The 71,000-nt window shown below is 38.9% G+C and overlaps 5 protein-coding genes, 1 long non-coding RNA gene and 4 pseudogenes across 8 annotated transcripts; 9 read left to right on the top strand and 1 right to left on the bottom strand.

The window, feature by feature from the left end:
* Nucleotides 1–607: 607 nt before the first annotated feature.
* LOC148715680 (octopamine receptor beta-2R-like) lies at nucleotides 608–3,720 on the top strand. Its single transcript, XM_088746624.1, has one exon. The coding sequence runs from the start codon at nucleotides 963–965 to the stop codon at nucleotides 1,881–1,883; it is 921 nt and encodes a 306-aa protein (XP_088602750.1). The 5' UTR covers nucleotides 608–962; the 3' UTR covers nucleotides 1,884–3,720.
* A 1,125-nt stretch (nucleotides 3,721–4,845) lies between these two features.
* Nucleotides 4,846–15,915, top strand: LOC148715681 (uncharacterized). 3 transcript variants are annotated; one of them, XM_088746621.1, is made up of 5 exons: nucleotides 4,846–5,406; nucleotides 6,085–6,212; nucleotides 6,500–6,576; nucleotides 6,857–6,977; nucleotides 13,452–15,915. In XM_088746621.1, the coding sequence occupies exons 2-5, from the start codon at nucleotides 6,111–6,113 to the stop codon at nucleotides 13,500–13,502; spliced, it is 351 nt and encodes a 116-aa protein (XP_088602747.1). In that variant the 5' UTR covers nucleotides 4,846–5,406; nucleotides 6,085–6,110; the 3' UTR covers nucleotides 13,503–15,915. The 3 variants fall into 3 exon arrangements, with proteins under 3 accessions (XP_088602747.1, XP_088602746.1, XP_088602745.1); XM_088746620.1 differs by having other exon boundaries at nucleotides 4,848–5,506; nucleotides 15,244–15,915; XM_088746619.1 differs by having other exon boundaries at nucleotides 4,849–5,506.
* A 5,099-nt stretch (nucleotides 15,916–21,014) lies between these two features.
* LOC148715682 (octopamine receptor beta-1R-like) lies at nucleotides 21,015–22,849 on the top strand (annotated as a pseudogene).
* A 5,811-nt stretch (nucleotides 22,850–28,660) lies between these two features.
* LOC148715683 (octopamine receptor beta-2R-like) lies at nucleotides 28,661–30,607 on the top strand (annotated as a pseudogene).
* Nucleotides 30,608–36,563: 5,956 nt separating this feature from the next.
* LOC148715684 (octopamine receptor beta-2R-like) lies at nucleotides 36,564–38,368 on the top strand. The gene has a single exon (XM_088746625.1). The coding sequence runs from the start codon at nucleotides 36,870–36,872 to the stop codon at nucleotides 37,788–37,790; it is 921 nt and encodes a 306-aa protein (XP_088602751.1). The 5' UTR covers nucleotides 36,564–36,869; the 3' UTR covers nucleotides 37,791–38,368.
* Nucleotides 38,369–42,648: 4,280 nt separating this feature from the next.
* Nucleotides 42,649–44,068, top strand: LOC148715685 (pyroglutamylated RF-amide peptide receptor-like). The gene has a single exon (XM_088746623.1). It carries the CDS (start codon nucleotides 43,021–43,023, stop codon nucleotides 43,939–43,941), a length of 921 nt encoding a protein of 306 aa, XP_088602749.1. The 5' UTR covers nucleotides 42,649–43,020; the 3' UTR covers nucleotides 43,942–44,068.
* A 7,913-nt stretch (nucleotides 44,069–51,981) lies between these two features.
* LOC148715686 (octopamine receptor beta-1R-like) lies at nucleotides 51,982–54,273 on the top strand (annotated as a pseudogene).
* A 5,732-nt stretch (nucleotides 54,274–60,005) lies between these two features.
* Nucleotides 60,006–61,952, top strand: LOC148715687 (pyroglutamylated RF-amide peptide receptor-like). The gene has a single exon (XM_088746622.1). The coding sequence runs from the start codon at nucleotides 60,380–60,382 to the stop codon at nucleotides 61,298–61,300; it is 921 nt and encodes a 306-aa protein (XP_088602748.1). The 5' UTR covers nucleotides 60,006–60,379; the 3' UTR covers nucleotides 61,301–61,952.
* Nucleotides 61,953–65,666: 3,714 nt separating this feature from the next.
* Nucleotides 65,667–66,493, bottom strand: LOC148715688 (uncharacterized). The gene is made up of 2 exons (XR_015995900.1): nucleotides 65,972–66,493; nucleotides 65,667–65,797 (listed from the first exon to the last, which is right to left on the bottom strand). It is a non-coding gene; the product is annotated as an uncharacterized LOC148715688 (long non-coding RNA).
* Nucleotides 66,494–69,409: 2,916 nt separating this feature from the next.
* On the top strand, nucleotides 69,410–70,993 carry LOC148715689 (octopamine receptor beta-2R-like; annotated as a pseudogene).
* The last annotated feature ends 7 nt before the right edge of the window (nucleotides 70,994–71,000 follow it).

Genomic DNA, 71,000 nt, shown 5'->3' on the forward strand with positions numbered 1-71,000 from the left:
CAGAAAATAAGCTTGAGAAACTGAGCAGTTAAAGCAATCAGCTCCTTATTTCTCTGTTTTGAGTTGAAGTCAATTAAATTCAACAGAGCGCAAAAAAGGTTTGCATTAAACTGCACATGTTTTGAAAATTGTAAGAAATAAATTTTATTTAGTATCACCGAAAAAAAAAAACGCGCTTTAAAGTGATCCGTAATTCAGAGTAAAAATGTATATGATGCAAAACAGACATATTAATATTCTTCCGAGTTAAATTGCAAATGAGTGTTAGTTTTGATGACAGATGAGACGAGCTGGTTTATTTGTAAGAAACAGTTCTAACCTGGCATACATGAAAACTTTGAATTTGCTGCATTTAACCCTCATAATATTAAGACTGACTAGCGTCAAATTGTTCCTTACGGTTTTACCGCTGAGTCAAAATAAGTTGAGAATCAGAAGGGAATGAACCAAAGGAGCCCTTGATTGATACACAAATTCTCCTTCTTTTTACAATAGCAAATTATAGAGAAGAGTATGGAGAATGCTCATAGTTAGAATGCTAATTTTTCAAGACCTGACAGTGTCCTCAAGCTGTGAGAGACAGGTTGTCAAATTCTCTATCTAGCTATTCCTTTTGTTCATCAATTATATCATATTGTCGCAAACTTTGGTAATTTGCGCGTTTTTAACCAGTGATGTACTGACGAATGTTTTCCTCGAGCTGGCCTCTCTTACAGTCAGTTTCCCTCCTTTATTTCAATTCTTACCAATGAAGGAATGGAGGTTGTTGACCTAACAGAAAGAGAGGCAAGAATTCATGCTGATTAATTAATTGCGATGTGTTTTTAGCGGAACTTAACACAAGAAAAAATCACCTGGTGTTTTCAAATTTCTTGTGAATTGTGGTCTGACATTAGTTTCTTACCGGAAGATTATCTTCTCAGCTTTCATTTGTGAAGGGACGGCCGCTTGAATATCGAAATATGGAAACGTGGTTTTGGATTCTTGGCTGGTCTCTTTCCATCCTGACCTATTCTGGAAATGGATTTATTATCTTTCTTGTTTGCAGAAGACGGCGGCTTCGAACAAAAACCAACGCATTTATAGTTTCTCTTGCTGTGGCCGACTTTTGTGCTGGGTTGACAGCTTTTCCCCCGCTTTTCGTCTGTAAGGCGATAAATGGATGCGATCCTAAGGGCTTCTTAGCAAGCAGGGTGGATTATCTAAGGTGGCTGTTCATGTACTCATCTGTGACAAACTTGTGCTGTTTAGTCCTTGAGCGCTACGTTGCTGTTGTAAAGCCGTTAAGGTACTTGACTTTTATGACGCGCAGACGCGTTTTCCAGATGATTTTTATCTCTTGGACCATCGCAGTGGTTGTTGTCTTAGCTTTTTTACTAGACTGGCTTGTTTTTAGCGAAGTTATGCTCTTCAAAGTTCTGATATCAATTCTCATGGTTTTATTAGAATTTTTGCCGTGTTGCGGGTTAATTTTCTGCTTTGGATCAATGTACCATGTTATTTATAAGCACGAAAGAGCCGCCCACATCTTAGCAAAACAACTCCGCTTTAATCAGCGATTTTTGTTCAAAATCCAGGAGAAGGCTGCTGTAAAAATAATGGCAGTTGTTATTGGCTTGTTTCTTGTAGCCTACTCGTTCGCTTTGCGATGTAGCCTCATATACATTTTGAACAAATACGAAAAACCGTGTGATGATCAAGAATACAAATTGCCACTGCTTTTAATAAATTCCGCCATTAACCCCGTAGCTTACGCCGTCTTCAAGACAGACATAAACAAGGAGATAACACGGTATATTTGCTGTGTCATGTGTAAAAAAAGAAACCACATCGAACCAATTCATGAAAACAACTCTTTCATCCTACGCAACTATAATGTCTAACACGTCAATCCAGTGAGAACTGCAAACCTTGGATAAACTTCTTCTCAACCAGAATTAGTCCATTTACCCACAATAATTCCTTCCACAAGTCAACAATCAATAGCAAAATGATGAAAATAAAATCATGTTTAAGGATTTCCTTACGGTGTGTCCATGGTGTGAAGAGTAAATCACATAATGGTTGAAAATAATTTTTTTAATCTCATCGATTCTTACCTATTCTTATTCCTTTTGATTTCTTCTCTTTTGTATAATTTTGCTAGTTTGTCTGTTTCATCTTATAGCTTTAAATGCCATTCTGTGAGTCAGTCAGTCAGCCTATCAATCAGACTGAAGTTTGCTGACTAATGGCAAATGTTATCTCCTTGTTTCTGGTAGCTTACTCATTCACTTTGCGATATGGCTTTAGATATAGTTTGAACGACGGAAAACCGTGCGATGAAGACCAAAAACACAACCTTGCTTGACACCATTATCTACGTCAAAGGGAGCAGAGTCCAGCCCACCGTCCACAACACGTGCTTGCATGCCATCATGAAAAGATCGAATCATGTTTATCACCTTTTCTGGGAAACCAACTCTGTGGAGGAGCATCCAAAGTCCTGTACGAGACACCGAGTCAAAGGTCTTTGTTAGATCCACAAAGACTATATAGAGGTCACGCTGGTGTTCTCTGCATTTTTCTTGCACTTGACGCGTGGCAAAAAGCATTTCCACTGTACTGCGGTTCTCCCTATATCCGCATTGGCTTTCAGGGTTTACCTCCTCCGCCAAAGCAGTTGCCCGTCTCACTATTATACGTGCTAAGATTTTTCCAGCAATACACAACAGCGAGATGCCACGATGATTGTTGCAGTCCGCTCGTTGGCCTTGTAGGGTTTATAATATATGCAAATCAAACAGATTAGTACTATTTTCGAGCGAAATGCAAATGGGATCTAGTTTTGCTGGATGTCCAGTTGAGATCAGCTGGTTTTCTAGTCGAAACTGCCTGATTCTCTGGCAAACGAGGAACTTTTGAATTTACTGTGCTCAACTATAAACCGTGAGACCGACTAGCATATTGTAATTTCTCCTTACGGTATCACAATCAAAGTCATGAGAATCATGAAGGAAACGAACGTTAACCAAAGAAGCTCTTAATTGATAAACTAAGTCTACTTGTCATTTAAATAGAACAGCAAAGAGAATATTCATAGCAGTGCGTAGAATATTAACCCCTTATACCAAACAAGATCGAGGGTGAGAGTTGATTTGTTAAATGTATACCTTTATGATTTAAACCGACAAAATGCGACAAGAAGGTAAACGTTTTCTGTTAGACATGTAATTTTAATTGAACAAGCAGACAGCAGCTGCTATGAACACCCCCGCAACTAGAATGCGAATGTTCAAAAATGACAAAAGGAAAAAAGAACTGCAATTTGAGCCATGAAATTCTGCATCTTCAGTGATTCTTCTGTTTCTCATTTCTCCTCTTTTTACATTTAAAAAAAAGTTTTCACGCACGTGGTGACCCCGTTGATAACAGTACTTTTTACTGAAGGGTTTTCCTGGGTAAAAATTCGATTATAATTATTATTATTACTATTATTATTATTTTTATTATGACATGATGAGAAGTTCGTCTCATATCAGATAATAAGATCTAATAAATTTGTATAAGCTTTCTTGTCACATGACCCGGCCGGTCTATTGTAAAAGTGGGTGCGCCATCGGTTTTCAAGTGCAATTTAACTCGGAATTCACGATTCAGGTAATAGATTCTCCTTGAATCGCATAGTTGAATAAAAATAAAAAAGAAAACAGCAATAAAATTGTTTGGTTTTATCCGAAATGTGCACTCCAGTTCAGTTAAAAACAAGGAAGAACCTCAGGCTCACTTTGAAAAACGCTTTTGTTTGTTTTTGGCTTCTTCAAAGGTGGCAATGGTTTTGAAACAATTTAAAAGGACATCTTAAAAAAATGTCTCTTGTTGTGGTGTTATAATTTGACAATAGTTTTTATGTATATGTGGATGCGAAACATTTTTACTTAGTCTCGTTTTCAGCAAGCAATTCTACGCGAAATACCTCGCTTCGTTAATCAATCAGAATGCGAGATTTTATTCAATTATGCCATTCTATCTGACACACCAATAGGAGTGCTGAAAATGTCGTGGAGCTGACAGAGAAATATCATCAAACCCCTTAGTTAGCTATCTTTAGAAATTAATTTCTGGCTAGTCATCAAAATTTATCATGTCATCGCCAGGAAATTATTATTTGTGCACTTTTCATCGATTAAAAAACAAATGCTCGCAAAAACGTCTCCCCGCAGCATTTCTCTCATGTAAATAGTATACCATTAACTTACCAAAGCAGGAATGAAGGCCGTTTACGTAAGAATGATGGTGCCGAGGCCTCTTAGATGATAACTGATGCGATGATGTTGATTAGTATTCAAATTCATGGTTAGCGTTATGAAGATGTTGTATTAATAATATAGAGCCATCCTTTCTTAGTAACAACAGATATGCTTATACAATAATGCCATTTCTTTTACTGCACCATTATAAAAATTCTGTTCTAATATGAGACTGAATTTGTTCAAAAATTGCTATTGACATACCCTGGCTGAACTAGCATGGAAGAAGTTATAAACCGTTTCTTAACAGCTGTAATACAAAACTAAACTTTATTCGAGGATCTACCTCTCCCAATGCCGTTTTCACGCGCATGCAGCTGTATTCAAATCCGTCTCGCTTTCGACGAGTCGACGAATTCGTCTTAAAAGGAACGACGATCGATCCTTGGGGAAAAAATATGTGTTCAAGAAAGACAGTTACTTCTCTCCTGATTAGTTAATAACTCCATAAGCTAAAATTAGGCATAAAAAACAAACAAACAAACAAACAAAAAACACGACAATCGACGTCATCAAACTTAGAAATGTAAATGTTATTGGTATCATCACGAGCCACAGGTAAACGGAAGTTCAAATATTCGAAAAGGCTGGTTGCTATGGAGTGACGTCATAAACCGGATAAGTTTCCATCATCGCCTTGACAGCCTTTTTCGATAATTGCTCGCAGTAATCTGAGTAGTTGCTTGAATTTGTACAATCTCTGTTCCTGCTGGATACAATGAAGCCTTTTGTTTATTAGGGGCTGGATCGGCCTATTGACATTTGGAGATTGGATTTCATATTAATATGCGTAAGCAAAAGCGGGAATGTTTAGTTTCCCGCGGTCGAGTGCAGTTATGGATCCCTTGAAACTTCGAAGGGTTGAATTACTTCATTCTCCTCCAGATGAGTCAAGGGAATGGTTTATCTTAAATTTCAAGAAATGTGGCATAAGAGTCAGCAAGTTTTTTGAAGTAGCCTGTTGGTGGCACATTTTCCAAGCGTTTTGTACGGTCCAGCTTTAAAAAATGGCGGAAGCTTGGATGACCGATATGTTCAGAACAACAAAGTGGCCATCGCCTCTCTATTTGGAGTTGTTTCTACCATCTTCCGGCAGAAATTCGAAGAAGGAGAAGTGGTGAGATATCTTTGGTTGATCGATAAAATAAATTCTTGATTCTGGATCAAGAAAAGCTTGGCAAACGTTACTTAGCATTTTCAAGCTAAGACGAACCGGGGTAAGTCATAACGTTTATATTTTTATTAAGATTGGAAAAAGTGAGTTTGCTCTCTTATGTTTTGTTGTGAATGCTGGTTTCACGGTGTATCAGAACTCATCTCTGCTTGGCAGGAAAATCACATAATTGGCTGTTTGATTTTACGCTGAGCCTCTAAGTCTTCTAGCTATGATCACTTTTTATGGCTACTTTAGGAGAAATTTCGGGTTTGTTTCCTTGATAGGGTCTTGACAGTATTATAATTTATTTCATTTCTATTTTTCTACGATAAAAGATTTAAATCGCCAGAGGGATGCCATTGAGAAAACTGGAATAGTAGTTAATGGAAGATGCTTTAAAGTTAAATTTCCAGGTTATTTGTGTGTGCCAATCTTGACTCTTTATATTTTTTTTATCTTATTATTTTTTATTTTTGCAATGTTTTTATGTTACATGTCTAGCTACGTGATAGTAATTATTGAATCCATTTTATGCTTGGCAGTGTTAGAAAATATCTGGGAAAGTATAACATTTGAGATCTTTGGTGTAGCTATTTTAACTTCAACTTCTTGTTATCTTCTTGTCTTTTTTCATGACAGTTACTCTTGATTACAAAACACTGATAATGCTGCTCAAGCAAAGAGCTGGTGATGCCAAAAAATATATCAATGAACTTTGCAAGCAAGGATTGGACACAGAGTGCTGTGTATTCTGCAAAGTTATTAAGGTAGGTTATACCTGCAATGCTAAATGACATGCATCATAGTGGAATTATACAATAACACAAAACATATTCAGCCTACTGGTATTTGTTATGCAATTTATTTATAATCAATTAGTGAGAGCTTCCTTGGCTTTCTTGACTTTACAGAAAGGCAGACGAAAGGTGTCCATAAAAGTGAACATATTTTATCTGTGGGGAACAGTGATTATATATCTACCATTAGTAGTGAACATTATATGACTTTAGCTCAGTTAATTCATTATTGAGTGATACATGCAATTTATTTGTAGGAATGTGCCTCTCCTGATGTTCCTTTTGGGGAAGCCTTTGCTGAGTGTTTCCTAAAGAGCAAAGCAAATATTGGGGGGTAGGTACAACTCTGCATTTCTGCTTTGACATGCATAAAAAGTTCCAGCTTGCAGTATGGTATTTCACTTTCTATTGGAATACATGTCTTTAAATCTCACTTGGGATACTTAGTTTGATGGACAGTTGGCATACTGCCGGCCGACAGTTGGCCGACAGTTGGCCGACAGACTTTTAGGGGAGCTGTTCTTCACTTTTACCCAGTTACCAGCAAAAATATGGTAAGCTTGGATTATAAAGGTGGAAACTTTATTCACTGTTTTTTTTTCTGTCTGTTTCAGATGGAAGGGGTTAAGAGATGACTTGCTCTTTCTCCTTGAAGAGGAGCCATGTGATGTTAATTTATGTGCTCTGCCTGCAGTGTATGACATTTTAATTTTTAAATTCTGTGCACCCATTGAAGTAAGGCATAGTCAACATTGTATCATTTAAAGAAATCTATTTTCTTGAAGTCTTATCCTGTAACAATATTATTTTGTTTAGGGTTGCCTGGTCACTTCTGAGATATATATTTATTTGTAATATTTCTAAGATTTATATGGCATTCGGCATAATGCCTGAGAGCTTCTGGGATATAGCAAACTTAGTTTTTCATTCACTGTTAATAGAGGGAAATTATGTCTTTCCTTTCTGGTTCACCCAGGCTGAAGTCCTTCATTCAGAGTAATGCCTGAGCAATTCTGGGATATATAACATACCTAGCTTTTCATTCATGATCAATATAGGGAAGTGTTGTCTATCCTTTCTGGTTCACACAGGCTGAAGTCCAGGCATTCAGAGTAATGCCTGGGATATATAACATACATAGCTTTTCATTCATGGTCAATATAGGGAAGTGTTGTCTATCCTTTCTGGTCCACCCAGGCTGAAGTCCTGGCATTCAGTGTAATGCCTGAGCGCTTCTGGGATATACAACATACTTAGCTTTTCATTCATGGTCAATATAGGGAAGTGTTGTCTATCCTTTCTGGTTCACCCAGGCTGAAGTCCTGGCATTCAGTGTAATGCCTGAGCGCTTCTGGGATATACAACATACTTAGCTTTTCATTCATTGTCAATATAGGGAAGTGTTGTCTATCCTTTCTGGTTCACCCAGGCTGAAGTCCTGGCATTGACTGTAATGCCTGAGCACTTCTGGGATATATAACAAAGTTTCACATAGCTTTTCATTCCTGGTCAATATAGGGAAGTGTTGTCTATCCTTTCTGGTTCACCCAGGCTGAAGTCCTGGCATTCAGTGTAATGCCTGAGCACTTCTGGGATATACAACATACTGAGCTTTTTATTCATGGTCAATATAGGGAAGTGTTGTCTTTAGTGTTTGTGTAATAGTATCGGTGATGACGTAATCTAATTAGCATGAAGCACGTGAAGGAGGTTGTGTAATATATATAGAAGGAGTGTGCGAGTGAATAAAGGTGTGTTGCAATGCGGATTCCGTGTGCTCTTTAAGTTCCCTACAAGATACTAAATTTGGCGACGAGGATGCAAGGATTTTATGTCTAATTCTGAGGAGTTGGAAGAAGAAGTGATGGCCACCACATTACAGTTACCTGCTATTCCCCCTTTCTCCGTCTCAAGCGATCAAATGACACTCGGGCAGCGCTGGTCGAAATGGGTTAAAGGTTTGGAATACTTTCTGGTGGCATCTAACATTACCGAAAAGAAACAACGACGTGCTGTCCTGTTGCACTTAGCAGGCCCTGAAGTCCAAACGGTTTTTGAAACTCTCAGTGGTACTGGAGAGGATTACGATACGGCACTTGCGAAATTAACCGAGTACTTTGAGCCGAAGAAGAACATTCCCTTTGAGAGACATGTGTTTCGGCAGGCAGCGCAACAGCCGACTGAAAACATCGATTCGTACGTGACGCGATTACGAAGCCTTGCGAAATCTTGCGAGTATGGAAATGTGGACGAAATGATCCGAGATCAAGTGGTGGATAGATGCGCCTCGAACAGTCTTCGCCGTCGACTACTACGAGAAACCGACCTAACACTGGATGGGCTTTTACAGATCGCTCGATCAATTGAAGCGTCTGACCTACACGCTACTACAATGGAGGCAGCGCCGGGCTCTTCAGGACGGGTCAACAAGGTCTCGGGCGGATTTCAAAGATCGAGAGGAAGAAACAGTGGAAAGTCACGGTCGTGTCAACCAAAGAATGCGAAGAATTCACGACCACAGAACCATGACACGAGGCAAATTGTCTGTTTTTGTTGTGGACGTGCGGGTCATCGCGCGAAAGATCCTTCGTGTCCTGCAATTGGAAAAGCTTGTAGTAACTGTGGAAAGCAAGGACACTTCGGTGGAGTTTGCAAAGGAGTTCCGAATCGAGCCACTAGTTCTCAGAACGTTGCGCAACAACGGAATGCAAATGGGCTTCGGTACGTGACAACCGAACAAGACCCTGGTTCAGACGATGAATATTTGTGGGCGATTAGGGGCAACATGGACGACAATACTGTGCAAATAACTGTTGAAGGTACATCGATTCCGGTTATTGTTGACTCAGGGGCAAGTGTCAATGTCCTGGACAGTATTACATTCAACCGATTGTCGAATACAGGAGTTGTTCTCAGAAATTCCGATGTCAAAATTTACACGTACGGCTCGAAAACGCCGCTTCCTGTCAAAGGAACATTCCGTGCCAATGTGTCAACAACTCAATTTCACACACAGGCCGACTTCGTGGTTGTTGAAAATTTAAATGCGGGATCATTGTTGGGCAAGGAAACTGCAACGGAGCTTGGGTTACTAAGAGTTGGCCCGGAATACCCGAGCACAGTTAACCAAATTACAGTGAAATCTGTACAAGTGATTGTGGACAAACATAATGCAGTGTTTAACGGCGTTGGCAAACTGCGGGATTATCAATTAAAAATACACATCGACCCAGAAATTTCTCCAGTTGCGCAACCGCAGCGCCGCCTTCCCTTTCACGTTCGTAAGGATGTGGAGAAAAAGCTCAATGAATTGCAAGATCTCGACATTATTGAGGATGTTGACGGTCCAACGCCCTGGGTTTCGCCTTTAGTCGCGGTCCCAAAGTCCAATGGCGAAGTACGGGTTTGCGTCGACATGCGTCGTGCAAACGAAGCTGTGATCAGAGAGCGACATCCAATACCAACACTTGAGGAAACATTGGAAGCACTTAATGGAGCAGCTGTGTTCTCTAAGCTTGATTTGCGATGGGGCTATCATCAGGTCGAACTACACCCAGAGTCTAGAGTGCTTACAACTTTCTCAACACACAAGCGACTTAAGCGTTACAAACGCTTAATATTTGGCTTGTCATCAGCACCAGAAATGTACCAATATGTCATTCAGCAAACTCTTCAAGGAATTCCCGGAGTAAGGAACATTTCTGATGATATTATTGTGTTTGGCTCTGACCAAGACAGTCATGACAGGAATTTGGAACTTACACTTGCACGCCTTGAGAACAAGGGACTTACGCTTAACCGAGAGAAGTGTATCTTTAGTGTTCCAGAATTAGTATTTTTTGGATTTAAGATTTCTGCCGATGGCATTGCACCGGACGACAAGAAGGTTGAAGCGGTGAGGAACGCGCGAACACCACAGAATGCAGCGGAAGTGCGGAGTTTTCTCGGGTTAGTGAACTACTGTGCGCGTTTTATCCCAAACTTTGCAACCCTCGCTGAGCCATTACGGATGCTCACAAGGAGTGATACAGAGTGGGTCTGGGGTAACGCGCAACAAGAGGCATTTCGCCGCCTTCAAGTCATTCTAACCAGTGACTGTGTTGTTGCACATTACGACCAAGCCGCTGAAACGGAGCTGAAAGTTGACGCAAGTCCTGTTGGACTTGGTGCCATTTTGCTGCAGCGACGTGGTGATTGTGTTCATCCTGTGGCATATGCGAGTCGCACGTTAACAGATGTTGAGAGGAGGTATTCTCAGACCGAAAAGGAGGCACTGGCGGTTGTGTGGGCTTGCGAGCGATTTCATATTTACTTGTATGGTAAACTGTTCACCCTGTACACGGATCACAAGCCGCTCGAAGTTATTTACAACCCTAAATCCAAGCCACCGCCTCGGATTGAAAGATGGGCACTTCGACTGCAGCCATACACATTTGATGTTGTACACATGGCCGGAAAGACAAACCCAGCTGACGTCCTCTCAAGATTGCCGTTAGAAAACCAACCGTTCCGGGAAAGGAACATTGCGGAAGAATATATTAACTACGTCACAGTCAACGCGGTTCCAAAAGCACTCACACTTGAGCAGATTGCAAATGCTACTGAGGCAGACCCAATACTACAGCAAGTACGATGTTGTCTGAGTGACTGTGAGTGGCCAGACACACCAGAGCTCAGGCCCTACAGGCGGGTCAGAGATGAACTGTGTGTGACCAATGGAATCATCTTGCGAGGACATCGTATTGTCATGCCTAGTACCCTCTGGCAAACAACCTTAGCAAATGCACACGAGGGTCACCAAGGCATTGTGCGGACCAAACAGATGGTCAGGGAGAAGGTTTGGTGGCCAGGTATGACACATCAAGTGGAGACAATGGTCAAGGCATGTCTACCCTGTCAATCTGTTGCGGGCAAGTCTACTGCAGAGCCACTCCGACCTACAGTGATGCCTGACAAACCATGGCAAGAGGTACACATCGATCTCTGTGGACCGTTCCCTACAGGAGAAAGTCTCGTGGTTTGTGAAGATGCATGTACGCGCTGGCCTGAAGTAGTCATTGTACGCTCAACTACCTCTGCGGCCATAATCGGACATCTTCGAAAGATATTTGCTGTACATGGGCTTCCAGAGAAAGTAGTCACAGATAACGGTGCAAATCTTGTGTCAGAGGAATTTGAGGTGTACCTGGCAACGCATGGCATCCAGCATCGGAAGGTCACACCCTACTGGCCTCAGGCGAATGCAGGGGTTGAACGATTTAACAAGACAATTGAGAAGGCAATTCGCACTGCGCATGCTGAAGGAAAGGATTGGCGCACTGACATGTTTGCCTTCCTACTGAACTACCGTGCGACACCTCATGCGACTACCGGAGCGTCGCCGGCGTTTCTACATTTAGGACGTGAGATCAGAACCAAAGTCCCACAAGTTGAGACACGGATGTCGAATGCTGTATCTGCTGCAATACAGTCTGCAAAGGGTAAGGACCAACAAGCCAAGCAGCGCACAAAGATTTATGCAGACAAGAGAAACAGAGCGAGTCCATCAGACATCAAATCAGGAGACAAAGTGTTGCTACAGCAGGCGCGGCAGAACAAGCTATCAACGCTGTATGACCCTCAACCCTACACAGTGCTAGAACGTAAGGGACCGAGCCTTATTCTGCAGCGAAGAAATGGACGTGTGTTCATGCGCAATGTATCGCATGTCCACAAGTTACACCAGAACACTGCTGTACGGGAGGAAGATGATTATGTGATGGATTTTGATCTTCCACAGGCAATGAATCCTCCACGGGCAGCGGAACAAGATACGCGAAGATCTGCTCGTGTCAGACGTGCACCGGCACATCTGAGGGACTATCAGTTACACTGAACAGTTGTCAATGAACTTTGACTGAACAATTGCAAATTTTAGTATGCTAACGAGTTCTGTTGGTTTCGCTTATTTACCGAAAATAGCACCAGGGATTATAGCTGAGTTTAAATTCAATCAAGGGAGGGATTTAGTGTTTGTGTAATAGTATCGGTGATGACGTAATCTAATTAGCATGAAGCACGTGAAGGAGGTTGTGTAATATATATAGAAGGAGTGTGCGAGTGAATAAAGGTGTGTTGCAATGCGGATTCCGTGTGCTCTTTAAGTTCCCTACAAGATACTAAATTGTCTATCCTTTCTGGTTCACCCAGGCTGAAGTCCTGGCATTCAGTGTAATGCCTGAGCACTTCTGGGATATACAACATACTGAGCTTTTTATTCATGGTCAATATAGGGAAGTGTTGTCTATCCTTTCTGGTTCACCCAGGCTGAAGTCCTGGCATTCAGAGTAATGCCTGAGCGCTTCTGGGATATATAACATACTTAGGTTCTCATTCATTGTCAATATAGGGAAGTGTTGTCTATCCTTTCTGGTCCACCCAGGCTGAAGTCCTGGCATTCAGTGTAATGCCTGAGTGCTTCTGGGATATACAACATACATAGCTTTTCATTCATGGTCAATATAGGGAAGTGTTGTCTATCCTTTCTGGTTCACCCAGGCTGAAGTCCTGGCATTGACTGTAATGCCTGAGCACTTCTGGGATATATAACAAAGTTTCACATAGCTTTTCATTCATGGTCAATATAGGGAAGTGTTGTCTATCCTTTCTGGTTCACCCAGGCTGAAGTCCTGGCATTCAGTGTAATGCCTGAGCACTTTTGGGATATACAACATACTGAGCTTTTTATTCATGGTCAATTTAGGGAAGTGTTGTCTATCCTTTCTGGTTCACCCAGGCTGAAGTCCTGGCTTTCAGAGTAATGCCTGAGCGGTTCTGGGATATATAACATACTTAGGTTTTCATTCATTGTCAATATAGGGAAGTGTTGTCTATCCTTTCTGGTCCACCCATATTGAAGTCCTGGCATTCAGTGTAATGCCTGAGCGCTTCTTGGATATACAACATACTTAGCTTTTCATTCATGGTCAATATAGGGAAGTGTTGTGTATCCTTTCTGGTTCACCCAGTCTGAAGTCCTGGCATTCAGTGTAATGCCTGAACGCTTCTGGGATATACAACATACTTTAAGTTTTTTCATTCATGGTCAATACGGGGAAGTGTTGTTTATCTTTTCTGGTTCACCCAGGCTGAATGGAAGTTCTGCTATTCACAGTAATCCCTTAGTGCTTCTGGGATACCTAACATTCTTATTTTCTTTGACATTCACAGGTTAATCAAGGGAAGTGTTGTCTCTCGGCCTTACTGGTTCACCCAGGCTGAAGTCCTGGCATTCAGTTTAATGCCTGAACGCCTCTGAGATATTTGACTTACTTAGCTTTTCATTGATGGTTAATATAAGGAAGTATTGTCTATCCTTTCTGGTTCACCCAGGCTGAAGTCCTGGCATTCAGAGTAATGCCTGAGCGCTTCTGGGATATATAACATACTTAGGTTCTCATTCATTGTCAATATAGGGAAGTGTTGTCTATCCTTTCTGGTCCACCCAGGCTGAAGTCCTGGCATTCAGTGTAATGCCTGAGTGCTTCTGGGATATACAACATACATAGCTTTTCATTCATGGTCAATATAGGGAAGTGTTGTCTATCCTTTCTGGTTCACCCAGGCTGAAGTCCTGGCATTGACTGTAATGCCTGAGCACTTCTGGGATATATAACAAAGTTTCACATAGCTTTTCATTCATGGTCAATATAGGGAAGTGTTGTCTATCCTTTCTGGTTCACCCAGGCTGAAGTCCTGGCATTCAGTGTAATGCCTGAGCACTTTTGGGATATACAACATACTGAGCTTTTTATTCATGGTCAATTTAGGGAAGTGTTGTCTATCCTTTCTGGTTCACCCAGGCTGAAGTCCTGGCTTTCAGAGTAATGCCTGAGCGGTTCTGGGATATATAACATACTTAGGTTTTCATTCATTGTCAATATAGGGAAGTGTTGTCTATCCTTTCTGGTCCACCCATATTGAAGTCCTGGCATTCAGTGTAATGCCTGAGCGCTTCTTGGATATACAACATACTTAGCTTTTCATTCATGGTCAATATAGGGAAGTGTTGTGTATCCTTTCTGGTTCACCCAGTCTGAAGTCCTGGCATTCAGTGTAATGCCTGAACGCTTCTGGGATATACAACATACTTTAAGTTTTTTCATTCATGGTCAATACGGGGAAGTGTTGTTTATCTTTTCTGGTTCACCCAGGCTGAATGGAAGTTCTGCTATTCACAGTAATCCCTTAGTGCTTCTGGGATACCTAACATTCTTATTTTCTTTGACATTCACAGGTTAATCAAGGGAAGTGTTGTCTCTCGGCCTTACTGGTTCACCCAGGCTGAAGTCCTGGCATTCAGTTTAATGCCTGAACGCCTCTGAGATATTTGACTTACTTAGCTTTTCATTGATGGTTAATATAAGGAAGTATTGTCTATCCTTTCTGGTTCACCCAGGCTGAAGTCCTGGCATTCAGTGTAATGCCTGAGCGCTTCTGGGATATACAACATACTTTAAGTTTTTCATTCATGGTCAATACGGGGAAGTGTTGTTTATCTTTTCTGGTTCACCCAGGCTGAATGGAAGTTCTGCTATTCACAGTAATCCCTTAGTGCTTCTGGGATACCTAACATTCTTATTTTCTTTGACATTCACAGGTTAATCAAGGGAAGTGTTGTCTCTCGGCCTTACTGGTTCACCCAGGCTGAAGTCCTGGCATTCAGTTTAATGCCTGAACGCCTCTGAGATATTTGAATTACTTAGCTTTTCATTGATGGTTAATATAGGGAAGTATTGTCTATCCTTTCTGGTTCACCCAGGCTGAAGTCCTGGCATTCAGTGTAATGCCTGAGCGCTTCTGGGATATACAACATACTTTAAGTTTTTCATTCATGGTCAATACGGGGAAGTGTTGTTTATCTTTTCTGGTTCACCCAGGCTGAATGGAAGTTCTGCTATTCACAGTAATCCCTTAGTGCTTCTGGGATACCTAACATTCTTATTTTCTTTGACATTCACAGGTTAATCTAGGGAAGTGTTGTCTATCGGCCTTACTGGTTCACCCAGGCTGAAGTCTTGGCATTCAGTGTAATGCCTGAGCGCTTCTGGGATATACAACATACTTTAAGTTTTTCATTCATGGTCAATACGGGGAAGTGTTGTTTATCTTTTCTGGTTCACCCAGGCTAAACGGAAGTTCTGCTATTCACAGTAATCCCTTAGTGCTTCTGGGATACCTAACATTCTTATTTTCTTTGACATTCACAGGTTAATCTAGGGAAGTGTTGTCTATCGGCCTTACTGGTTCACCCAGGCTGAAGTCTTGGCATTCAGTTTAATGCCTGAGCGCCTCTGAGATATTTGACTTACTTAGCTTTTCATTGATGGTTAATATAGGGAAGTATTGTCTATCCTTTCTGGTTCACCCAGGCTGAAGTTCTGGCATTCAGAGTAATGCCTGAGGTTTTCTGGCATATATAATGTGAAGAAATTCTTGTGACGCAAACTTTTCTGTTATTTGAGCTCTTCACCTATATCTACAGCAGAGCGACAGGAATAAATGGTCGTTTGAGACAAAAATTTGGAAATCAGCTTCATTTACTGTTAAAAGTCGCCCTGCAAACCGCGACGGGAAGAGAACATCAAAACAAAAAATGCTGCCAAAAAAACTCAATAAATAACACAAGGCAAAACACCGCTGGTACATTTCTTTGCGAAGCTAGATCGTGAAACTCTGATGCGACGTTTTTGTAGGGCGTAAACACACGACGACGATTGATTTCCTGACAAACTGGGTAATATGAGATAATATAAAGTATGAAACAACACGAAGTAACGCGCACAGCCTCAAGTGATCGATATACCGTATTTCCTTGAATAAGTGCCCACCCCTTGGCCATTCAAACTTGTAACTCTGAATAAGCGCGACACCGGAACCCTTTCTTTTTCAGCTTTCATAACATTTTAAACTTTTACTACCTTAGATGAATATGTTGGGAGAGATTCTTGCTTTAAGAGTTATATTACGCCGATGTATTATCTTTCCTTTTTATATGGCTGGCTTTGCAAGCGGTGCAAGATGCAGCGAATTCTGTGAGCTGATTGGCTATTAACCCTTGCTTATTTTTCGTTTTCTGCGGTGGCCAGCGTTGCAGCCATTTTGTCTTTGTGTAAGCTGCAGGCAAGCTCTCGCTTGGCTCTTATCGCTTGGCTCAGGTTTGAGTTTTCCTGCTTGGTCAATAACGCATTACTGGATCTACCGCGCTCTATGTTAATTTCCAAACCACTCTAGCGCACAGCGCTTGACTCAGTATTTAAAGTTGGTTTTTCGGAAAAAGTCAACGTCCCACCCCTCTCAAGAAGCTTTTAGAATATAAAAATTCAAGGACTTTCTAAGGATTGGTTAAATTCATTGGGGGACTTGCCCTGAAATTAACAGACTTGCAAGACAGTACGAACCCTGTTAAAGTTCAAGGGAGTTTAAACTTGTTCGTAACGTGTCATTAAACGAAAGTTGGTCTTTGTCTGTTTAAAAGCTTTGTCAGCTTGTTCAACATCTATCTTGATTTGAAAACAATTATTATTACCCCCGGTCTCTGTTTATTCACGATTTTAATCATCGTTGCGGAGGAGGTAGCGCAAAGAGATTTTCAACACCAGTGCGTTAATCACATCGTACCTATAATGTCTGTAATCTCTCGCAACTATCTAGAGGATTCCGGCACCTATATAGGTCATATGAAGGCCAGTGACAAAGAATCTTATGTGTACTGCATGAATATCGTTTAAAAAAACTGGAACAGTGTGTAAACTATAAATGCGACATAAAATATCAGTGAGAAAAAGCCGCCATGTATTGTGGACTCTGCGTTAAACAGCAAAAGAAATTATAGGTTGTAATACGCCGAGTTTATTCCCAATAACTGGTAACCGGATGCTCAAAAATTACAGCACCAAGCGTCAGCTGTCAAAGATTCCGAACACAGCGGAAAAAAAGTCGTCGGTTCTGGAATTTACTTTGTTTCCGATCCGAAAACAAAAATCTGGTAAAATTGATTAGAAAACAAAACACTCAGGCCGCCAGTTAAATGTCGTAGTAAATAAGCGTCGCAGCCTATGTCAGTATTAATGAAGTTAACTAAATCCGCAAGCATTGACTAAGAAATGTTTCTTCGACGTGACTGTAACTGCCGCAACACACTCCGGGCGAGCGCTTTGTCTTGTCACTATTTTTAAGCGCCGGCCATGTACACTTTTTTCGGATACGGCTTCTTTAATTACCTTTTCACGCCATAGGATGATGACATGATTGTGTAAAAGTTGACGCCTCTATCAGATTAGGAGCGAAATACGATCAAAAATTTTACCCAAGCAAGCCACTGATATCCAGCAGAGAATGCGGACTAAAAGTACGGATTCTCTGCTGGATACCTAGACTTTTTTTGGTTGCTAACGGCGTGAGGCTCGTTATGTTCCTTCTAACTTACTCATTCGCCTTGCGATGCAGCTTCATATTCATTTTGAAAGACGAAAAACCGTGTGATGATAAAGAATATATAGTTCCCCTTCTTAAATTGAACTCAGCCATTAACCCCGTCGTCTACGCCGTATTCAAGAGAGATAAATATGGCGATAACAAGGCATATATGAAAAAAAACATGTTCAACCAGAATCTTTCTTCAGCTATAATTATTTTTTCCCACAATTCGACAATCAATAAGTAAGGGCTGGAAAATAATTACATTTTGAGGCGGAAAAACGTTAAATGAGGATTAACAGTGGAGTCACTGCTATCACAGTGACTCCACTGTTTATGCCGTCTTCAAGCGGGGTATCAAGAGGGACATGACGAAAAGTTTTTTTCACATCATTTGGATAAAGTGAAATAATTTTTTCAGCTAATCCAAGAACTCTAAAACATTTGTTTTTTAAGTTTGCATCAGTTGTTACTCGACTTAGACGTCGACAAGTATAAATAAAAATAAAATTATATTCCAGGATCACCTCGAGGTGTTTGTTTTCTAAACAACTTCGCTTTAAAAACGAGTAGACTGCTTTTTTTAGAGATCCGCTTTTCACGCGTATGATGCAAATCAGGCAGATAAGTACTATTCCTAATTAAATTACAAATGAGTTTTCGCTTTTATGCCAATTTAGCTCAGCTGGTTTACTGTAAGAAACGGTTCTAACCTGGCAAACAAGCAACTTTTGAATTTCCTGCGTTCAAGCCCCAAACCCTGGCTAGGGCCACATTGTTCATTACGCTAACACCGCTGAGTCAAAGTAAGATCTTGAGAATCTCATAGCACGATCCAAAAATATTGCAAGATGCTGCGTTGAACTGTTATGTGCATTTGACCGGGCTAATTGCTTTGCTGCTTTGAAGCTGTTCTGAGAGAAGCTGTTTCAAATTAACTTTGAAATTCACCCTTACACTCATAGTTTCACTGTTTTTGCCATTCACCGAATAGTTGATAGTGCATTCATTCTTGCACCTTTGAAATTACTCACAGGTGAAAAGAGTAGAGCTCATAAACGAGTAAAGCTCATAAATGAGTGGAGCTCATAAATGATTATTAGTCGTAATTGGCATCAATAAATTATTTCAAAGGTATGGTTTTAGCCGGAAGGGAAAAAGCAAGAACAGCGGGGGTTGAAAAAATGCTAACTTTATTGCACGTCCATCTACTAGTTTTCATTCGAGTTGAGTCAATCAGTCAGTCATCAATCAATCAAATTCTTTTCTTAGACGATAAATTGTTAAAGCTATAGAGCTTGTGAGTTCGTTTGGTGTTACTTCAATTTTAATTGTTTCTCGTACGTTTCTTGACAGTTTACGACGCGATTGAGATAAGGTTGTTTTGAAAAATTATTAATTCAGCTGTGTTGAAAAAACTCACTTTAATATTTTTTTAGAAAATAAGCCCGAGAAACCTAGTAATTAAAGCAATCAGCTCGTTAGGGAAGGTACGTTTTTTATTTGGGGGGGTGGGCCGGGATACTTTAGACATTTTTTGCCAAGAAAGTCGTGGCCCTCCCACTTTCCAGATTGGATTAATGCATGACCCTTCATGAATGCCTAAACAAAAGGATCTGACCCTCCCCCCACCTCTTCAAAGCCAAAAATAACCGGAAGTGAAATTAACTGACCGGAAGTGTTGCTCATATAACCGTTTCTGCGCACAAAGCAGTTAATTGCATAGCGTTGCACGGTGAAAACTTGAAAGTGGGCAAGGATGTGCGAGGAATAGAAAGAAGGAAATGCGCTTGTGGAGAATGCGAGGACTTCATGAGGTCAGATGGTAGGCCTAGCCACAAGTTGCCGATGAATCCCAAAAAAGTTGCCGATAAAAGTGTCTAAAAGTTGCCAAAAAGTTGCTATTTTTTAAAAAGTTGCCGAAAAGTTGCTGAATTTCCAAGAAGTTGCCGAAAAGTTGCCAAAATTTTTATGCTTTTCGTACCTTTTTTGGGTGTTAAAGATTAAAAATTCGCACATTGCTTCGTATCAAAATTTCATTTGTCAAAGTCCAATGATAATATCAGAGGTTCTTTCCATTTCACTTGATCAACAAATAGTCACTGTAATTGTCCGCCATCTTGAAAAACGTGCAACGTGATACCGCTGACCTCTTGATAACGCATCACAAAAATCAACCCATGGAGGGGGCCCTAATTATTGTATTTTAGAATAAATTGAATGAATGTCTATCGAAAACTGACCAATGTGGCTCAAAACGTGAAGAAAGTGGCTTCAGAGAACCTCAAAAAGCCCAAAGTTGCCGAAAATTCTAAAAGTTGCCAAAATTCTAAAAAGTTGCCGAAATCTCAAAGCTTGCCGAAAAGTTGCCGAGAAACTCGTGGCTAAGCCTATCAGATGGAGTAGCTCAAGTAACGAATCGTCAGTGGACACTAATTCTATACCAGAATCCCGCGCGGAAACATTACCGACGTCAAAATATAGACGAAAGCGGGCACGGGTCGAGAGAGACAATTTACGTTAGTTGGGACAAGATAGTGTTTTGATCTAATATTCCGACATCTATTTAAAATGATGTAGATTGATTTAGACTGGTAGCTTTGCTTGTATATATAAGTTTTAGGTTTCTATACACTTCGCGTGTTTGGTAACAAATAATTAAAAGTCAACTAACCGACATGGAGTAGTTTTTTCCTTGCCAAAGAAAAAAAAAATGTGACCCTTCCCCGGCTGCGTATCAAACAGGTTTGACCCTCCCCGATTTTTAAAATATTTACTAATGACCCTCCCCTCCGAAGCCCCAGCCCATCCCCCCCCCCAATAAAAAACGTACCTTCCCTTATCTCTTTGTTTGAGTGAAGCTAGTTAAATGCAACAGAGCGCAAACAACGTTTGTATTAAACTGGACATGTTTGGAAGAATTGATATAAAAATTAACAAAAATGGTTTTAGAAGATCCCCTTTTCATTGTAAATATATATAAGATACAAATCAGGCAGATTAGTACTCTTCCCAGTTAAATTGCAAATAAGTTTTAGTTTTGCTGTCAGTTGAGATCAGCTGGTTTATTCTAAGAAACAGCTTTACCCTGGCAAGCAAGCAGTTTTTCAATTTTTCTTAAGAATGATTAGCGTCAAATTATTCCTTGCGGTATTATCGCAGAGTCAAAGTAAGGTCTTGAGAGTCGGAAAAGAACGAACGTCACTGAACCAAAGAAGCCCTTGATTGATAGACAAATTTTCCTTCTCATAAGCACCGGGAATGTATACAGAAGAGTATGGAGAATTCTTACATTAATGCTTGGGTTTGAGCTATTCCATTTAGTTCATCAAAATATATTATGCTAACGCAAACGTGGTAATTTATGCGACTTTTTATTAGTAAGTACAGCGGCACTGACGAATGTTTCCCCCGAACGTGCCTCTCTTGCAATCAGTTTCCTTCCTTTATTTCAATTCTTAACAATGAAATTATATGGAGGTTGTTGAGCTAACAGCAAGAGCGGCAAGAATTCATGCTAATCAATGAAATGTGATGTGTTTTAGGGGGAGCTTACACCAGATAAAATCACCTGGTGCTTTCAAATTTCTTGTGAATTATGGTGTTACATTAGTTCCTCACCGGAAGATTATCTTCTCAGCTTTCATTTGTGTAGGGCCGGCCACTTGAATATCGAAATATGGAAACGTGGTTTTGGATTCTTGGCTGGTCTCTTTCCATCCTGACCTATTCTGGATATGGATTTATTATCTTCCTTGTTTGTAGAAGACGGCGGCTTCGAACAAAAACCAACGCATTTATAGTTTCTCTTGCTGTGGCCGACTTTTGTGCTGGGTTGACAGCTTTTTCCCCACTTTTCGTCTGTGAGGCGATAACTGGATGCGATCCTAAGGCCTTCTTGGCAAGCAGGATGGATTATTTAAGGTGGCTGTTCGGGTACGCATCTGTGACAAACTTGTGCTGTTTAGTCCTTGAGCGCTACATTGCTGTTGTAAAGCCGTTGAGGTACTTGACTTTTATGACGCGCAGACGCGTTTTCCAGATGATTTTTATCTCTTGGACCATCGCAGTGGTTGTTGTCTTGGCTTTTTTAGTAGAGTGGCTTGCTTTTAGCGAAGTTCTGCTCTTCAAAGTTCTGATATCGATTCTCATGGTTTTTTTTGGAATTTTTGCCGGGTTGTGGGTTAATTTTCTGCTTCGGATCAATGTACCATGTTATTTATAAGCACGAAAGAGCCGCCCACATCTTAGCAAAACAACTCCGCCTTAATCAGCGATTTTTGTTCAAAATCCAGGAGAAGGCTGCTGTAAAAATAATGGCAGTTGTTATTGGCTTGTTTCTTGTAGCCTACTCGTTCGCTTTGCGATGTAGCCTCATATACATTTTGAACAATCACGAAAAACCGTGTGATGATCAAGAATACAAATTGCCACTGCTTGCATTAAACTCCGCTATTAACCCCGTAGCTTACGCCGTCTTCAAGAGAGATATAATCAAGGAGATAACACGGTATATTTGCTGTGTCATGTGTAAAAAAAGAAACCACATTGAACCAATTCATGAAAACAACTCTTTCATCCTACGCAACTATAATGCCTAACACGTCAGTCAACTGAGAACTGCAAACCTTTGATAAACTTCTTCTCAACCAGAATTAGTCCATTTACCCACAATCGCTCCTTCCACAAGTTAACAGCCAATAACTAGATGATGAAATTAAAATGTTTACGGATTTTCTCACAGTGCGTTCATGATGAGAAGAGAAGATCATGTAATGGTTGAAAAAGGTTTTTTTAATCTTACTGATTCTTACCCATTCTCGCTCCTTTAGATTTCTTTTCTTTCGTATAATTTTGCTAGTTTGTGTGTTTCATCTTATAGTATTGAATGTCAGTCTATGAGTCAGTCAGTCAGCCTATCAACCAGACTTAAGTTTGCCGGCTGTGAAACTTGAACTAATGCAAATGTTATTGGCTTATTTCTTGTAGCTTTCTTATTCGCTTTGCGATGTAGCTTTACGTACATTTTGAACGACGAAGACAGAAAAGTTGCGTTCAACGAAAATGTATATTTATAGCAAGAACAGTATCTCCACCGTAATTAAAGAACCTGACAAACGGCGGCATGATTGCCCTCTGATATACTATTATATAAAGGAGATTTCATAAATATGAAATTAAAAGCTGCCTCAGGGATTATCGTTTCTCTTGCTTTTGCCAACTTCTTTGTTGGATTGAGCACAGTCCCTTTATTATTTTTCTGCCCCGAAGGGAGCGATTGGGACGAGTAATCTAACGATTTTGGAACTTATTCCCGTTCGCCTCCATCGTAAAGCTGCGCATTTTAGTCCTGGAGCGCTATGTTGCTGTCGTAGTGCCTTTGAAATATTTGACTTTTGTCCAGCGTCACCGCGTTTTTTTGGTGTTTTTTATCTCTCGGGCGACTGTTTCTAGCCAGCGTTCAATATTTAAAATACTTATTTTAACGAAAATGAATTTTTTGGCTTTTCTGCCTTGCTGTGTTTCATCTTTTGCTTGCTTTAATCATGGTGTTATCAAACTACCTGCGTCTTCGTAGAAGAGCTCCTGTCGGCAGTTTACCCCGAATGGAAGAATTCTTGCCAATTTAACTCCCCTGCCGTCTTTGATCTTCAAGTTTAGGACGCGCCTCACAAACCATGCAACTAATAACTGACCCATGAAGAAATTTTGTTTCTGGATTAAAATCGTATGAAGGCCCGGCTAAACGCACGCAACATTTCAATGCAACATCTCGGAACATTGTTGCGCGCAGTTTGTTGCTCACGTTTGGCCACCCAGTACCAACACTGTGCAACATGTTGCAAGATGTTGGACCGAGTTTGAAATGGTCAAATTTTTGTTGCAACATTTTTGGAAGTTGCACGATTGAGATGTTGCGCGCGCCTCGGCCAGCTCCTTCACAACTTCTCATAACACGATCTAACGATGTTGAGAGATCATTGTTTCGTTGAAGTATTAAGTGAACTTGACCGGGCTTTAACTCTTCTTGCTATTTTTAGCTTTGAATTCGTAATGAGAGAAGCTGTTTCAAATTTTCTTTGAAATTCGCTCTTACACCCATAGTTTCACTGTTTTTGCCATTCTCCCCATAGTTAATAGTATATTAATTCTTGCACCTTTGAAATTCCTCACATGTCAAATGAGTAGAGCTCATAAATGAGTAAAGCTCATTAATGAGTAAAGCTCATTAATGAGTAAAGCTCATTAATGAGTAAAGCTCATTAATGAGTAAAGCTCATTAATGAGTGGAGCTCACAAATGATTATTAGCCGAAGCTGGCATCAATAAATCATTTCAAAGGTATAGTTTTAACCGGAAGGAAAAAAGCAGGAACAATAAGCGTTGAAAAAAATGCCAAGTTTATTGCACGTCCATCTTCTAGTTTTCATTCGAGTTAAGTCAGTCAGTCACTAATCAATCAAATCCTTTTTTTTAACGATAATTGGTAAAGCTGTAAAGCTTGTGGGTTCGCGCGTTTAGTGTTACTTCAACTTTTTTCTCGTGCCAATCTTGACAGTTTATCATTGTACAGTCACCCTTTACAAAATGGAAATAGTAATAATAATAATAATAATAACAATAAATAATATTTAAAGAGGATACTCCCATCACATTGAGTGGTTTTCAAGGGGGGTCCTCTGACAAAAAATACATTTAGATTAGATAGAAAAAAAATTACAAAAAAAATAATAATTTGTATACGTAGATGTAAAGAAGCATATAAAAGCACGAATATTAAAATACTAAAGTTAAGAATATGCTTTGGTTAAAAGGTAATTTTAAGAAATAATTATTTGAGTGTCTTTTAAAAATTAATGGTGGCATAGGCTTTTTCAACTCAGGCGGAAGTGCCAACCATTCGTTTGTTGCTTGATAAGACGTTATGCATCTTCCCCATTTCGTTCTGATTCTGCTAAGCCGTGGAAGGTGTCCATTTCTGGTGTTGTAACCATGTGAATTTAGTGTTGATTTAAAGTTCTCAAAGTGTTCAGGAATGTTTCCTTTTATTGCGTTCTGAACAAGTACACAACGATGCGCACGACGACGAAATTCCAAAGGCAACCACATTTATTCTTTCATTGCCTCTTCTGAGAGGAGGCCTTCTTGCCACAGACCTTTTTAGCAAACTTATTTTGGAAGGCCTGTAGCTGTTCCATTTCTGATTTTAACCCTGGTTGATCGCCCCATATTATATCCGCATAGTCTAAATGAGGTAGCACCAAACCATTGTAGTACGCAAGGCGAATCTTTTCGTCAAGCATATGGCAAATGCGATTAAAAACACAGATACGATGACCTAACTTCTTGATCAAATTTCAAAGTCTCAAAATAATTGAGAAGAATTTGCTACCTTTCTATAACATCAAGAAATGGTTAGATATTTTAGTTTTCTTGGATAGAGAGGAATAAATGGAGGTCCCGTCTCCTGCAGGGTTAGGGGACGTAGGAGACGTTAATTTCCCACGCAAGAGATTACTGTGTGATGGATGTCCTCCCCTGGGGTGGGATGGGTGGGTACAAAGGAGTTAGGTGTCAATTAGGACGAAAGTTCTGTTCCTTTCTCCTGCCATTCCCGTGGCGAATGAATTAAACTAAACTAAACAAAACTAAATATCAGGCCTCCAATTCCATTTTTCGTCAATTGTCACTCCAAGGTATTTAAAGGATTTCACACGATCAATGATCACATCATCATCAGATTTAAATTGAAAGTCCTCAAAAGATTTTAGTGCATTTTTACTTCCAGTCAGCATCAGTTTTGTTTTCTTAACATTCAAGGTCAGCTTGTTGTCATGGTACCAGCTGCAAATTTGCGTAAAACCAAGACTGAAGGACTCTTTGAGTTCAGCTGCAGTTGATCCCGTAAAAAGTAATACAGCATCATCTGCTTAGAGAATCATCCTAGCATCTGAAATAGCATTAGGTAAACTGTTAATGTAAAACTTAGTTTTGGATTTTTGGCTGGTCCCTTTCCATTCTGACCATAACTGGAAATGGATTTAACATTTTCCTTGTTTGTAGAAGAAGGCGGCTTCAAACCAAAACCAACGTGTTTGTCGCTTCACTGGCCGTGGCAGATGTTTGTGTTGGGCTGAGTACTGTTCCTCCCCTTTTCGTTTGAGAGAAGACAACTGGATGCGATCCTGAAGTTCCTTTTGCTAATAGGGTGGATTATTTAAGGTGGCTGTTCATGTAAATTTGCAAATTTGCAAATCTGTAAAGTTGTGCAGTTCAGTCCTAGATCGCTACTTTACCGTTGTGCAACTTCTCAATTACCTATTATTTATTACGCGCGAACGTGTCCCCCAGATTATTTTTCTTTCTTGGGCCCTTTTCGTTCTTGTTGTTTGTCCCGATGTTGTAATATGGCTCGCTTTTAACGACAATCGTTCTAGATCTCTTCTGCTGTGAAAGTGATGGGAATTGTTATAGGCCTATTCCTTGTTTGTTCTGCATGCTCTCTGTGATGTAGTCTTATATACATTATGAAAGAAGAACAACCATGTAAAGATAAACAACTTAAATTGGCTCTGCTAGTTTTAAACTCTACCTATCATAAACCCCGTCGCTTACCGGCTCTGTTCAAGAGGGACATAAATGAAGAAGCAAAACGGCGCATTTGCTGATCTGGAAGATGAGAAACAACATTGAGCCTCTTAATTAATGATTCACGATTTTTTTCTAAATAGATACATTCCCTATTGTATACATTAATGTCGACAACAAGTAAACAAGTCATTGGGATCGATCGATCGATCGATCGATCCTAACGTCAGACACGCAGTCCCCTTGGGTTAAAATCATGTTGTCAAATAACATACAACTAAAAGTCGTCTAAATGTGGACGGAAATGTTTTTGGAGAAGCTCAAAATGAATTGCTAGCTTTATTCAAATAGAGTACGAGTAGAAATATTGCTGAGCTAAATTGCAAATGAAGGAGTTCGAGCGTTGAGGCTAGTTAAGATCAGGTGGTTAAAAAAAAAAGGAAACATTTCAAAAATTCTTTAGTGTTGGGAAAGCCAATTTTAATAAAGCTGTGTTTGAATGTTCTTAAGAAACACGCCTGAGAGAGAAATTAATAGTAAACATCAAAAAATGTTTTCCAGAAAAATAAACTATGCTAAAACTAGCTTCCGAGCTAGCCCTTTATTTGAATTATAACATAGCGTGCGTGCTAGTCCTATATACTGAATTGCTATTGCGTCATTATGAACAAAATCTTTATGTACGCACGGCCGTGCTGACTGAAATGACGCGTGCAGTTTCAAACATCTACATCTACATCTATTTTAATACTCTTCAACGCTATTACACATCAAGAAGAATAAATAGCTGCAAAATTTCCGTCGTGTGAGTTCCTTGAAGTTTCGGAAAGCGATATCAGTAAATGGAAGACCAACCAAACTTTTCTTTGGCTTTCGACCTTCCCGCAAGTAGTCAAGCTAACAAGCACAACGAAAACGAAACACAACAGACCCGTTTCTCGAATTTATCGGAACAGGAGCTGGAGAAAATTTTAGCTGAAAGACATTCAGCAAGGACTAAGAAGACTACAAATTGGTCTGTGACGACTTTTAAAGGTAAACGTCTGTGTTGATGACGTTTTTTTTGGTTACCTTTGTTAACTCTACCGAAAACCATTTAATTACAAAATCAAAAAAACAATCGGAGACGCTAAAATTTTCGGGCAACTTTCATTTCAAAAAACATCACAAAAACGTCATTCATCGCCCAAACTGTTTCGGTATGTTATAAAAGAATTTTTTCGTGCTTTTAGCTGTGCGTATATCGAGTTATGGATGCACTTGGGAAGTTTGGAGAGCACTCAAGGAGCTAGAGTTGCTCTCGGCTACGCCTCGAGCAACTCTTTACGCGTCTCTCGTGTTCTCCAAACTCCTCGCGTGCATTCATAACTCGATATACGCACGCTAAGCATGAAACAATTCTTAATTATATTATAACCGTTGTCAACATTATTATCATCTTTGTTATTATAATTTGTTATCATTTGATTATAAGTTGAATGTTACGTTGAATTAGACAATATATTTTTGAATAACCTTTCTCTTGTGGAATAGGTTACTCACACTGATGGGTGGAATGCTGCAGGTTTTCTGGCTTGCATGTGAGACAAATATTCTGCAACACTACCTTCTAGCATCATTATACATACGTCTAGTTCTTTTCAATGCCATCAAAATTCAAAATAGATAACTTTTTATTTTGATCGATCATAGTTAACATGAGACAGGCATTAACAATTGTGTAAATTAACGTTTATTAATTCAACTGTGTTGTGAAAGCTTACTTTACTATGCTGTTTAACTTTTCTCAGAAAATAAGCTTGAGAAACTTAGCAGTTGAAGCAATCAGCTCCTTATTTCTCTGTTTTGAGTGAAGCTAATTAAATTCAACAGAGCGCAAAAAAGGTTTGCATTAAGCTGCACATGTTTTGAAAATTGTAAGAAATAAATTTTATTTAGTATCACCACAAAACAAAAATGCGTTTTAAAGTGATCCGTTATTCAGAGTAAAAATGTATATGATGCAAAACAGACATATTAATATTCTTCCGAGTTAAATTGCAAATGAGTGTTAGTTTTGATGACAGATGAGATCAGCTGGTTTATTTGTAAGAAACAGTTCGAACCTGGCATACAACAAAACTTTGAATTTGCTGCATTTAACCCTCATAATATTAAGACTGACTAGCGTCAAATCGTTCCTTGCGGTTTTACCGCTGAGTCAAAATAAGTTGAGAATCAGAAGGGAATGAACCAAAGGAGCCGTTGATTGATACAAAAATTCTCCTTCCCTTTACAATAGCAAATTATAGAGAAGAGTATGGAGAATGTTCATAGTTAGAATGCTAATTTTTGAAGACCTGACAGTGTCCTCAAGCTGTGAGAGACAGGTTGTCAAATTCTCTCTCTAGCTATTCCTTTCGTTCATCAATTATATCATATTGACGCAAACTTTGGTAATTTGCGCGTTTTTAACCAGTGATGTACTGACGAATGTTTTCCTCGAGCTGGCCTCTCTTACAGTCAGTTTCCCTCCTTTATTTCAATTCTTACCAATGAAGGAATGGAGGTTGTTGACCTAACAGAAAGAGAGGCAAGAATTCATGCTGATTAATTAATTGTGATGTGTTTTTAGCGGAACTTGACACAAGAAAAAATCACCAGGTGTTTTCAAATTTCTTGTGAATTGTGGTCTGACATTAGTTTCTTACCGGAAGATTATCTTCTCAGCTTTCATTTGTGAAGTGACGGCCGCTTGAATATCGAAATATGAAAACGTGGTTTTGGATTCTTGGCTGGTCTCTTTCCATCCTGACCTGTTCTGGAAATGGATTTATTATCTTTCTTGTTTGCAGAAGACGGCGGCTTCGAACAAAAACCAACGCATTTATAGTTTCTCTTGCCGTGGCGGACTTTTGTGCTGGGTTGACAGCTTTTCCCCCGCTTTTCGTCTGTGAGGCGATAACTGGATGCGATCCTAAGGCCTTCTTAGCAAGCAGGGTGGATTATCTAAGGTGGCTGTTCGGGTACGCATCTGTGACAAACTTGTGCTGTTTAGTCCTTGAGCGCTACATTGCTGTTGTAAAGCCGTTAAGGTACTTGACTTTTTTGACGCGCAGACGCGTTTTCCAGATGATTTTTATCTCTTGGACCATCGCAGTGGTTGTTGTCTTAGCTTTTTTACTAGACTGGCTTGTTTTTAGCGAAGTTCTGCTCTTCAAAGTTCTGATATCAATTCTCATGGTTTTATTAGAATTTTTGCCGTGTTGCGGGTTAATTTTCTGCTTTGGATCAATGTACTATGTTATTTATAAGCGCGAAAGAGCCGCCCACATCTTAGCAAAACAACTCCGCCTTAATCAGCGATTTTTGTTCAAAATCCCGGGGAAGGCTGCTGTAAAAATAATGGCAGTTGTTATTGGCTTGTTTCTTGTAGCTTACTCGTTCGCTTTGCGATGTAGCCTCATATACATTTTGAACAATCACGAAAAACCGTGTGATGATCAAGAATACAAATTGCCACTGCTTGTATTAAACTCCGCCATAAACCCCGTAGCTTACGCCGTCTTCAAGAGAGACATAAACAAGGAGACAACACGGTATATTTGCTGTGTCATGTGTAAAAAAAAAAAACATCGAACCAATTCATGAAAACAACTCTTTCATCTTACGCAACTATAATTTCTAACACGTCAATCCAGTGAGAACTGCAAACCTTGGATAAACTTCTTCTCAACCAGAAGTAGTCCATTTACCCACAATAATTCCTTCCACAAGTCAACAATCAATAGCAAAATGATGAAAATAAAATCATGTTTAACGATTTCCTTACAGTGTGTCCATTGTGGGAAGAGTAAATCACATAATGGTTGAAAATAATTTTTTTAATCTCATCGATTCTTACCTATTCTTATTCCTTTTGATTTCTTTTCTTTTGTATAATTTTGCTAGTTTGTCTGTTTCATCTTATAGCTTTAAATGCCATTCTGTGAGTCAGTCAGTCAGCCTATTAATCAGACTGAAGTTTGCTGACTAATGGCAAATGTTATCTGCTTGTTTCTTGTAGCTTACTCGTTCACTTTGCGATATGGCTTTAGATACAGTATGAACGACGGAAAACCGTGTGATTAAGACTACAAAATACCACCATAACCACTCTCAGAACTTCGTGCATTTACTTTTTATCTAGAATTCACAAATGTAACAACCCAGGTCGACCCATCGTGTCGGCCTACAGTTGTCCCGCGGGACTTATTTCCAGATGTTTAAACAAAATTAAGTTATGTCTTCTATCGTCAAAACGTTACAATCATACATTAAAGACAGCCAACCAACTTTAATTTCCTTGGCGAAGACGAACTTGTTTTTATCGTGGATATTGCATCTCCTTATACTGTCATTCCTAATTTGGCGAGGGTCTCTTTGTCCTCAAACATTCTGAAACACTATACTCCGCCTAACCAAACGAGTGCTTACACTCAATTGCTCTTCATTCTGGGACTATTGTTACAAGCAAACCAGTGGCATAGGTATAGGTAGCAAAATGGGACCCAACTACGCCAATCTTTTCGTAGGTTTTATTGAACACCAATTTTTCAGTCAATACAACGACCCCAAACCTGAACTCTACGGCCGCTACATTAACGACTATACCGGCGCTACCTCCTGTATCATAGAGGAGCTAACTAGCAATACACAACAGCGAGACTCCACGATGATTGTTGCAGTCTGCTCGTTGGCCCTGTAGGGTTTATAATTTATGCAAATGAAACAGACTAGTACTTTTTTCGAGCGAAATGGAAATGAGATCTAATTTTGCCGGATGTCCAGCTGAGATCAGCTGGTTTTCTAGACGAAACTTCCTGATTCTCTGGCAAACGAGGAACTTTTGAATTTACTGTGCTCAACTATAAACCGTAAGACCGACCGACTAGCATATTGTAATTTCTCTTTACGGTATCACAATCAAAGTCATGAGAATCCTAAAGGAAACGAACGTTAATCAAAGAAGCTCCTAATTGATAAACTAAGTCTACTTGTCATTTAAATAGAACAGCAAAGAGAATATTCATAGCAGTGCGTAGAATATTAACCCCTGATAGCAAACAAGATCGAGGGTGAGAGTTGATTTGTTAAATGTATACCTTTATGATTTAAACCGACAAAATGCAACAAGAAGGTAAACGTTTTCTGTTAGACATGCAATTTTAATTGAACAAGCAGACAGCAGCTGCTATGAACACCCCCGCAACTAGAATGCGAATGTTCAAAAATGACAAAAGGAAAAAAGAACTGCAATTTGAGCCATGAAATTCTGCATCTTCAGTGATTCTTCTGTTTCTCATTTCTCCTTCTTTTACATTTAAAAACAAGTTTTCACGATCGTGGTGACCCCGTTGATAACAGTACTTTTTACTGAAGGGTTTTCCTGGGCGAAAATTCGATTATAATTATTATTATTACCATTATTATTATTTTTATTATGACATGATGAGAAGTTCGTCTCATATCAGACAATAAGATCTAATAAATTTGTATAAGCTTTCTTGTCACATGACCCGGTCGGCCTATAGTAAAAGTGGGTGCGCCATCGGTTTTCAAATGCAATTTAACTCGGAATTCATGATTCAGGTAATAGATTCTCGTTGAATCGAATAGTTGAATAAAAATAAAAAAGAAAACAGCAATAAAATTGTTTGGTTTTATCCGAAATGTGCACTCCAGTTCAGTTAAAAACAAGGAAGAACCTCAGGCTCACTTTGAAAAACGCTTTTGTTTGTTTTTGGCTTCTTCAAAGGTGGCAATGGTTTTGAAACAATTTAAAAGGACATCTTAAAAAAAAATGTCTCCTGTTGTGGTGTTATAATTTGACAATAGTTTTTATGTATATGTGGATGCGAAACATTATTACTTAGTCTCGTTTTCAACAAGCAATTCTACGCGAAATACCTCGCTTCGTTAATCAATCAGAATGCGAGATTTTATTCAATTATGCGATTCTATCTGACACACCAATAGGAGAGCTGACAATGTCCCGGAGCTGACAGAGAAAGATCATCAAACCCCTTAGTTAGCTATCTTTAGAAATTAATTTCTTGCTAGTCATCAAAATTTATCATGTCACCGCCAGGACATTATTACTTGTGCACTTTTCATCGATTAAAAAACAAATGCTCGCAAAAACGTCTCCCCGCAGCATTTCTCTCATGTAAATAGTATACCATTAACTTACCAAAGAAGGAATGAAGGCCGTTTACGTAACAATGATGGTCTCGAGGCCTCTTAGATAATAACTGATGCGATGATGTTGATTAGTATTCAAATTCATGGTTAGCGTTATGAAGATGTTGTATTAATAATATAGAGCCATCCTTTCTTAGTAACAACAGATATGCTTATACAATAATGCCATTTCTTTTACTGCACCGTTATAAAAATTCTGTTCTAATATGAGACTGAATTTGTTCAAAAATTGCTATTGACATACCCTGGCTGAACTAGCATGGAAGAAGTTATAAACCGTTTCTTAACAGCTGTAATACAAAACTAAACTTTATTCGAGGATCTACCTCTCCCAATGCCGTTTTCACGCGCATGCAGCTGTATTCAAATCCGTCTCGCTTTCGACGAGTCGACGAATTCGTCTTAACAGGAACGACGATCGATCCTTGGGGAAAAAATATGTGTTCAAGGAAGACAGTTACTTCTCCCCTGATTAGTTGATAACTCCATAAGCTAAAATTAGGCATAAAAAAAACAAACAAACAAACAAAAAACACGACAATCGACGTCATCAAACTTAGAAATGTAAATGTTATTGGTATATTCCTTCTAACTCACTCAATCGCCTTGCGATGCAGCTTTATATGCATTTAGAAAGACGAAAAACCGTGTGATGATAAAGAATATATAGTTCCCCTTCTTAAATTGAACTCAGCCATTAACCCCGTCGTCTACGCCGTATTCAAGAGAGATAAATATGGAGATAACAAAGCATATTGACTGTGTCACGTGGAAAAAAAGGAACCAAATTGAGTCATGAATGAAAAGCCATAATGCCCAACGCGTCAATCCATTAAAGCATAACAGCTTATATGGAAAAAAACATGTTCAACCAGAATCTTTCTTCAGCTATAATTATTTTTTCCCACAATTCGACAATCAATAAGTAACGGCTGGAAAAATAATTACATTTTGAGGCGGAAAAACGTTAAATGATGATTAACAGTGGAGTCACTGCTATCACAGTGACTCCACTGTTTATGCCGTCTTCAAGCGGGGTATCAAGAAGGACACGACGAAAAGTTTTTTTCACATCATTTGGATAAAGTGAAGCAATTTTTTCAGCTAATCCAAGAACTCTAAAACATTTGTTTTTTAAGTTTGCATCAGTTGTTACTCGACTTAGACGTCGACAAGTATAAATAAAAGTAAAATTATATTCCAGGATCACCTCGAGGTGTTTGTTTTCTAAACAACTTCGCTTTAAAAACGAGTAGACTGCTTTTTTTAGAGATCCGCTTTTCACGCGTATGATGCAAATCAGGCAGATAAGTACTATTCCTAATTAAATTACAAATGAGTTTTCGTTTTTATGCCAATTTAGATCAGCTGGTTTACTGTAAGAAACGGTTCTAACCTGGCAAACAAGCAACTTTTGAATTTCCTGCGTTCAAGCCCCAAACCCTGGCTAGGGCCACATTGTTCATTACGCTAACACCGCTGAGTCAAAGTAAGATCTTGAGAATCTCATAGCACGATCCAAAAATATTGCAAGATGCTGCGTTGAACTGTTATGTGCATTTGACCGGGCTAATTGCTTTGCTGCTTTGAAGCTGTTCTGAGAGAAGCTGTTTCAAATTATCTTTGAAATTCACCCTTACACTCCTAGTTTCACTGTTTTTGCCATTCACCGAATAGTTGATAGTGCATTCATTCTTGCACCTTTGAAATTCCTCACAGGTGAAAAGAGTAGAGCTCATAAACGAGTAAAGCTCATAAATGAGTGGAGTTCATAAATGATTATTAGTCGTAATTGGCATCAATAAATTATTTCAAAGGTATGGTTTTAGCCGGAAGGGAAAAAGCAAGAACAGCGGGGGTTGAAAAAATGCTAACTTTATTGCACTTCCATCTACTAGTTTTCATTCGAGTTGAGTCAATCAGTCAGTCATCAATCAATCAAATTCTTTTTTTAGACGATAATTGTTAAAGCTATAGAGCTTGTGAGTTCGTTTAGTGTTACTTCAATTTTAATTGTTTCTCGTACGTTTCTTGACAGTTTACGACGCGATTGAGATAAGGTTGTTTTGAAAAATTATTAATTCAGCTGTGTTGAAAAAACTCACTTTACTATTTTTATAGAAAATAAGCCCGAGAAACCTAGTAATTAAAGCAATCAGCTCGTTAGGGAATGTACGTTTTTTATTTGGGGGGGTGGGCCGGGATACTTTAGACATTTTTTGCCAAGAAAGTCGTGGCCCTCCCACTTTCCAGATTGGATTAATGCATGACCCTTCATGAATGCCTAAACAAAAGGATCTGACCCTCCCCCCACCTCTTCAAAGCCAAAAATAACCGGAAGTGAAATTAACTGACCGGAAGTGTTGCTCACATAACCGTGTCTGCGCACAAAGCAGTTAATTGCATAGCGTTGCACGGTGAAAACTTGAAAGTGGGCAAGGATGTGCGAGGAATAGAAAGAAGGAAATGCGCTTGTGGAGAATGCGAGGACTTCATGAGGTCAGATGGTAGGCCTAGCCACAAGTTGCCGATGAATCCCAAAAAAGTTGCCAATAAAAGTGTCTAAAAGTTGCCAAAAAGTTGCTATTTTTTAAAAAGTTGCCGAGAAGTTGCTGAATTTCCAAGAGGTTGCCGAAAAGTTGCCAAAATTTTTATGCTTTTCGTACCTTCTTTGGGTGTTAAAGATTAAAAATTCGCACATTGCTTCTTATCAAAATTTCATTTATCAAAGTCCAATGATAATATCAGAGGTTCTTTCCATTTCACTTGATCAACAAATGGTCAATGTAATTGTCCGCCATCTTGAAAAACGTGCAACGTGATACCGCTGACCTCTTGATAACGCATCACAAAAATCAACCCATGGAGGGGGCCCTAATTATTGTATTTTAGAATAAATTGAATGAATGTCTATCGAAAACTGACCAATGTGGCTCAAAACGTGAAGAAAGTGGCTTCAGAGAACCTCAAAAAGCCCAAAGTTGCCGAAAATTCTAAAAGTTGCCAAAATTCTAAAAAGTTGCCGAAATCTCAAAGCTTGCCGAAAAGTTTCCGAGAAACTCGTGGCTAAGCCTATCAGATGGAGTAGCTCAAGTAACGAATCGTCAGTGGACACTAATTCTATACCAGAATCCCGCGCGGAAACATTACCGACGTCAAAATATAGACGAAAGCGGGCACGGGTCGAGAGAGACAATTTACGTTAGTTGGGACAAGATAGTGTTTTGATCTAATATTCCGACATCTATTTAAAATGATGTAGATTGATTTAGACTGGTAGCTTTCCTTGTATATAAGTTTTAGGTTTCTATACACTTCGCGTGTTTGGTAACAAATAATTAAAAGTCAACTAACCGACATGGAGTAGTTTTTTCCTTGCCAAAGAAAAAAAAAAATGCGACCCTTCCCCGGCTGCGTATCAAACAGGGTTGACCCTCCCCGATTTTTCAAATATTTACTAATGACCCTCCCCTCCGAAGCCCCAGCCCATCCTCCCCCCAATAAAAAACGTACCTTCCCTTATCTCTTTGTTTGAGTGAAGTTAGTTAAATGCAACAGAGCGCAAACAAGGTTTGTATTAAACTGGACATGTTTGGAAGAATTGATATAAAAATTAACAAAAATGGTTTTAGAAGATCCCCTTTTCATTGTAAATATATATAAGATACAAATCAGGCAGATTAGTACTCTTCCCAGTTAAATTGCAAATAAGTTTTAGTTTCGATGTCAGTTGAGATCAGCTGGTTTATTCTAAGAAACAGCTTTACCCTGGCAAGCAAGCAGTTTTTCAATTTTTCTTAAGAATGATTAGCGTCAAATTATTCCTTGCGGTATTATCGCAGAGTCAAAGTAACGTCTTGAGAGTCGGAAAAGAACGAAAGTCACTGAACCAAAGAAGCCCTTGGTTGATAGACAAATTCTCCTTCTCATAAGCACCGGGAATGTATACAGAAGAGTATGGAGAATTCTTACATTAATGCTTGGGTTTGAGCTATTCCATTTAGTTCATCAAAATATATTATGCTAACGCAAACGTGGTAATTTATGCGACTTTTTATTAGTAAGTACAGCGGCACTGACGAATGTTTCCCCCGAACGTGCCTCTCTTGCAATCAGTTTCCTTCCTTTATATCAATTCTTAACAATGAAATTATATGGAGGTTGTTGAGCTAACAGCAAGAGCGGCAAGAATTCATGCTAATCAATGAAATGTGATATGTTTTAGGGGGAGCTTACACCAGACAAAATCACCTGGTGCTTTCAAATTTCTTGTGAATTATGGTGTTACATTAGTTCCTCACCGAGAGATTATCTTCTCAGCTTTCATTTGTGTAGGGCCGGCCACTTGAATATCGAAATATGGAAACGTGGTTTTGGATTCTTGGCTGGTCTCTTTCCATCCTGACCTATTCTGGATATGGATTTATTATCTTCCTTGTTTGTAGAAGACGGCGGCTTCGAACAAAAACCAACGCATTTATAGTTTCTCTTGCTGTAGCCGACTTTTGTGCTGGGTTCACAGCTTTTCCCCCGCTTTTCGTCTGTGAGGCGATAACTGGATGCGATCCTAAGGCCTTCTTGGCAAGCAGGATGGATTATTTAAGGTGGCTGTTCGGGTACGCATCTGTGACAAACTTGTGCAGTTTAGTCCTTGAGCGCTACATTGCTGTTGTAAAGCCGTTGAGGTACTTGACTTCTATGGCGCGCAGATGCGTTTTCCAGATGATTTTTATCTCTTGGACCATCGCAGTGGTTGTTGTCTTGGCTTTTTTAGTAGAGTGGCTTGCTTTTAGCGAAGTTCTGCTCTTCAAAGTTCTGATATCGATTCTCATTGTGTTTTTAGAATTTTTGCTGGGTTGCGGGTTAATTTTCTGCTTTGGATCAATGTACCATGTTATTTATAAGCACGAAAGAGCCGCCCACATCTTAGCAAAACAACTCCGCTTTAATCAGCGATTTTTGTTCAAAATCCAGGAGAAGGCTGCTGTAAAAATAATGGCAGTTGTTATTGGCTTGTTTCTTGTAGCCTACTCGTTCGCTTTGCGATGTAGCCTCATATACATTTTGAACAATCACGAAAAACCGTGTGATGATCAAGAATACAAATTGCCACTGCTTGTATTAAACTCCGCTATTAACCCCGTAGCTTACGCCGTCTTCAAGAGAGATATAATCAAGGAGATAACACGGTATATTTGCTGTGTCATGTGTAAAAAAAGAAACCACATTGAACCAATTCATGAAAACAACTCTTTCATCCTACGCAACTATAATGCCTAACACGTCAGTCCACTGAGAACTGCAAACCCTTGATAAACTTCTTCTCAACCAGAATTAGTCCATTTACCCACAATCGTTCCTTCCACAAGTTAACAGCCAATTACTAGATGATGAAATTAAAATGTTTACGGATTTTCTCACAGTGCGTTCATGGTGAGAAGAGAAGATCATGTAATGGTTGAAAAAGGTTTTTTTAATCTTACTGATTCTTACCCATTCCCGCTCCTTTAGATTTCTTTTCTTTCGTATAATTTTGCTAGTTTGTCTGTTTCATCTTATAGTATTGAATGTCAGTCTATGAGTCAGTCAGTCAGCCTATCAACCAGACTTAAGTTTGCCGGCTGTGAAACTCGAACTAATGCAAATGTTATTGGCTTATTTCTTGTAGCTTTCTTATTCGCTTTGCGATGTAGCTTTATGTACATTTTGAACGACGAAAAAAGAAAAATTGTGTTCAACGAAAATGTATATTTATAGCAAGAACAGTATCTCCACCGTAATTAAAGAACCTGACAAACGGCGGCATGATTGCCCTCTGATATACTCATATATAAAGGAGATTTCATAAATATTAAAAGCTGCCTCAGGGATTATCGTTTCTCTTGCTTTTGCTAACTTCTTTGTTGGATTGAGTGCAGTCCCTTTATTATTTTTCTGCCCCGAAGGGAGCGATTGGGACGAGTAATCTAACGATTTTGGAACTTATTCCCGTTCGCCTCCACCGTAAAGCTGCGCATTTTAGTCCTGGAGCGCTATGTTGCTGTCGTAGTGCCTTTGAAATATTTGACTTTTGTCCAGCGTCACCGCGTTTTTCTGGTGTTTTTCATCTCTCGGGCGACTGTTTCTAGCCAGCGTTCAATATTTAAAATACTTATTTTGACGAAATGGAATTTTTTGGGCTTTTCTGCCTTGCTGTCTTTCATTTTTTGCGTCGCTTTAATCATCTTGTTATCAAGCTACCTGCGTCTTAGAAGAAGAGCTCCTGTCGGCAGTTTACTCCGAATGGAAGAATTCTTGCCAATTTAACTCCCCTGCCGTCTTTGATCTTCAAGTTTAGGACGCGCCTCACAAACCATGCAACTAATAATTGACCCATGAAGAAATTTTGTTTCTGGATTAAAATCGTATGAAGGCCCGGCTAAACGCACGCAACATTTCAATGCAACATCTCGGAACATTATTGCGCGCAGTTTGTTGCTCACGTTTGGCCACCCAGTACCAACATTGTGCAGCATGTTGCAAGATGTTGGACCGAGTTTGAAATGGTCAAATTTTTGTTGCAACATTTTTGGAAGTTGCACGATTGAGATGTTGCGCGCGCCTCGGCCAGCTCCTTCACAACTTCTCATAACACGATCTAACGATGTTGAGAGATCATTGTTGCGTTGAAGTATTAAATGAACTTGACCGGGCTTTAACTCTTCTTGCTATTTTTAGCTTTGAATTCGTAATGAGAGAAGCTGTTTCAAATTTTCTTTGAAATTCGCTCTTACACCCATAGTTTCACTGTTTTTGCCATTCTCCCCATTGTTAATAGTATATTAATTCTTGCACCTTTGAAATTCCTCGCATGTCAAATGAGTAGAGCTCATAAATGAGTAAAGCTCATTAATGAGTAAAGCTCATGAATGAGTAAAGCTCATTAATGAGTAAAGCTCATTAATGAGTGGAGCTCACAAATGATTATTAGCCGAAGCAGGCATCAATAAATTATTTCAAAGATATAGTTTTAACCGGAAGAAAACAAGCTGGAACAATAAGCGTTGAAAAAAATGCCAAGTTTATCGCACGTCCATCTTCTAGTTTTCATTCGAGTTAAGTCAGTCAGTCACCAATCAATCAAATCCTTTTGTTTAACGATAATTGGTAAAGCTGTAAAGCTTGTGGGTTCACGCGTTTAGTGTCACTTCAACTTTTTTCTCGCGCCAATCTTGATAGTTTATCATTGTACAGTCACCCTTTCCAAAATGGAAATAGTAATAATAATAACAATAATAATAATAATGATAATAAATAATATTTAAAGAGGATACTCCCATCACATTGAGTGGTTTTCAGGGGGGGTACCCTGACAAAAAATACATTTAGATTAGATAAAAAAAATTAAAAGAAAATAATAATTTGTATACGTAGATGTAAAGAAGCATATAAAAGCACGAATATTAAAATACTAAAATTAAGAATATGCTTAGGTTAAAAGGTAATTTCAAAAAATAATTATTTAAGTGTCTTTTAAAAATTAATGGTGGCATAGGCTTTTTCAACTCAGGCGGAAGTGCCAACCATTCGTTTGTTGCTTGATAAGACGTTATGCATCTTCCCCATTCCGTTCTGATTCTTCTAAGCCGTGGAAGGTGTCCATTTCTGGTGTTGTAACCATGTGAATTTAGTGTTGATTTAAAGTTCTCAAAGTATTCAGGAATGTTTCCTTTTATTGCGTTCTGAACAAGTACACAACGATGCGCACGACGACGAAATTCCAAAGGCAACCACATTAATTCTTTCATTGCCTCTTCTGAGAGGAGGCCTTCTTGCCATAGACCTTTTTAGCAAACTTATTTTGGAAGGCCTGTAGCTGTTCCATTTCAGATTTTAACCCTGGTTGATCGCCCCATATTATATCCGCATAGTCTAAATGAGGTAGCACCAAACCCTTGTAGTACGCAAGGCGAATCTTTTCGTCAAGCATATGGGAAATGCGATTAAAAACACAGATACGATGACCTAACCTCTTGATCAAATTTCAAAGTCTTAAAATAATTGAGAAGAATTTACTTCCTTTCTATAACATCAAGAAATGGTTAGATATTCTAGTCTTCTTGGATAGAGACGAATAAATGTAGGTCCCGTCTCCTGCAGGGTTAGGGGACGTAGGAGACGTTAATTTCCCACGCACGAGATTACTGTGTGATGGATGTCCTCCCCTGGGGTGGGATGGGTGGGTACAAAGGAGTTAGGTGTCAATTAGGACGAAAGTTCTGTTCCTTTCTCCTGCCATTCCCGTGGCGAATGAATTAAACTAAACTAAACAAAACTAAATATTAGGCCTCCAATTTCATTTTTCGTCAATTGTCACTCCAAGGTATTTAAAAGATTTCACACGATCAATGATCACATCATCATCAGATTTAAATTGAAAGTCCTCAAAAGATGTTAGTACATTTTTACTTCCAGTCAGCATCAGTTTTGTTTTCTCAACATTCAAGGTCAGCTTGTTATCATGGTACCAGCTGCAAATTTGCGTAAAACCAAGACTGAAGGACTCTTTGAGTTCAGCTGCAGTTGATCCCGCAAAAAGTAATACAGCATCATCTGCTTAGAGAATCATCCTAGCATCTGAAATAGCATTAGGTAAGCTGTTAATGTAAAACTTAGTTTTGGATTTTTGGCTGGTCTCTTTCCATTCTGACCATAACTGGAAATGGATTTATCATTTTCCTTGTTTGTAGAAGAAGGCGGCTTCAAACCAAAACCAACGCGTTTGTCGCTTCACTTGCCGTGGCAGATGTTTGTGTTGGGCTGAGTACTGTTCCTCCCCTTTTCGTTTGAGAGAAGACAACTGGATGCGATCCTGAAGTTCCTTTTGCTTATAGGGTGGATTATTTAAGGTGGCTGTTCATGTAAATTTGCAAATTTGCAAATTTGTAAATTTGTGCAGTTCAGTCCTGGATCGCTACTTTGCTGTTGTGCAACCTCTCAATTACCTATTATTTATTACGCGCGAACGTGTCCCCCAGATTATTTTTCTTTCTTGGGCCCTTTCAGTTCTTGTTGTTTGTCCCGATGTTGTAATGTGGCTCGCTTTTAACGACAATCGTTCTAGATCTCTTCTGCTGTGAAAGTGATTGGAATTGTTATAGGCCTATTCCTTGTTTGTTCTGCATGCTCTCTGCGATGTAGTCTTATATACATTATGAAAGAAGAACAACCATGTAAAGGTAAACAACTTAAATTGCCTCTGCTAGTTTTAAACTCTGCCTGTCATAAACCCCGTCGCTTACCGGCTCTGTTCAAGAGGGACATTAATTAAGAAACAAAACGGCGCATTTGCTGATCTGGAAGATGAGAAACAACATTGAGCCTCTTAATGATTCACGATTTTTTTCTAAATAGATACATTCCCTATTGTATACATTAATGTCGACAACATTTTTTTTATTTTTAATCGATCATAGTTAACATGAGACAGGCATTAACAATTGTGTAAATTAACGTTTATTAATTCAACTGTGTTGTGAAAGCTTACTTTACTATGCTGTTTAAATTTTCTCAGAAAATAAGCTTGAGAAACTTAGCAGTTAAAGCAATCAGCTCCTTATTTCTCTGTTTTGAGTTGAAGCTAATTAAATTCAACAGAGCGCAAAAAAGGTTTGCATTAAACTGCACATGTTTTGAAAATTGTAAGAAATAAATTTTATTTAGTATCACCAAAAGAAAAATGCATTTTAAAGTGATCCGTAATTCAGAGTAAAAATGTATATGATGCAAAACAGACATATTAATATTCTTCCGAGTTAAATTGCAAGTGAGTGTTAGTTTTGATGACAGATGAGATCAGCTGGTTTATTTGTAAGAAACAGTTCTAACCTGGCAGACAAGAAAACTTTGAATTTGCTGCATTTAACCCTCATAATATTAAGACTGACTAGCGTCAAATTGTTCCTTACGGTTTTACGGCTGAGTCAAAATAACTTGAGAATCAGAAGGGAATGAACCAAAGGAGCCCTTGATTGATACAAAAATTCTCCTTCTCTTTACAATAGCAAATTATAGAGAAGAGTATGGAGAATGTTCATAGTTAGAATGCTAAGTTTTCAAGACCTGACAGTGTCCTCAAGCTGTGAGAGACAGGTTGTCAAATTCTCTCTCTAGCTATTCCTTTCGTTCATCAATTATATCATATTGTCGCAAACTTTGGTAATTTGCGCGTTTTTAACCAGTGATGTACTGACGAATGTTTTCCTCGAGCTGGCCTCTCTTACAGTCAGTTTCCCTCCTTTATTTCAATTCTTACCAATGAAGGAATGGAGGTTGTTGACCTAACAGAAAGAGAGGCAAGAATTCATGCTGATTAATTAATTGTGATGTGTTTTTAGCGGAACTTGACACAAGAAAAAATCACCAGGTGTTTTCAAATTTCTTGTGAATTGTGGTCTGACATTAGTTTCTTACCGGAAGATTATCTTCTCAGCTTTCATCTGTGAAGGGACGGCCGCTTGAATATCGAAATATGGAAACGTGGTTTTGGATTCTTGGCTGGTCTCTTTCCATCCTGACCTGTTCTGGAAATGGATTTATTATCTTTCTTGTTTGCAGAAGACGGCGGCTTCGAACAAAAACCAACGCATTTATAGTTTCTCTTGCCGTGGCGGACTTTTGTGCTGGGTTGACAGCTTTTCCCCCGCTTTTCGTCTGTGAGGCGATAACTGGATGCGATCCTAAGGCCTTCTTAGCAAGCAGGGTGGATTATCTAAGGTGGCTGTTCATGTACTCATCTGTGACAAACTTGTGCTGTTTAGTCCTTGAGCGCTACATTGCTGTTGTAAAGCCGTTAAGGTACTTGACTTTTTTGACGCGCAGACGCGTTTTCCAGATGATTTTTATCTCTTGGACCATCGCAGTGGTTGTTGTCTTAGCTTTTTTACTAGACTGGCTTGTTTTTAGTGAAATTCTGCTGTTTAAGGTTCTGACGTCAATTGTCATGGTTTTATTAGAATTTTTGCCGTGTTGCGGGTTAATTTTCTGCTTTGGATCAATGTACTATGTTATTTATAAGCGCGAAAGAGCCGCCCACATCTTAGGAAAACAACTCCGCCTTAATCAGCGATTTTTGTTCAAAATCCCGGAGAAGGCTGCTGTAAAAATAATGGCAGTTGTTATTGGCCTGTTTCTTGTAGCTTACTCGTTGGCTTTGCGATGTAGCCTCATATACATTTTGAACAATCACGAAAAACCGTGTGATGATAAAGAATACAAATTACCACTGCTTGTAATAAATTGCGCCATTAACCCCGTCGCTTACGCCGTCTTCAAGAGAGATATAATCAAGGAGATAACACGGTATATTTGCTGTGTCATGTGTAAAAAAAGAAACCACATCGAACCAATTCATGAAAACAACTCTTTCATCCTACGCAACTATAATGTCTAACACGTCAATCCAGTGAGAACTGCAAACCTTTGATAAACTTCTTCTCAACCAGAATTAGTCCATTTACCCACAATAATTCCTTCCACAAGTAAACAATCAATAGCAAAATGATGAAAATAAAATCATATTTAAGGATTTGCTTACGGTGTGTCCATGGTGGGAAGAGTAAATCACCTAATGGTTGAAAATAATTTTTTTAATCTCATCGATTCTTACCTATTCTCATTCCTTTTGATTTCTTTTCTTTTGTATAATTTTGCTAGTTTGTCTGCCTCATCTTATAGCTTTAAATGCCATTCTGTGAGTCAGTCAGTCAGCCTATCAATCAGACTGAAGTTTGCTGACTAATGGCAAATGTTATCTGCTTGTTTCTTGTAGCTTACTCATTCACTTTGCGATATGGCTTTAGATATAGTTTGAACGACGGAAAACCGTGTGATGAAGACTACAAAATACCACCATAACCACTCTCAGAACTTCGTGCATTTACTTTTTATCTAAAATTCACAAATGTAACAACCCAGGTCGACCCATCGTGTCGGCCTACAGTTGTCCCGCGGAACTTATTTCCAGATGTTTAAACAAAATTAAGTTATGTCTCCTATCGTCAAAACGTTACAATCATACATTAAAGACAGCCAACCAACTTTAATTTCCTTGGCGAAGACGAACTTGTTTGTATCGTGGATATTGCATCTCCTTATACTGTCATTCCTAATTTGGCGAAGGTGTCTTGGCCCTCAAACATTCTGAAACACTATACTCCGCCTAACCAAACGAGTGCTTACACTCAATTGCTTTTCATTCTGGGACTATTGTTACAAGCAAACCAATGGCGTAGGTATAGGTAGCAAAATGGGACCCAACTACGCCAATCTTTTCGTAGGTTTTATTGAACACCAATTTTTCAGTCAATACAACGACCCCAAACCTGAACTCTACGGCCGCTACATTAACGACTGTACCGGCGCTACCTCCTGTATCATAGAGGAGCTAACTCAGGTTTTAACAGCAGTCAATTCCTTTCATCAGGCTCTAAAGTATACGTGAGAAATTTCCGACGAGGCTATGTCAACAGTTTGTGTACTAGAGTGTACAACAAACCTACAGACTTATACAGTTACTTGTTGTATTCGTCTTCGCCGGCATCCATCACGTGTCCGTCTGAGTCCGTTTAATATTCGCCTGCATTGGTTCGCACCTCAGCAACTGTCACTTCAACGATACAGTCGTCAACAAATGTGGCATCTGTCACATTCCCACCTTCTGAAGTAGCTTAAACAGCCCTTTTTTCGCTGCTGAGCCCTACTGGTTGATCTCCAGAATTGAAATCGTTCCTTAGTCCCGCCAACAAGTCCACTTTCGTAGAATCTTGCTTCGAGAAGACGGCTGGTGGAAAAGCCCCTGCCTTGTCCTTGGTAGTTTCCTCCCGAACTGTCCTTTGTCCGACGGACGATACTTCTTAAAATATTTTTTCAAAGTACTTTCGGTCTCGGGGCTGATCTCTTCTGTTGGCATTTGCAAACTGCATGCTGGTCGGAGAGACGCAATAGTAGGATTTTCATGAGTAAAATACTTGATGCCCATTTTGTTACTCTCTTCAATGACTTTTTGGTAATTATTCCAAAGTATCGGGAATAATAAAAAAGGCGGTGAAGGTGTCACGCTTAAAATGGGAAACTGCAAATAGATTCTCCACAACTGTTTGAGTTATGTGCACAATCCAATTTCTTCGAGATAATCGTTATTGATTGAAGCTATACTGTTGTGCTGTGTGGGCTGCGCATTCCATCTTCATGAAGTTTAATTGAGACTTGACTTTTAATAGACACGTTTCCTTCAGGAAAGCAGCTACCAGACTTAGGTTGTAATAGCACTTCAGTTTTCTTTATGGAGATCGAAAGGGCATATCTCTTTGTGGCATTACTAAGGCAGTCAAAATGAACTTGGACATCTTCTTTGATGTGAGCAACAAGAGCGCAGTCATCAGCGTAGAGTAGCTCTCTGTCCAGTATATTGGTCTTTGCCTTAAATCGTCGAAGGTTGAATATTCCTCCATCGTACCGCACATCGAAATTTATGCCTTTCTCGCAATTATAAAAGGCATCATAGATCACAGCGTCCATAACAATGCTGAACAGCAGTGGTGCAAAAACACAACCTTGCTTGACACCATTATCTACGTCAAAGGGAGCAGATTCCAGCCCACCGTCCACAACACGTGCTTGCATGCCATCATGAAAAGATCAAATGATGTTTATCACCTTTTCTGGGAAACCAACTCTGTGGAGGAGCATCCAAAGTCCTGTACGAGACACCGAGTCAAAGGTCTTTGTTAGATCCACAAAGACTATATAAAGGCCACGCTGGTGTTCTCCGCATTTTTCTTGCACTTGACGCGCGGCAAAAAGCATGTCCACTGTACTGCGGTTCTCCCTATATCCGCATTGGCTTTCAAGGTTCACCTCCTCCGCCAAAGCAGTTGTCCTTCTCCCTATTACACGTGCTACGATTTTTCCAGCAATATACAACAGCGAGATGCGACGATGATTGTTGCAGTCCGCTCGTTGGCCCTGTAGGGTTTATAATTTATGCAAATCAAACAGATTAGTACCTTTTTCGAGCGAAATGCAAATGAGATCTAGTTTTGCCGGATGTCCAGTTGAGATCAGCTGGTTTTCTAGACGACACTTCCTGATTCTCTGGCAAACGAGGAACTTTTGAATTTACTGTGCTCAACTATAAACCGTAAGACCGACCGACTAGCATATTGTAATTTCTCCTTACGGTATCACAATCAAAGTCATGAGAATCATGAAGGAAACGAACGTTAACCAAAGAAGCTCTTAATTGATAAACTAAGTCTACTTGTCATTTAAATAGAACAGCAAGGAGAATATTCATAGCAGTGCGTAGAATATTAACCCCTGATAGCAAACAAGATCGAGGGTGAGAGTTTATTTGTTAAATGTATACCTTTATGATTTAAACCGACAAAATGCAACAAGAAGGTAAACGTTTTCTGTTGGACATGTAATTTTAATTGAACAGGCAGACAGCAGCTGCTATGAACACCCCCGCAACTAGAATGCGAATGTTCAAAAATGACAAAAGGAAAAAAGAACTGCAATTTGAGCCATGAAATTCTGCATCTTCAGTGATTCTTCTGTTTCTCATTTCTCCTTCTTTTACATTTAAAAACAAGTTTTCACGATCGTGGTGACCCCGTTGATAACAGTACTTTTTACTGAAGGGTTTTCCTGGGTAAAAATTCGATTATAATTATTATTATTACCATTATTATTATTTTTATTATGACATGATGAGAAGTTCGTCTCATATCAGACAATAAGATCTAATAAATTTGTATAAGCTTTCTTGTCACATGACCCGGTCGGCCTATAGTAAAAGTGGGTGCGCCATCGGTTTTCAAATGCAATTTAACTCGGAATTCACGATTCAGGTAATAGATTCTCGTTGAATCGCATAGTTGAATAAAAATAAAAAAGAAAACAGCAATAAAATTGTTTGGTTTTATCCGAAATGTGCACTCCAGTTCAGTTAAAAACAAGGAAGAACCTCAGGCTCACTTTGAAAAACGCTTTTGTTTGTTTTTGGCTTCTTCAAAGGTGGCAATGGTTTTGAAACAATTTAAAAGGACATCTTAAAAAAATGTCTCCTGTTGTGGTGTTATAATTTGACAATAGTTTTTATGTATATATGGATGCGAAACATTATTACTTAGTCTCGTTTTCAACAAGCAATTCTACGCGAAATACCTCGCTTCGTTAATCAATCAGAATGCGAGATTTTATTCAATTATGCGATTCTATCTGACACACCAATAGGAGAGCTGACAATGTCCTGGAGCTGACAGAGAAAGATCATCAAACCCCTTAATTAGCTATCTTTAGAAATTAATTTCTTGCTAGTCATCAAAATTTATCATGTCACCGCGAGGACATTATTACTTGTGCACTTTTCATCGATTAAAAAACAAATGCTCGCAAAAACGTCTCCCCGCAGCATTTCTCTCATGTAAATAGTATACCATTAACTTACCAAAGAAGGAATGAAGGCCGTTTACGTAACAATGATGGTCTCGAGGCCTCTTAGATAATAACTGATGCGATGATGTTGATTAGTATTCAAATTCATGGTTAGCGTTATGAAGATGTTGTATTAATGATATAGAGCCATCCTTTCTTAGTAACAACAGATATGCTTATACAATAATGCCATTTCTTTTACTGCACCGTTATAAAAATTCTGTTCTAATATGAGACTGAATTTGTTCAAAAATTGCTATTGACATACCCTGGCTGAACTAGCATGGAAGAAGTATAAACCGTTTCTTAACAGCTGTAATACAAAACTAAACTTTATTCGAGGATCTACCTCTCCCAATGCCGTTTTCACGCGCATGCAGCTGTATTCAAATCCGTCTCGCTTTCGACGAGTCGACGAATTCGTCTTAACAGGAACGACGATCGATCCTTGGGGAAAAAATATGTGTTCAAGGAAGACAGTTACTTCTCCCCTGATTAGTTGATAACTCCATAAGCTAAAATTAGGCATAAAAAAAACAAACAAACAAACAAAAAACACGACAATCGACGTCATCAAACTTAGAAATGTAAATGTTATTGGTATATTCCTTCTAACTCACTCATTCGCCTTGCGATGCAGCTTTATATGCATTTAGAAAGACGAAAAACCGTGTGATGATAAAGAATATATAGTTCCCCTTCTTAAATTGAACTCAGCCATTAACCCCGTCGTCTACGCCGTATTCAAGAGAGATAAATATGGAGATAACAAAGCATATTGACTGTGTCACGTGGAAAAAAAGGAACCAAATTGAGTCATGAATGAAAAGCCATAATGCCCAACGCGTCAATCCATTAAAGCATAACAGCTTATATGGAAAAAAACATGTTCAACCAGAATCTTTCTTCAGCTATAATTATTTTTTCCCACAATTCGACAATCAATAAGTAAGGGCTGGAAAAATAATTACATTTTGAGGCGGAAAAACGTTAAATGATGATTAACAGTGGAGTCACTGCTATCACAGTGACTCCACTGTTTATGCCGTCTTCAAGCGGGGTATCAAGAAGGACATGACAAAAAGTTTTTTTCACATCATTTGGATAACGTGAAGCAATTTTTTCAGCTAATCCAAGAACTCTAAAACATTTGTTTTTTAAGTTTGCATCAGTTGTTACTCGACTTAGACGTCGACAAGTATAAATAAAAATAAAATTATATTCCAGGATCACCTCGAGGTGTTTGTTTTCTAAACAACTTCGCTTTAAAAACGAGTAGACTGCTTTTTTTAGAGATCCGCTTTTCACGCGTATGATGCAAATCAGGCAGATAAGTACTATTCCTAATTAAATATCAAATGAGTTTTCGTTTTTATGCCAATTTAGATCAGCTGGTTTACTGTAAGAAACGGTTCTAACCTGGCAAACAAGCAACTTTTGAATTTCCTGCGTTCAAGCCCCAAACCCTGGCTAGGGCCACATTGTTCATTACGCTAACACCGCTGAGTCAAAGTAAGATCTTGAGAATCTCATAGCACGATCCAAAAATATTGCAAGATGTTGCGTTGAACTGTTATGTGCATTTGACCGGGCTAATTGCTTTGCTGCTTTGAAGCTGTTCTGAGAGAAGCTGTTTCAAATTATCTTTGAAATTCACCCTTACACTCATAGTTTCACTGTTTTTGCCATTCACCGAATAGTTGATAGTGCATTCATTCTTGCACCTTTGAAATTCCTCACAGGTGAAAAGAGTAGAGCTCATAAACGAGTAAAGCTCATAAATGAGTGGAGCTCATAAATGATTATTAGTCGTAATTGGCATCAATAAATTATTTCAAAGGTATGGTTTTAGCCGGAAGGGAAAAAGCAAGAACAGCGGGGGTTGAAAAAATGCTAAGTTTATTGCACTTCCATCTACTAGTTAACAGATGGTAAACACCACAGCGTACACTATTGAGTTATGGATGCACGCGGGAGGTTGCTAAGCACGAAAGAAGCGTAAGAGTCGCTCGAGGCGATAGCCGAGAGCGACTCTAGCTTCTTGAGTGCTTAGCAAACCTCCCAAGTGCATCCATAACTCAATAGTGTACGCTGTGGTGTTTACCATTTGTTTTATAACATAACATTAACACATTGTAGCTAAAGAGTTCCCTTTTGTTTAACAAATCTTACGTGACCAGAAAAAAACAAGCGCGCGCGGAAAAATAATCTTTGCATTTGCTCACGTCAGCAGCGTACACCCATGGGCAAATGGGGGACGCTAAATTGACCAATCAGAGCGCGCGCTTTACTTTGGTTATGTTATAATTTTCATTCGAGTTGAGTCAATCAGTCAGTAGTCAATCAATCAAATTCTTTTCTTAGACGATAAATTGTTAAAGCTATAGAGCTTGTGAGTTCGTTTAGTGTTACTTCAATTTTAATTGTTTCTCGTACGTTTCTTGACAGTTTACGACGTGATTGAGATAAGGTTGTTTTGAAAAATTATTAATTCAGCTGTGTTGAAAAAACTCACTTTACTATTTTTTTAGAAAATAAGCTCGAGAAACCTAGTAATTAAAGCAATCAGCTCGTTAGGGAAGGTACGTTTTTTATTTGGGGGGGTGGGCCGGGATACTTTAGACATTTTTTACCAAGAAAGTCGTGGCCCTCCCACTTTCCAGATTGGATTAATGCATGACCCTTCATGAATGCCTAAACAAAAGGATCTGACCCTCCCCCCACCTCTTCAAAGCCAAAAATAACCGGAAGTGAAATTAACTGACCGGAAGTGTTGCTCATATAACCGTGTCTGCGCACAAAGCAGTTAATTGCATAGCGTTGCACGGTGAAAACTTGAAAGTGGGCAAGGATGTGCGAGGAATAGAAAGAAGGAAATGCGCTTGTGGAGAATGCGAGGACTTCATGAGGTCAGATGGTAGGCCTAGCCACAAGTTGCCGATGAATCCCAAAAAAGTTGCCGATAAAAGTGTCTAAAAGTTGCCAAAAAGTTGCTATTTTTTAAAAAGTTGCCGAAAAGTTGCTGAATTTCCAAGGAGTTGCCGAAAAGTTGCCAAAGTTTTTATGCTTTTCGTACCTTTTTTGGGTGTTAAAGATTAACAATTCGCACATTGCTTCTTATCAAAATTTCATTTGTCAAAGTCCAATGATAATATCAGAGGTTCTTTCCATTTCACTTGATCAACAAATAGTCACTGTAATTGTCCGCAATCTTGAAAAACGTGCAACGTGATACCGCTGACCTCTTGATAACGCATCACAAAAATCAACCCATGGAGGGGGCCCTAATTATTGTATTTTAGAATAAATTGAATGAATGTCTATCGAAAACTGACCAATGTGGCTCAAAACGTGAAGAAAGTGGCTTCAGAGAACCTCTAAAAGCCCAAAGTTGCCGAAAATTCTAAAAGTTGCCAAAATTCTAAAAAGTTGCCGAAATCTCAAAGCTTGCCGAAAAGTTTCCGAGAAACTCGTGGCTAAGCCTATCAGATGGAGTAGCTCAAGTAACGAATCGTCAGTGGACACTAATTCTATACCAGAATCCCGCGCGGAAACATTACCGACGTCAAAATATAGACGAAAGTGGGCACGGGTCGAGAGAGACAATTTACGTTAGTTGGGACAAGATAGTGTTTTGATCTAATATTCCGACATCTATTTAAAATGATGTAGATTGACTTAGACTTGTAGCTTTGCTTGTATATATAAGTTTTAGGTTTCTATACACTTCGCGTGTTTGGTAACAAATAATTAAAAGTCAACTAACCGACATGGAGTAGTTTTTTCCTTGCCAAAGAAAAAAAAAATGTGACCCTTCCCCGGCTGCGTATCAAACAGGTTTGACCCTCCCCGATTTTTCAAATATTTACTAATGACCCTCCCCTCCGAAGCCCCAGCCCATCCCCCCCCAATAGAAAACGTACCTTCCCTTATCTCTTTGTTTGAGTGAAGCTAGTTAAATGCAACAGAGCGCAAACAAGGTTTGTATTAAACTGGACATGTTTGGAAGAATTGATATAAAAATTAACAAAAATGGTTTTAGAAGATCCCCTTTTCATTGTAAATATATATAAGATACAAATCAGGCAGATTAGTACTCTTCCCAGTTAAATTGCAAATAAGTTTTAGTTTCGATGTCAGTTGAGATCAGCTGGTTTATTCTAAGAAACAGCTTTACCCTGGCAAGCAAGCAGTTTTTCAATTTTTCTTAAGAATGATTAGCGTCAAATTATTCCTTGCGGTATTATCGCAGAGTCAAAGTAAGGTCTTGAGAGTCGGAAAAGAACGAACGTCACTGAACCAAAGAAGCCCTTGATTGATAGACAAATTCTCCTTCTCATAAGCACCGGGAATGTATACAGAAGAGTATGGAGAATTCTTACATTAATGCTTGGGTTTGAGCTATTCCATTTAGTTCATCAAAATATATTATGCTAACGCAAACGTGGTAATTTATGCGACTTTTTATTAGTAAGTACAGCGGCACTGACGAATGTTTCCCCCGAACGTGCCTCTCTTGCAATCAGTTTCCTTCCTTTATTTCAATTCTTAACAATGAAATTATATGGAGGTTGTTGAGCTAACAGCAAGAGCGGCAAGAATTCATGCTAATCAATGAAATGTGATGTGTTTTAGGGGGAGCTTACACCAGATAAAATCACCTGGTGCTTTCAAATTTCTTGTGAATTATGGTGTTACATTAGTTCCTCACCGGAAGATTATCTTCTCAGCTTTCATTTGTGTAGGGCCGGCCACTTGAATATCGAAATATGGAAACGTGGTTTTGGATTCTTGGCTGGTCTCTTTCCATCCTGACCTATTCTGGATATGGATTTATTATCTTCCTTGTTTGTAGAAGACGGCGGCTTCGAACAAAAACCACAGCATTTATAGTTTCTCTTGCTGTGGCCGACTTTTGTGCTGGGTTGACAGCTTTTTCCCCGCTTTTCGTCTGTGAGGCGATAACTGGATGCGATCCTAAGGCCTTCTTGGCAAGCAGGATGGATTATTTAAGGTGGCTGTTCGGGTACGCATCTGTGACAAACTTGTGCTGTTTAGTCCTTGAGCGCTACATTGCTGTTGTAAAGCCGTTGAGGTACTTGACTTTTATGACGCGCAGACGCGTTTTCCAGATGATTTTTATCTCTTGGACCATCGCAGTGGTTGTTGTCTTTGCTTTTTTAGTAGAGTGGCTTCCTTTTAGCGAAGTTCTGCTCTTCAAAGTTCTGATATCGATTCTCATGGTTTTTTTTGGAATTTTTGCCGGTTGCGGGTTAATTTTCTGCTTCGGATCAATGTACCATGTTATTTATAAGCACGAAAGAGCCGCCCACATCTTAGCAAAACAACTCCGCCTTAATCAGCGATTTTTGTTCAAAATCCCGGAGAAGGCTGCTGTAAAAATAATGGCAGTTGTTATTGGCTTGTTTCTTGTAGCCTACTCGTTCGTTTTACAGTATCCTCATATACATTTTGAACAATCACGAAAAACCGTGTGATGATCAAGAATACAAATTGCCACTGCTTGTATTAAACTCCGCTATTAACCCCGTAGCTTACGCCGTCTTCAAGAGAGATATAATCAAGGAGATAACACGGTATATTTGCTGTGTCATGTGTAAAAAAAGAAACCACATTGAACCAATTCATGAAAACAACTCTTTCATCCTACGCAACTATAATGCCTAACACGTCAGTCAACTGAGAACTGCAAACCTTTGATAAACTTCTTCTCAACCAGAATTAGTCCATTTACCCACAATCGTTCCTTCCACAAGTTAACAGCCAATAACTAGATGATGAAATTAAAATGTTTACGGATTTTCTCACAGTGCGTTCATGGTGAGAAGAGAAGATCATGTAATGGTTGAAAAAGGTTTTTTTAATCTTACTGATTCTTACCCATTCTCGCTCCTTTAGATTTCTTTTCTTTCGTATAATTTTGCTAGTTTGTCTGTTTCATCTTATAGTATTGAATGTCAGTCTATGAGTCAGTCAGTCAGCCTATCAACCAGACTTAAGTTTGCCGGCTGTGAAACTTGAACTAATGCAAATGTTATTGGCTTATTTCTTGTAGCTTTCTTATTCGCTTTGCGATGTAGCTTTATGTACATTTTGAACGACGAAGACAGAAAAGTTGCGTTCAACGAAAATGTATATTTATAGCAAGAACAGTATCTCCACCGTAATTAAAGAACCTGACAAACGGCGGCATGATTGCCCTCTGATATACTCTTATATAAAGGAGATTTCATAAATATGAAATTAAAAGCTGCCTCAGGGATTATCGTTTCTCTTGCTTTTGCTAACTTCTTTGTTGGATTGAGCACAGTCCCTTTATTATTTTTCTGCCCCGAAGGGAGCGATTGGGACGAGTAATCTAACGATTTTGGAACTTATTCCCGTTCGCCTCCATCGTAAAGCTGCGCATTTTAGTCCTGGAGCGCTATGTTGCTGTCGTAGTGCCTTTGAAATATTTGACTTTTGTCCAGCGTCACCGCGTTTTTCTGGTGTTTTTTATCTCTCGGGCGACTGTTTCTAGCCAGCGTTCAATATTTAAAATACTTATTTTAACGAAAATGAATTTTTTGGCTTTTCTGCCTTGCTGTGTTTCATCTTTTGCTTGCTTTAATGATGGTGTTATCAAACTACCTGCGTCTTAGTAGAAGAGCTCCTGTCGGCAGTTTACTCCGAATGGAAGAATTCTTGCCAATTTAACTCCCCTGCCGTCTTTGATCTTCAAGTTTAGGACGCGCCTCACAAACCATGCAACTAATAACTGAACCATGAAGAAATTTTGTTTCTGGATTAAAATCGTATGAAGGCCCGGCTAAACGCACGCAACATTTCAATGCAACATCTCGGAACATTGTTGCGCGCAGTTTGTTGCTCACGTTTGGCCACCCAGTACCAACACTGTGCAACATGTTGCAAGATGTTGGACCGAGTTTGAAATGGTCAAATTTTTGTTGCAACATTTTTGGAAGTTGCACGATTGAGATGTTGCGCGCGCCTCGGCCAGCTCCTTCACAACTTCTCATAACACGATCTAACGATGTTGAGAGATCATTGTTTCGTTGAAGTATTAAGTGAACTTGACCGGGCTTTAACTCTTCTTGCTATTTTTAGCTTTGAATTCGTAATGAGAGAAGCTGTTTCAAATTTTCTTTGAAATTCGCTCTTACACCCATAGTTTCACTGTTTTTGCCATTCTCCCCATAGTTAATAGTATATTAATTCTTGCACCTTTGAAATTCCTCACATGTCAAATGAGTAGAGCTCATAAATGAGTAAAGCTCATTAATGAGTAAAGCTCATTAATGAGTGGAGCTCACAAATGATTATTAGCCGAAGCTGGCATCAATAAATTATTTCAAAGGTATAGTTTTAACCGGAAGGAAAAAAGCAGGAACAATAAGCGTTGAAAAAAATGCCAAGTTTATTGCACGTCCATCTTCTAGTTTTCATTCGAGTTAAGTCAGTCAGTCACCAATCAATCAAATCCTTTTTTTTTAACGATAATTGGTAAAGCTGTAAAGCTTGTGGGTTCGCGCGTTTAGTGTTACTTCAACTTTTTTCTCGTGCCAATCTTGACAGTTTATCATTGTACAGTCACCCTTTACAAAATGGAAATAATAATAATAATAATAATAATAATAATAATAATAAATAATAATATTTAAAGAGGATACTCCCATCACATTGAGTGGTTTTCAAGGGGGGTCCTCTGACAAAAAATACATTTAGATTAGATAGAAAAAAAATTACAAAAAAAATAATAATTTGTATACGTAGATGTAAAGAAGCATATAAAAGCACGAATATTAAAATACTAAAGTTAAGAATATGCTTAGGTTAAAAGGTAATTTTAAGAAATAATTATTTGAGTGTCTTTTAAAAATTAATGGTGGCATAGGCTTTTTCAACTCAGGCGGAAGTGCCAACCATTCGTTTGTTGCTTGATAAGACGTTATGCATCTTCCCCATTTCGTTCTGATTCTGCTAAGCCGTGGAAGGTGTCCATTTCTGGTGTTGTAACCATGTGAATTTAGTGTTGATTTAAAGTTCTCAAAGTGTTCAGGAATGTTTCCTTTTATTGCGTTCTGAACAAGTACACAACGATGCGCACGACGACGAAATTCCAAAGGCAACCACATTTATTCTTTCATTGCCTCTTCTGAGAGGAGGCCTTCTTGCCATAGACCTTTTTAGCAAACTTATTTTGGAAGGCCTGTAGCTGTTCCATTTCTGATTTTAACCCTGGTTGATCGCCCCATATTATATCCGCATAGTCTAAATGAGGTAGCACCAAACCATTGTAGTACGCAAGGCGAATCTTTTCGTCAAGCATATGGCAAATGCGATTAAAAACACAGATACGATGACCTAACTTCTTGATTAAATTTCAAAGTCTCAAAATAATTGAGAAGAATTTGCTACCTTTCTATAACATCAAGAAATGGTTAGATATTCTAGTCTTCTTGGATAGAGAGGAATAACTGGAGGTCCCGTCTCCTGCAGGGTTAGGGGACGTAGGAGACGTTAATTTCCCACGCAAGAGATTACTGTGTGATGGATGTCCTCCCCTGGGGTGGGATGGGTGGGTACAAAGGAGTTAGGTGTCAATTAGGACGAAAGTTCTGTTCCTTTCTCCTGCCATTCCCGTGGCGAATGAATTAAACTAAACTAAACTAAACTAAATATCAGGCCTCCAATTCCATTTTTCGTCAATTGTCATTCCAAGGTATTTAAAGGATTTCACACGATCAATGATCACATCATCATCAGATTTAAATTGAAAGTCCTCAAAAGATTTTAGTGCATTTTTACTTCCAGTCAGCATCAGTTTTGTTTTCTTAACATTCAAGGTCAGCTTGTTGTCATGGTACCAGCTGCAAATTTGCGTAAAACCAAGACTGAAGGACTCTTTGAGTTCAGCTGCAGTTGATCCCGCAAAAGGTAATACAGCATCATCTGCTTAGAGAATCATCCTAGCATCTGAAATAGCATTAGGTAAACTGTTAATGTAAAACTTAGTTTTGGATTTTTGGCTGGTCCCTTTCCATTCTGACCATAACTGGAAATGGATTTATCATTTTCCTTGTTTGTAGAAGAAGGCGGCTTCAAACCAAAACCAACGCGTTTGTCGCTTCACTTGCCGTGGCAGATGTTTGTGTTGGGCTGAGTACTGTTCCTCCCCTTTTCGTTTGAGAGAAGACAACTGGATGCGATCCTGAAGTTCCTTTTGCTAATAGGGTGGATTATTTAAGGTGGCTGTTCATGTAAATTTGCAAATTTGCAAATTTGTAAATTTGTGCAGTTCAGTCCTAGATCGCTACTTTACTGTTGTGCAACCTCTCAATTACCTATTATTTATTACGCGCGAACGTGTCCCCCAGATTATTTTTCTTTCTTGGGCCCTTTTCGTTCTTGTTGTTTGTCCCGATGTTGTAATATGGCTCGCTTTTAACGACAATCGTTCTAGATCTCTTCTGCTGTGAAAGTGATGGGAATTGTTATAGGCCTATTCCTTGTTTGTTCTGCATGCTCTCTGTGATGTAGTCTTATATACATTATGAAAGAAGAACAACCATGTAAAGATAAACAACTTAAATTGGCTCTGCTAGTTTTAAACTCTACCTATCATAAACCCCGTCGCTTACCGGCTCTGTTCAAGAGGGACATAAATGAAGAAGCAAAACGGCGCATTTGCTGATCTGGAAGATGAGAAACAACATTGAGCCTCTTAATTAATGATTCACGATTTTTTTCTAAATAGATACATTCCCTATTGTATACATTAATGTCGACAACAAGTAAACAAGTCATTGGGATCGATCGATCGATCGATCGATCGATCGATCCTAACGTCAGACACGCAGTCCCCTTGGGTTAAAATCATGTTGTCAAATAACATACAACTAAAAGTCGTCTAAATGTGGACGGAAATGTTTTTGGAGAAGCTCAAAATGAATTGCTAGCTTTATTCAAATAGAGTACGAGTAGAAATATTGCTGAGCTAAATTGCAAATGAAGGAGTTCGAGCGTTGAGGCTAGTTAAGATCAGGTGGTTTAAAAAAAAAGGAAACATTTCAAAAATTCTTTAGTGTTGGGAAAGCCAATTTTAATAAAGCTGTGTTTGAATGTTCTTAAGAAACAAGCCTGAGAGAGAAATTAATAGTAAACATCAAAAAATGTTTTCCAGAAAAATAAACTATGCTAAAACTAGCTTCCGAGCTGGCCCTTAATTTGAATTATAACATAGCGTGCGTGCTAGTCCTATATACTGAATTGCTATTGCGTCATTATGAACAAAATCTTTATGTACGCACGGCCGTGCTGACTGAAATGACGCGTGCAGTTTCAAACATCTACATCTACATCTATTTTAATACTCTTCAACGCTATTACACATCAAGAAGAATAAATAGCTGCAAAATTTCCGTCGTGTGAGTTTCTTGAAGTTTCGGAAAGCGATATCAGTAAATGGAAGACCAACCAAACTTTTCTTTGGCTTTCGACCTTCCCGCAAGTAGTCAAACTAAGAAGCACAACGAAAACGAAACACAACAGACCCGTTTCTCGAATTTATCGGAACAGGAGCTGGAGAAAATTTTAGCTGAAAGACATTCAGCAAGAACTAAGAAGACCACAAATTGGTCTGTGGCGACTTTTAAGGGTAAACGTCTCTGTTGATGACGTTTTTTTGGTTACCTTTGTTAACTCTACCGAAAACCATTTAATTACAAAATCAACAAAACAATCGGAGACGCTAAAATTTTCGGGCAACTTTCATTTCAAAAAACATCACAAAAACGTCATTCATCGCCCAAACTGTTTCGGTATGTTATAAAAGAATTTTTTCATGCTTTTAGTTGTGCGTATATCGAGTTATGGATGCACTTGGGAAGTTTGGAGAGCACTCAAGAAGCTAGAGTTGCTCGAGGCGTAGCCGAGAGCACCTCTTTCGCGTCTCTCGTGTTCTCCAAACTCCTCGCGTGCATTCATAACTCGATATACGCACGCTAAGCATGAAACAATTCTTAATTATATTATAACCGTTGTCAACATTATTATCATCTTTGTTATTATAATTTGTTATCATTTGATTATAAGTTGAATGTTACGTTGAATTAGACAATATATTTTCGAATAACCTTTCTCTTGTGGAATAGGTTACTCACACTGATGGGTGGAATGCGGCAGGTTTTCTGGCTTGCATGTGAGACAAATATTCTGCAACACTACCCTCTAGCATCATTATACATACGTCTAGTTCTTTTCAATGCCATCAAAATTCAAAATAGATAACTTTTTATTTTGATCGATCATAGTTAACATGAGACAGGCATTAACAATTGTGTAAATTAACGTTTATTAATTCAACTGTGTTGTGAAAGCTTACTTTACTATGCTGTTTAACTTTTCTCAGAAAATAAGCTTGAGAAACTTAGCAGTTGAAGCAATCAGCTCCTTATTTCTCTGGTTTGAGTGAAGCTAATTAAATTCAACAGAGCGCAAAAAAGGTTTGCATTAAACTGCACATGTTTTGAAAATTGTAAGAAATAAATTTTATTTAGTATCACCACAAAACAAAAATGCGTTTTAAAGTGATCCGTTATTCAGAGTAAAAATGTATATGATGCAAAACAGACATATTAATATTCTTCCGAGTTAAATTGCAAATGAGTGTTAGTTTTGATGACAGATGAGATCAGCTGGTTTATTTGTAAGAAACAGTTCTAACCTAGCATACAAGAAAACTTTGAATTTGCTGCATTTAACCCTCATAATATTAAGACTGACTAGCGTCAAATTGTTCCTTACAGTTTTACCGCTGAGTCAAAGTAAGTTGAGAATCAGAAGGGAATGAACCAAAGGAGCCCTTGATTGATACACAAATTCTCCTTCTCTTTACAATAGCAAATTATAGAGAAGAGTATGGAGAATGTTCATAGTTAGAATGCTAAGTTTTCAAGACCTGACAGTGTCCTCAAGCTGTGAGAGACAGGTTGTCAAATTCTCTCTCTAGCTATTCCTTTCGTTCATCAATTATATCATATTGACGCAAACTTTGGTAATTTGCGCGTTTTTAACCAGTGATGTACTGACGAATGTTTTCCTCGAGCTGGCCTCTCTTACAGTCAGTTTCCCTCCTTTATTTCAATTCTTACCAATGAAGGAATGGAGGTTGTTGACCTAACAGAAAGAGAGGCAAGAATTCATGCTGATTAATTAATTGTGATGTGTTTTTAGCGGAACTTGACACAAGGAAAAATCACCAGGTGTTTTCAAATTTCTTGTGAATTGTGGTCTGACATTAGTTTCTTACCGGAAGATTATCTTCTCAGCTTTCATTTGTGAAGTGACGGCCGCTTGAATATCGAAATATGAAAACGTGGCTTTGGATTCTTGGCTGGTCTCTTTCCATCCTGACCTGTTCTGGAAATGGATTTATTATCTTTCTTGTTTGCAGAAGACGGCGGCTTCGAACAAAAACCAACGCATTTATAGTTTCTCTTGCTGTGGCGGACTTTTGTGCTGGGTTGACAGCTTTTCCCCCGCTTTTCGTCTGTAAGGCGATAAATGGATGCGATCCTAAGGCCTTCTTAGCAAGCAGGGTGGATTATCTAAGGTGGCTGTTCATGTACTCATCTGTGACAAACTTGTGCTGTTTAGTCCTTGAGCGCTACGTTGCTGTTGTAAAGCCGTTAAGGTACTTGACTTTTTTGACGCGCAGACGCGTTTTCCAGATGATTTTTATCTCTTGGACCATCGCAGTGGTTGTTGTCTTAGCTTTTTTACTAGACTGGCTTGTTTTTAGTGAAATTCTGCTGTTTAAGGTTCTGACGTTAATTGTCATGGTTTTATTAGAATTTTTGCCGTGTTGCGGGTTAATTTTCTGCTTTGGATCAATGTACTATGTTATTTATAAGCGCGAAAGAGCCGCCCACATCTTAGGAAAACAACTCCGCTTTAATCAGCGATTTTTGTTCAAAATCCCGGAGAAGGCTGCTATAAAAATAATGGCACTTGTTATTGGCTTGTTTCTTGTAGCCTACTCGTTCGCTTTGCGATGTAGCCTCATATTCATTTTGAACAATCACGAAAAGCCGTGTGATGATCAAGAATACAAATTGCCACTGCTTGTATTAAACTCCGCCATTAACCCCGTCGCTTACGCCGTCTTCAAGAGAGACATAAACAAGGAGATAACACGGTATATTTGCTGTGTTATGTGTAAAAAAAGAAACCACATCGAACCCATTCATCAAAACAACTCTTTTATCCTACGCAACTATAATGTCTAACACGTCAATCCAGTGAGAACTGCAAACCTTGGATAAACTTCTTCTCAACCAGAATTAGTCCATTTACCCACAATCATTCCTTCCACAAGTCAACAATCAATAGCAAAACGATGAAATTAAAATCATGTTTAAGGATTTCCTTACGGTGTGTCCATGGTGGGAAGAGTAAATCACATAATGGTTGAAAATAATTTTTTTAATCTCATCGATTCTTACCTATTCTTATTCCTTTTGATTTCTTTTCTTTTGTATAATTTTGCTAGTTTGTCTATTTCATCTTATAGCTTTAAATGCCATTCTGTGAGTCAGGCAGTCAGCCTATCAATCAGACTGAAGTTTGCTGACTAATGGCAAATGTTATCTGCTTGTTTCTTCTAGCTTACTCATTCACTTTGCGATATGGCTTTAGATATAGTTTGAACGACGGAAAACCGTGTGATGAAGACTACAAAATACCACCATAACCACTCTCAGAACTTTGTGCATTTACTTTTTATCTAAAATTCACAAACGTAACAACCCAGGTCGACCCATCGTGTCGGCCTACAGTTGTCCCGCGGAACTTATTTCCAGATGTTTAAACAAAATTAAGTTATGTCTCCTATCGTCAAAACGTTGCAATCATACATTAAAGACAGCCAACCAACTTTAATTTCCTTGGCGAAGACGAACTTGTTTTTATCGTGGATATTGCATCTCCTTCTACTGTCATTCCTAATTTGGCGAAGGTGTCTTGGCCCTCAAACATTCTGAAACACTATACTCCGCCTAACCAAACGAGTGCTTACACTCAATTGCTTTTCATTCTGGGACTATTGTTACAAGCAAACCAATGGCGTAGCTATAGGTAGCAAAATGGGACCCAACTACGCCAGTCTTTTCGTAGGTTTTATTGAACACCAATTTTTCAGTCAATACAACGACCCCAAACCTGAACCCTACGGCCGCTACATTAACGACTGTACCGGCGCTACCTCCTGTATTATAGAGGAGCTAACTCAAGTTTTAACAGCAGTCAACTCCTTTCATCGGGCTCTAAAGTATACCTGAGAAATTTCCGACGATTCTATATCAACAGTTTGTGTACTAGAGTGTACTACAAACCTACAGACTTATACATTTACTTGTTCTATTCGTCTTCGCCGGCATCCATCACGTGTCCGTCTGAGTCCGTGTCATATTTGCCTGCCTCGGTTCGCACCTCAGCAACTGTCACTTCAACGATACAGTCGTCAACAATGTGGCATCTGTCACATTCCCACCTTCTGAAGTACCTTTAACAGCTCTTTTTTCGCTGCTGAGCCCTACTGGTTGATCTCCACAATTGAAATCGTTCCTTAGTCCCGCCAACAAGTCCACGTTGGTAGAATCTTGCTTCGAGAAGACGGCTGGTGGAAAAGCCCCTGCCTTGTCCTTGGTAGTTTCCTCCCGAACTGTCCTTTGTCCGACGGACGATACTTCTTCAAATATTTTTTCAAAGTACTTTCAGTCTCGGGGCTGATCTCTTCTGTTGGCATTTGCAAACTGCATGCTGGTCGGAGAGACGCAATAGTAGGATTTTCATGAGTAAAATACTTGGTTGCCCATTTTGTTACTCTCTTCAATGACTTTTTGGTAATTATTCCAAAGTATCGGGAATAATAAAAAAGGCGGTGAAGGTGTCACGCTTAAAATGGGAAACTGCAAATAGATTCTCCACAACTGTTTGATTAATGTGCACAATCCAATTTCTTCGAGATAATCGTTATTGATTGAAGCTATACTGTTGTGCTGTGTAGGCTGCGCATTCCATCTTCATGAAGTTTAATTGAGACTTGACTTTTAATAGACACGTTTCCTTCAGGAAAGCAGCTACCAGACTTAGGTTGTAATAGCACTTCAGTTTTCTTTATGGAGATCGAAAGGCCATATCTCTTTGTGGCATTACTAAGGCAGTCAACAAGAACTTGGACATCTTCTTTGGTGTGAGCAACAAGAACGCAGTCATCAGCGTAGAGTAGCTCTCTGTCCAGTATATTGGTCTTTGCCTTAAATCGTCGAAGGTTGAATATTCCTCCATCGTACCGCACATTGAAATTTATGCCTTTCTCGCAATTATAAAAGGCATCATAGATCACAGCGGCCATAACAATGCTGAACAGCAGTGGTGCAAAAACACAACCTTGCTTGACACCATTATCTACGTCAAAGGGAGCAGATTCCAGCCCACCGTCCACAACACGTGCTTGCATGCCATCATGAAAAGATCAAATGATGTTTATCACCTTTTCTGGGAAACCAACTCTGTGGAGGAGCATCCAAAGTCCTGTACGAGACACCGAGTCAAAGGCCTTTGTTAGATCCACAAAGACTATATAGAGGTCACGCTGGTGTTCTCCGCATTTTTCTTGCACTTGACGCGCGGCAAAAAGCATGTCCACTGTACTGCGGTTCTCCCTATATCCGCATTGGCTTTCAGGGTTCACCTCCTCCGCCAAAGCAGTTGCCCTTCTCCCTATTATACGTGCTAAGGTTTTTTCAGCAATATACAACAGCGAGATGCGACGATGATTGTTGCAGTCCGCTCGTTGGCCCTGTAAGGTTTATAATTTATGCAAATCAAACAGATTAGTACTTTTTTCGAGCGAAATGCAAATGAGATCTAGTTTTGCCGGATGTCCAGTTGAGATCAGCTGGTTTTCTAGACGACACTTCCTGATTCTCTGGCAAACGAGGAACTTTTGAATTTACTGTGCTCAACTATAAACCGTAAAACCGACCGACTAGCATATTGTAATTTCTCCTTACGGTATCACAATCAAAGTCATGAGAATCATGAAGGAAACGAACGTTAACCAAAGAAGCTCTTAATTGATAAACTAAGTCTACTTGTCATTTAAATAGAACAGCAAAGAGAATATTCATAGCAGTGCGTAGAATATTAACCCCTGATACCAAACAAGATCGAGGGTGAGAGTTTATTTGTTAAATGTATACCTTTATGATTTAAACCGACAAAATGCAACAAGAAGGTAAACGTTTTCTGTTGGACATGTAATTTTAATTGAACAGGCAGACAGCAGCTGCTATGAACACCCCCGCAACTAGAATGCGAATGTTCAAAAATGACAAAAGGAAAAAAGAACTGCAATTTAAGCCATGAAATTCTGCATCTTCAGTGATTCTTCTGTTTCTCATTTCTCCTCTTTTTACATTTAAAAACAAGTTTTCACGCACGTGGTGACCCCGTTGATAACAGTACTTTTTACTGAAGGGTTTTCCTGGGTAAAAATTCGATTATAATTATTATTATTACTATTATTATTATTTTTATTATGACATGATGAGAAGTTCGTCTCATATCAGATAATAAGATCTAATAAATTTGCATAAGCTTTCTTGTCACATGACCCGGCCGGCCTATAGTAAAAGTGGGTGCGCCATCGGTTTTCAAATGCAATTTAACTCGGAATTCACGATTCAGGTAAAAGATTCTCCTTGAATCGCATAGTCGAATACAAATAAAAAAGAAAACAGCAATAAAATTGTTTGGTTTTATCCTAAATGTGCGCTCCAGTTCATTTAAAAACAAGGAAGAACCTCAGGCTCACTTTGAAAAACGCTTTTGTTTGTTTTTGGCTTCTTCAAAGGTGGCAATGGTTTTGAAACAATTTAAAAGGACATCTTAAAAAAATGTCTCCTGTTGTGGTGTTATAATTTGACAATAGTTTTTATGAATATGAGGACGCGAAACATTATTACTTGGCCTCGTTTTCAACTCGCAATTCTACGCGAAATACCTCGCTTCGTTAACCAATCAAAATGCGAGATTTTATTCAATTATGCGATTCTATCTGACACACCAATAGGAGTGCTGACAATGTCCTGGAGCTGTCAGAGAAAGATCATCAAACCCCTTAGTTAGCTATCTTTAGAAATTAATTTCTTGCTAGTCATCAAAATTTATCATGTCACCGCCAGGACATTATTATTTGTGCACTTTTCATCGATTAAAAAGCAAATGCTCGCAAAAACGTCTCCTTGCAGCGTTTCTCTCATGTAAATAGTATACCATTAACTTACCAAAGTAGGAATGGAGGCAGTTTGCGCAACAATAATGGTCCCGAGGCCTCTTAGATAATAACTGATGCGATGATGTTGATTAGTATTCAAATTCATGGTTAGCGTTATGAAGATGTTGTATTAATAATATAGAGCCATCCTTTCTTAGTAACAACAGATATGCTTATACAATAATGCCATTTCTTTTACTGCACCGTTATAAAAATTCTGTTCTAATATGAGACTGAATTTGTACAAAAATTGCTATTGACATACCCTGGCTGAACTAGCATGGAAGAAGTTATAAACCGTTTCTTAACAGCTGTTGTGCAAAAGTAAACTTTATTCTAGGATCTACCTCTCCCAATGCTGTTTTCACGCGCATGCAGCTGTATTCAAATTCGTCTCGCTTTCGACGAGTCGACGAATTCGTCTTAACAGGAACGACGATCGATCCTTGGGGAAAAAATATGTGTTCAAGAAAGACAGTTACTTCTCCCCTGATTAGTTAATAACTCCATAAGCTAAAATTAGGCATAAAAAAAAACAAACAAACAAATAAAAAACACGACAATCGACGTCATCAAACTTAGAAATGTAAATGTTATTGGTACATTCCTTCTAACTCACTCATTCGCCTTGCGATGCAGCTTTATATTCATTTTGAAAGACGAAAAACCGTGTGATGATAAAGAATATAAAGTTCCCCTTCTTAAATTAAACTCAGCCATCAACCCCGTCGTCTACGCCGTCTTCAAGAGAGATAAATATGGAGATAACAAGGCATATTGACTGTGTCACGTGGAAAAAAAGGAACCAAATTGAGCCGATCATGAATGAAAACAATTCTTTTATCCTACGCAGCCATAATGCCTAACGCGTCAATCCATTAAAGCATAACAGCTTATATGAAAATAAACCAGAATCTTTCTTCAGCTATAATTATTTTTTTCCACAATTCGACAATCAATTGTAAGGGCTGGAAAAATAATTGCATTTTGAGGCAGAAAAACGTTAAATGATGAAGAACATAATATTCCTCTCCTTCAACGGTTTTAACTGAACTCTGCTATCACAGTGACTCCACTGTTTATGCCGTCTTCAAGCGGGGTATCAAGAAGGACAAAAAGTTTTTTTCACATCATTTGGTTAAAGTGAAACAATTTTTTCAGCTAATCCAAGAACTCTAAAACATTTGTTTTTTAAGTTTGCATCAGTTGTTACTCGACTTAGACGTCGACAAGTATAAATAAAAATAAAATTATATTCCAGGATCACCTCGAGGTGTTTGTTTTCTAAACAACTTCGCTTTAAAAACGAGTAGACTGCTTTTTTTAGAGATCCGCTTTTCACGCGTATGATGCAAATCAGGCAGATAAGTACTATTCCTAATTAAATTACAAATGAGTTTTCGCTTTTATGCCAATTTAGATCAGCTGGTTTACTGTAAGAAACGGTTCTAACCTGGCAAACAAGCAACTTTTGAATTTCCTGCGTTCAAGCCCCAAACCCTGGCTAAGGCCACATTGTTCATTACGCTAACACCGCTGAGTCAAAGTAAGATCTTGAGAATCTCATAGCACGATCCAAAAATATTGCAAGATGTTGCGTTGAACTGTTATGTGCATTTGACCGGGCTAATTGCTTTGCTGCTTTGAAGCTGTTCTGAGAGAAGCTGTTTCAAATTATCTTTGAAATTCACCCTTACACCCATAGTTTCACTGTTTTTGCCATTCACCGAATAGTTGATAGTGCATTCATTCTTGCACCTTGGAAATTCCTCACAGGTGAAAAGAGTAGAGCTCATAAACGAGTAAAGCTCAAAAATGAGTGGAGCTCATAAATGATTATTAGTCGTAATTGGCATCAATAAATTATTTCAAAGGTATGGTTTTAGCCGGAAGGGAAAAAGCAAGAACAGCTGGGGTTGAAAAAATGCTAAGTTTATTGCACTTCCATCTACTAGTTTTCATTCGAGTTGAGTCAATCAGTCAGTCATCAATCAATCAAATTCTTTTTTTAGACGATAATTGTTAAAGCTATAGAGCTTGTGAGTTCGTTTAGTGTTACTTCAATTTTAATTGTTTCTCGTACGTTTCTTGACAGTTTACGACGCGATTGAGATAAGGTTGTTTTGAAAAATTATTAATTCAGCTGTGTTGAAAAAACTCACTTTACTATTTTTATAGAAAATAAGCCCGAGAAACCTAGTAATTAAAGCAATCAGCTCGTTAGGGAAGGTACGTTTTTTATTTGGGGAGGTGGGCCGGGATACTTTAGACATTTTTTGCCAAGAAAGTCGTGGCCCTCCCACTTTCCAGATTGGATTAATGCATGACCCTTCATGAATGCCTAAACAAAAGGATGTGACCCTCCCCTCACCTCTTCAAAGCCAAAAATAACCGGAAGTGAAATTAACTGACCGGAAGTGTTGCTCACATAACCGTGTCTGCGCACAAAGCAGTTAATTGCATAGCGTTGCACGGTGAAAACTTGAAAGTGGGCAAGGATGTTCGAGGAATAGAAAGAAGGAAATGCGCTTGTGGAGAATGCGAGGACTTCATGAGGTCAGATGGTAGGCCTAGCCACAAGTTGCCGATGAATCCCAAAAAAGTTGCCGATAAAAGTGTCTAAAAGTTGCCAAAAAGTTGCCGAAAAGTTGCTGAATTTCCAAAAAGTTGCCGAAAAGTTGCCAAAATTTTTATACTTTTCGTACCTTTTTTGGGTGTTAAAGATTAAAAATTCGCACATTGCTTCTTATCAAAATTTCATTTGTCAAAGTCCAATGATAATATCAGAGGTTCTTTCCATTTCACTTGATCAACAAATAGTCACTGTAATTGTCCGCCATCTTGAAAAACGTGCAACGTGATACCGCTGACCTCTTGATAACGCATCACAAAAATCAACCCATGGAGGGGGCCCTAATTATTGTATTTTAGAATAAATTGAATGAATATCTATCGAAAACTGACCAATGTGGCTCAAAACGTGAAGAAAGTGGCTTCAGAGAACCTCAAAAAGCCCAAAGTTGCCGAAAATTCTAAAAGTTGCCAAAATTCTAAAAGTTGCCGAAATCTCAAAGCTTGCCGAAAAGTTTCCGAGAAACTCGTGGCTAAGCCTATCAGATGGAGTAGCTCAAGTAACGAATCGTCAGTGGACACTAATTCTATACCAGAATCCCGCGCGGAAACATTACCGACGTCAAAATATAGACGAAAGCGGGCACGGGTCGAGAGAGACAATTTACGTTAGTTGGGACAAGATAGTTTTTTGATCTAATATTCCGACATCTATTTAAAATGATGTAGATTGATTTAGACTGGTAGCTTTCCTTATATATATAAGTTTTAGGTTTCTATACACTTCGCGTGTTTGGTAACAAATAATTAAAAGTCAACTAACCGACATGGAGTAGTTTTTTCCTTGCCAAAGAAAAAAAAAAATGTGACCCTTCCCCTGCTGCGTATCAAACAGGTTTGACCCTCCCCGATTTTTAAAATATTTACTAATGACCCTCCCCTCCGAAGCCCCAGCCCATCCCCCCCCCCCCCAATAAACAACGTACCTTCCCTTCTCTCTTTGTTTGAGTGAAGTTAGTTAAATGCAACAGAGCGCAAACAAGGTTTGTATTAAACTGGACATGTTTGGAAGAATTGATATAAAAATTAGCAAAAATGGTTTTAGAAGATCCCCTTTTCATTATAAATATATATAAGATACAAATCAGGCAGATTAGTACTCTTCCCAGTTAAATTGCAAATAAGTTTTAGTTTCGATGTCAGTTGAGATCAGCTGGTTTATTCTAAGAAACAGCTTTACCCTGGCAAGCAAGCAGTTTTTCAAGTTTTCTTAAGAATGATTAGCGTCAAATTATTCCTTGCGGTATTATCGCAGAGTCAAAGTAAGGTCTTGAGAGTCGGAAAAGAACGAACGTCACTGAACCAAAGAAGCCCTTGGTTGATAGACAAATTCTCCTTCTCATAAGCACCGGGAATGTATACAGAAGAGTATGGAGAATTCTTACATTAATGCTTGGGTTTGAGCTATTCCACTTAGTTCATCAAAACATATTATGCTAACGCAAACGTGGTAATTTATGCGACTTTTTATTAGTAAGTACAGCGGCACTGACGAATGTTTCCCCCGAACGTGCCTCTCTTGCAATCAGTTTCCTTCCTTTATTTCAATTCTTAACAATGAAATTATATGGAGGTTGTTGAGCTAACAGCAAGAGCGGCAAGAATTCATGCTAATCAATGAAATGTGATGTGTTTTAGGGGGAGCTTACACCAGACAAAATCACCTGGTGCTTTCAAATTTCTTGTGAATTATGGTGTTACATTAGTTCCTCACCGGAAGATTATCTTCTCAGCTTTCATTTGTGTAGGGCCGGCCACTTGAATATCGAAATATGGAAACGTGGTTTTGGATTCTTGGCTGGTCTCTTTCCATCCTGACCTATTCTGGATATGGATTTATTATCTTCCTTGTTTGTAGAAGACGGCGGCTTCGAACAAAAACCAACGCATTTATAGTTTCTCTTGCTGTAGCCGACTTTTGTGCTGGGTTGACAGCTTTTCCCCCGCTTTTCGTCTGTGAGGCGATAACTAGATGCGATCCTAAGGCCTTCTTGGCAAGCAGGATGGATTATTTAAGGTGGCTGTTCGGGTACGCGTCTGTGACAAACTTGTGCTGTTTAGTCCTTGAGCGCTACATTGCTGTTGTAAAGCCGTTGAGGTACTTGACTTTTATGACGCGCAGACGCGTTTTCCAGATAATTTTTATCTCTTGGACCATCGCAGTGGTTGTTGTCTTGGCTTTTTTAGTAGAGTGGCTTGCTTTTAGCGAAGTTCTGCTCTTCAAAGTTCTGATATCGATTCTCATGGTTTTTTTAGAATTTTTGCTGGGTTGCGGGTTAATTTTCTGCTTTGGATCAATGTACCATGTTATTCATAAGCACGAAAGAGCCGCCCACATCTTAGCAAAACAACTCCGCTTTAATCAGCGATTTTTGTTCAAAATCCAGGAGAAGGCTGCTGTAAAATAATGGCAGTTGTTATTGGCTTGTTTCTTGTAGCCTACTCGTTCGCTTTGCGATGTAGCCTCATATACATTTTGAACAATCACGAAAAACCGTGTGATGATCAAGAATACAAATTGCCACTGCTTGTATTAAACTCCGCTATTAACCCCGTAGCTTACGCCGTCTTCAAGAGAGATATAATCAAGGAGATAACACGGTATATTTGCTGTGTCATGTGTAAAAAAAGAAACCACATTGAACCAATTCATGAAAACTACTCTTTCATCCTACGCAACTATAATGCCTAACACGTCAGTCCACTGAGAACTGCAAACCTTTGATAAACTTCTTCTCAACCAGAATTAGTTCATTTACCCACAATCGTTCCTTCCACAAGTTAACAGCCAATAACTAGATGATGAAATTAAAATGTTTACGGATTTTCTCACAGTGCGTTCATGGTGAGAAGAGAAGATCATGTAATGGTTGAAAAAGGTTTTTTTAATCTTACTGATTCTTACCCATTCCCGCTCCTTTAGATTTCTTTTCTTTCGTATAATTTTGCTAGTTTGTCTGTTTCATCTTATAGTATTGAATGTCAGTCTATGAGTCAGTCAGTCAGCCTATCAACCA

Source organism: Stylophora pistillata, unplaced genomic scaffold, assembly GCF_964205215.1.
Source record: "Stylophora pistillata unplaced genomic scaffold, jaStyPist1.2 SCAFFOLD_1005, whole genome shotgun sequence".
Classification (NCBI taxonomy): domain Eukaryota; kingdom Metazoa; phylum Cnidaria; class Anthozoa; order Scleractinia; family Pocilloporidae; genus Stylophora; species Stylophora pistillata.

Bases quoted from the DNA above. Each gene is read 5' to 3' on its own strand.
- LOC148715680 (XM_088746624.1), top strand. From the start codon at position 963: ATGGAAACGTGGTTTTGGATTCTTGGCTGGTCTCTTTCCATCCTGACC.
- LOC148715681 (XM_088746621.1), top strand. From the start codon at position 6,111: ATGCTGCTCAAGCAAAGAGCTGGTGATGCCAAAAAATATATCAATGAA. The intron at 6,213-6,499 runs GTAGGTTATACC...ATTTATTTGTAG, and splicing joins TATTCTGCAAAGTTATTAAG to GAATGTGCCTCTCCTGATGT. The intron at 6,577-6,856 runs GTAGGTACAACT...TGTCTGTTTCAG, and splicing joins AGCAAAGCAAATATTGGGGG to ATGGAAGGGGTTAAGAGATG.
- LOC148715684 (XM_088746625.1), top strand. From the start codon at position 36,870: ATGGAAACGTGGTTTTGGATTCTTGGCTGGTCTCTTTCCATCCTGACC.
- LOC148715685 (XM_088746623.1), top strand. From the start codon at position 43,021: ATGGAAACGTGGTTTTGGATTCTTGGCTGGTCTCTTTCCATCCTGACC.
- LOC148715687 (XM_088746622.1), top strand. From the start codon at position 60,380: ATGAAAACGTGGCTTTGGATTCTTGGCTGGTCTCTTTCCATCCTGACC.